Source organism: Hyalella azteca, unplaced genomic scaffold (genome assembly GCF_000764305.2).
Source record: "Hyalella azteca isolate HAZT.00-mixed unplaced genomic scaffold, Hazt_2.0.2 contig3653, whole genome shotgun sequence".
Classification (NCBI taxonomy): domain Eukaryota; kingdom Metazoa; phylum Arthropoda; class Malacostraca; order Amphipoda; family Hyalellidae; genus Hyalella; species Hyalella azteca.
The window spans coordinates 170,791-242,879 of record NW_025933895.1 but is presented as its reverse complement, the minus strand read 5'-3'; the positions used below and the strand labels follow the sequence as shown (position 1 = coordinate 242,879).

At 38.5% G+C, this 72,089-nt stretch overlaps 3 protein-coding genes across 3 annotated transcripts; all 3 read right to left on the bottom strand.

Annotated features, from left to right (window-relative positions):
* Positions 1-15,764: 15,764 nt before the first annotated feature.
* LOC108681883 lies at positions 15,765-26,530 on the bottom strand. The gene is made up of 9 exons (XM_018170959.2): positions 26,219-26,530; positions 24,032-25,957; positions 23,216-23,439; positions 21,628-21,829; positions 21,103-21,251; positions 20,354-20,498; positions 19,388-19,531; positions 18,546-18,611; positions 15,765-18,229 (listed from the first exon to the last, which is right to left on the bottom strand). The coding sequence occupies exons 2-9, from the start codon at positions 25,924-25,926 to the stop codon at positions 16,909-16,911; spliced, it is 4,146 nt and encodes a 1,381-aa protein (XP_018026448.1). The 5' UTR covers positions 25,927-25,957; positions 26,219-26,530; the 3' UTR covers positions 15,765-16,908.
* A 6,354-nt stretch (positions 26,531-32,884) lies between these two features.
* Positions 32,885-42,580, bottom strand: LOC108681871. Its single transcript, XM_047879720.1, has 8 exons — positions 40,686-42,580; positions 39,870-40,093; positions 38,673-38,874; positions 38,328-38,476; positions 37,662-37,806; positions 36,097-36,240; positions 35,404-35,469; positions 32,885-34,736 (listed from the first exon to the last, which is right to left on the bottom strand). The coding sequence occupies exons 1-8, from the start codon at positions 42,578-42,580 to the stop codon at positions 33,539-33,541; spliced, it is 4,023 nt and encodes a 1,340-aa protein (XP_047735676.1). The 3' UTR covers positions 32,885-33,538.
* Positions 42,581-50,631: 8,051 nt separating this feature from the next.
* LOC108681870 lies at positions 50,632-63,548 on the bottom strand. The gene is made up of 8 exons (XM_047879719.1): positions 63,416-63,548; positions 59,773-60,853; positions 58,933-59,156; positions 56,364-56,565; positions 56,052-56,198; positions 54,861-55,004; positions 54,303-54,368; positions 50,632-53,968 (listed from the first exon to the last, which is right to left on the bottom strand). Exons 2-8 carry the CDS (start codon positions 60,564-60,566, stop codon positions 52,708-52,710), a joined length of 2,838 nt encoding a protein of 945 aa, XP_047735675.1. The 5' UTR covers positions 60,567-60,853; positions 63,416-63,548; the 3' UTR covers positions 50,632-52,707.
* Between the last annotated feature and the right edge of the window lie 8,541 nt (positions 63,549-72,089).

Below are 72,089 nucleotides of genomic sequence, written 5' to 3'. Positions count from 1 at the left end.
TCAGCGAACGGTTGAATTGTACCCCATTGCTTATATACAAGAAAAATCCATCACATTCTATCATGCAGCTTCCCGCCATTTTTATTCCAAAAGCCACGAGAGTGAATTAATATTGACTAATAATAACTCATTTTCAATTCATATTGAATTATTCATATTATGAATAATTCATATTCAGTGCTTTTCATTCTGGATTCAAACTGATGATAATTAATATTATATCGATTCAATAAATTTGATGAACATAATGCAGCAATTCATACATTAGTCATACATCGCATTTGAAGTCCATCCGTCTGCAACGCCTCGACCCATAATTGTAAAATAGAATATATCTTAGAGCATTCAGTTACGATTTTTTTATGTTGATCGATTTCTTCTTTCATTTATATCATGCTAATTCATTAGTATTTAAGGGGAGCGTCTACCCTAAAATTGAAAACTTTTACTTTTTCGGTTTTCATACTAATTTTAAAGCTGACATTCTGCCCTATCCAACGGTACCACTGCCATCTCTCTACGTTGATTTATGATTTCACGACATTTCATGAAAGGGGGGCGGGTGGGGGAGTTCTTTAAGTAATTAGATAGGAACTAATTAGCTGGTGAGTTCTTTATATATAGTGTCTACTTGAGTTGTGCTGGGGGGGAGTTCTTTCAGTAATTAGATATGAGATAATTCGCTGTCCACCACTACAAATATAGTGTTTTTTGTGAGGTCTGACTCAGTGTGCCTCCGGGCTTTGTAGGGAGAGATGCGCATGTTGTTGCTCTCATCATCCTTGAGTGGAATCAAGCTCCAGAAACGTTTAGTTTGGTATCTATGCTACATTGAGCGCATATTGTGGTGCGCGCGGGACTTTGTCGCGCTCTCCTCAACATTCACACTTATTGTCACGGAAAACCTATCACCTCCTAGAGTTTTAAAGCTACAACAATGAGACATATACCATTCGATTTGCAAAAAATAGATCTACAAAACGACCTAGCCGTTTTTTCAATTTCGTCATAGTTTGGATTTTATTCCTGAAAAAGGGGGGGTGGAAAGGGGTAAAATCGAAAAATTTCCGAAAACTTTACGAAAAATGCTCCCACACCCGCAAAAATTAGAAATTCAAAAAACGGCTAAATCGTTTTATAGATAAAGATTTTACGCATCGAATGATATGTGTCTCGATGTCGTAGCTTGAAAATCCTAGGAGGAGATAGAGTTAAAAGTACCCCCTTTTTTGACCGTTTTCTATGAATTTCACGTTTTCTTTCATTTTTTCGAAAAATTCATATGAACAAAATGTGAGTTTTTTTCCATTTTACATATGTGTACCAAGTTTCAGAGTGATCCGTTCGTAAATAGCCGAGATAATTTTTGGGATAGACGCTCCCCTTAGGATACCCATCGCTCGAAATTGCTTCAGTTGTTACCGCGAAAAATTTGTTTCGCGAACATGGTGTTATTGTTCATTATTGACATGACTATTGCTTACCTCAACCTGTGATGTTCATAGAATTTGCTAATATTTTACACGCAAACTTTCCTTCCAGATCAAGTTGATGCGTACATATTTTGACGGTTTGACGTAGAACTATAATAGAGAATTTCTTGGAGCATACAATCGCATCTCTCTATTCCCCTGTGCTGCTGGAAAATGTTGCTTTGTACCAAAATCGTGAAGCTGCTGGTGCTGGCTGCTGCAGCTGCAGACCCTCTTTGGCTTGAAAAAATATTTCATGCAGACTTCAGCAGCCTGCAGCTGAACGCCAACCAGTGTGTCCAGCTGTGTGCCAGACGCAGCTGTCTGTACGTGGCGCACGATGCAGGTGGGTGGGTGTGTGACTTGAGGGGTGTATGACACAGACAGCTACGTTTAGTTCGAATAATTGATTTTAATATGCTAAGTGATGGCTACTTGAATATATGGTGTAATTTTTATAGTCTTGAAGTAGGCATTCAATTGAACCCTTTGTCAAAGAGTAATTTGCGGTCCTTCAAATAGCCCACAAAAATTTGGAAAATTTTCTGGGCGTCGACAGTTACACAAGCTATCAGTCATTAGCGAGGTATTCAACAACTATTATGAATCCCTGGATGCTCGTGTGTATGAAGCCTCCCTTATTGGCGCTGGTTATATCTTCCTTACTTTGTCCTCACTTAGACTTAGTCATTGTCTTCAATTTGGATTCATTTTAACTTCACTTTGACTTCACTGAAGCTTCACTTCGACTTTTAACTTTTTCTGACTTAGTATCATTTTGGTTTCACTTTGGTTTGAGTTTTGCTACCATTTGACTATATACTTAGTGTCTTCACTCTGACTTCACTTTGATTCTACTATGCCCTCGGGTTGCCTGCCGAAGACCACCATTGCCCTGGATGAAATGGACCATCATGATTCCTGCCTTCCGGAACGTAGCCTTCAACACTTCTGGACAATCATATCTATGCCGTGCGTTGAACCAGCCCTCGGTCGAACGGCCACTCGTCGAAGAACGATATATTTTGGAACAGAACTATGCTATCTGAAACCTAACCTCAGATGCGGTGAACGTAAATTACGTAATTTAACGATGCCCGGAAGTCATATTCGATCCGCGGCCTGGTGGTGCACGGCAGGCAAGGCCGGAGGAGGACAAAACCGAGTGGTTTACGGCTGATTGGTGGATTTCCGAAGAGATCCAACGCGTTCGATTCAGAGCTTATTGGTGCACAAAACTAGTGATGCACGGCTGCGCTCCCATGCCTTAACATTGGCTGTACTCAAGCTTCAATATCCCTTCACTCCAACTTCCTTTTTATTTAGATTTTGCTCCTCTTCGGTTTTACATTGTCGTTACTCTGGCTTTACCTCAAATTTTCTTTGACATCACTTTGGGGTAAATTTGCCCTATTTTACAACACTTCTCTTCAACTTCACTTCTTGTTTGTCTGTCTGTCTGTCTGTCTGTCTGTCTGCTACAAATCTTGTAATCGAAATTTAATACACTTTTACTTATCCTATCGATCTGAAATTTTGCACACTTGTTTAAAGTTGGAGACAATGCATGAATCAAATGTCAAAATAAATGATTTTTAAAATGTAAAAAAATTTTTTAATATTAAAAAAATTTGACAAAATAATTTTGCCAGCTACAAATCTCATAATTGATATTTGACACACTTTTACCTGTCTAATTGATCTGAAATTTTGCACACTTGTGTGAACTCAGAGGCAATGCATGAATCAATTAACAGAATAAATAATTTTGAAAAAATTTATATATTAAAAAAATCTATATATATTAAAAAATTGAAAAATAATTTTTTTTAATTTTCGAAAATTAGATGAGAAATTCATTGTACATCTGTAAGATTGGAGATACTGGATTCTTTGGAAGTGTTGTCTTTAAAAAGTAATTTTTAAACGTATATTATTTAATTTCTTTCTGGTTTCAGTTTTGCACCTATTGATATCGTGCAAACCATGAAAGACGGTAGGCGGAAGCAGAGAAGTAAATATATGAAATATAAATGTTTCCGTTGTTACCTTCGCGGTGTAGAAATATTTAAGGTAGCGTGTCGACTCTGAGGGTTTACACCATTTGACATTGAACGCAGTGGCTAAAGAGTGGCGCTTGCGACGAACTCCTTTCGCTCAGAGTGGGAGGAAATGAATATGGCGCGGAATTTCGTAATATACTGGTAATTTTCAAGTAGCGTACAACAGTCATTTCACATGAGCAAACGAATTTTTAATCGAACGAGATAACTATCATTATTAATTTACAATCAAAAGTATTAGAAGACCGTATCATAACCGCAGAGGTAAGAGACTCAACACCAAAACGAGAGTTAGAAAGAGACAGCGAGTGATGCGGGTACGAGCCACGCCAAAGTGCCGAAGCCAGTCACAGCTGGTGAGAGCATTAGCATCGACATGCTAGTACTCCAATAACGCACCTCCATTGTTGAAGTAATAAACTAAGAAAATGTGGGAAGTCTTTCTTCTTTAAGTTAACTCTCTATAAAATGTACTTTTAACGTCGTCTAATTTGCATACTGTCGAAAAGTCGAATTTGCTCTCCGAAGTTTTTCAAACTGAAGCATATAAAATCCATTCATTCTTTCTGATAAATTTTTTTATGTCATTAACATACTTTTTGCTTCACTTTATTTCTAGTTATTCAAACGATTCATAATCTTCAAGTTTATTTTGCATACAAAGAACCGTAAAGTGAGTGGCACGGTAGGATGTCCTTGAAAGTATACTTCCGTGGCAGTAATAATCGAGCGACGTTCTAATGGTTCGATTCTAGATTTTAAGTTTCAATTTCATGTTGATAATGTTTATGACCTAAGTGAAAGTGATAAAATTGAAAGAAGAATTGAATATTTTTCGTATTTGCAATATTTGCAAAGACGTGAACTGGAATACCTAGAAATGTAACTGTGGAAATTGTTAGTTGAATAAAGTGTTACTAGTTATTAAATTTTTCAATAAAATCAATCAGTTCAACATTGATTCAAATTTTATGTGTGTTCAACCTCAAATTTTATGTGTGTAATCAGAACGGTAGGCAGCAAAAAGCGTTGTTGTCCAGGATATAATATTTTTTTAAATTCAATGCAATAAATTAAAAAGGCCTCCCACACTCACCATTCCAACAAAAAAGGGGAATTGATTTTATTAATTAAAAACAGGGAATGGTTTCATGTCAATGATCAGGGCCCCGACCTTAACGCCTCTGATGGTGGCCTCCGTTTCCAATGCGACTGGCTCGAAACGATACCGAGCTGCCAACGCCGCGTATTTACGTCTCTTGCTATCCTCCGCCGCACGAGCCGCGAACCCAGCAGAAAAAGCCGAATATGCAATAATATGCAATAAATTGACGGGCCACTTGCCGAGCACATCCACCGTTTGCGTATGGCTTGACTATTCGTATTCATCTGCATTTTGCTCGATTTTTGCTCTATTTTTGACATTTCCGTAGAACAAAATTATCAAAAAATACAAAAACAAAAGTCTTCTAGAAATTTTCCCTCTCATAAATCATCGTCCATTAAAATAAGTTTTAAGTGCATGTGTTATTATCTTTGCTTTGTAGTTATATTTAAGAATTAAACGAAAGTTCAAACACATCCTCACGGCTACAGAACATGGATGTCAGATGGTGACAGGAGGTGCCGCGCTGGCGACCCCTCACAGCCTCCTGCTGCGCTGCTGCTCCCCGGGGCCTCTCATCAACGTGGCACTCGTCAAGCCAACCCGCGCGTCCAGCGTGTATCTACCGTTGTAAGTCATCAAAATACAAAAGATTTATACATAATTAAATCCACGCATCATATTTTAAACTGATTTCTAAATGAATAAGATCAATCTACTTGAGATATCAAACACGGTCAACGCAATGCCCGACAGTGGTTCCGTAGCAATCAAACAACTCCAGTGCAAAGCCTGCGACAAAGTTTGTCCATACAGCTGGCAATGAGAATAGACATGAGCGAATCAAACATGAAAGGAGGGCGAAACTACGTATTACATAAACTACATAGATTTTCACACACTCTAAACTGCATTCATTCCCGTGTGTCTTCGACAGGTCAAAATAGTTTCAGAAATTAAACTCTACGATAGTAAGGCTCTAAAACTACTGTGTAAAAACACTTAAAGCTAAAATACCATCATCACACACATTAGTATCATATTTTCAGACCCTACAAAACATCTACAGATGTTGGACAAAATGAGGGAAACCCTTGACATTTTGATATCGTTATTTTGAAAATGTTATATTTAATGAAAACGTGACATATTTTATGTGTAAGTGTTTATAGTTTTTGCTAGTTTATATTTTATCCATGCAAATATATTTTCAGTAAATTTTTGTGTCTATAAGCTATCCTATAACCTATGAATGGCAAACCTCGATGACTTTCATAGAGGCCAAATTATTGGTGCGCGTATGGCAAGAGCTAATGTTATAGAATCTTCCCGAATACTTTACGTTTCTGGAGGTACTGTCTCAAAAGTAATGACTGCATTCGAAAGAGAAGGAAAAACATCCTCAGCAAAGCACAGGTCCGGCCGAAAGTCGAAGTCGTCTGAAAGAGACCGCCAGTACAGTACCTAAATCGAATTGTGAAGGACAAGCGAAAGACCACGGCTGATAAAAGTACTGCAGAGCTCAATGGACACCTACAGAACACAGTTTCCATAAAGACAGTCCTCCGAGAGCTGCACAGATGTTGATTCCGTGTAAGAGCTGCAATTGGAAAACCCCTGGTTTCAAATACGAATGCTGCAAAGGGCATAGAGTGGTTTGAAAACCTCCAGAATAGATCCCTCGTGCGGTGGAAAAATGTGATTCTCTCTGACGAGTCTTCGTTTTCCTTATTCCCATGCAACCTCCGGTCGAGTTTACATTTGGAGACAGCCAAAAGAGTTATTTAATCCCGGCTGCCTCCTCCCAACCGTAAAACACGGCAGGGGATCAGCGATGATCTGTCGTGCTATTTCTCGGAAATTTGGAGAAACAACGATTTCTCTTCATGGAAGAATCAACAGCCGCGACTATTTAGAAATTTTGGAGGACCAAGATCATCCAATGGTTCAAGCACTGTTTCAGAAGGGGAACGCCATCTTTCAAGATGATAATGCCTGGATCCATATAGCTGTAATATAAAAAAATGCCACGAGTAACATTCTAATGAAGTTTAGCATCTCATTTGGCCGCCACGATCACCAGACCTGAATATTGTCGAACATTTATGGTCGCTTGTAGAGATATAAGTCAGAAGTCGATTCCCGCCGTCATCGTCTTTGAATAAGCTGGACGTAGTTTTAATTGAAGAATGGGTTAAAATTTCTTTGGCAACAATTAATAATTTGTATGAATCAATGCCTCAAAGAATTGAGAGTGTAACTAACTACAGCAAAATGTGAACCTACACCATACTAAAATATATTTTGCGGATTTATCAGGTATTTCCCTTATTTCGTCTAACTACTGTATGCATCACACAACATATATTCACAACAGAACAAATAAAACTGTAATGAAGCTGTCTCTCCCTCTGGCTCTTTTACTAGTGCGAGCTACTTCCTGTAAACACTTAACCAAAACAGCAGCAATTTATTGAAATCAGAACAAGTGACAAAATATGTACATAGAAAATATGTGGTATCACTTGGCACATTGAATGCCTAATCCAACGGTCTCATACCAACGATCTATTCGCTCCTAAGCAAGTAACACTTTGCGGCACATCTGATCCTCAGAGATCACTCGAATCGATTCCCGAGACCCGCAACCCTACATATTGTAAATAATGGCTTTTAAGACCTGGCCGAGACTAATCATTTGAGCACGAAAATAATGGATTCGCAATATGATCACTCTATACCAAACATGAAATACGAATAGCGGATTCTATCGTATAAGTTGATGTGATTCAATAGAACATCTTATCAACAAAGACAAGGTAAGTTTACTCAAAACCCAAGTAGGTGAAGGTGCAATAGCTGTCGTCAACAACGCATAAAAACGGGTTGCTCACCGGAGGACTACTCAGTAACGGTTGGTCGATATGGCATGGTCTGTCTCTTCTGTGCATGGAGCGTTGCCATTCGGTTCCTTCTAAAAATTTATTTACAACCTTGCAAACAACTTCCCACAACTTATAATAGGCAACAACTCTGCAAGCCAAATACCAAAATACCAACACCGATTCATGCGATTCTTTCACCAAATCAACTTCCACCGGGCCCAATGAAGGCCAATCACATAAAACACACGGTATTAACGCTACTAGCCCCTAAACTTGACGCAATTGACAAAGACTTAGACAATTGGACACAACACCTACAGAACGCCGCTGAAACAGCAATACCATCGATTGCACCTCTATGTCAACACCTGCAACCAACTTACTGCTACGGAAAAAATTAGAATGGAATTTTGTTCCGTGAAGCGAATATTAAGTGCGATCCAAGCCAATGCCCAGCTCATACCCCGTTTTTCAAAACTTCATTCGCTTTCAAATTATTCATGCATTTAACCCCTGTCTTGAAATTCGGAGGGAATTTTCATAACATAACATAGTATTTTCGGCGCTGAAAAATACCCAAATGATAATTAAGAGTGGAGTACCTATGTTTTTATGATGGCTATCGGCGGGCTCCATAGGTGGAGCAACTATGAATCATACAGTGAATTAAGGGTGGTGTGCAAGCACCACCTATCTCAAACCTATAACCTGTGATGGCCACCCTACCCGTAAAGCTCTTTTTTCGCCAATAACTACCCATTGGCTACGGTGGCATATCGATGAGCCACCGATGGCCACATTTAAAATGAAGTCGATAAAAAATTCCTTTAGCTTCAAATCCGATGCTTTTGCATTTACTGATATTGGTTCGTGCAATCACCATTCTACGGGCTACGTATGCAAATCCACCACAGCAGTACTAGTAACAATGTCAGACATGTAGAAGGAACAAATTATCAGAGTATCATACACATACCTCGTGAGAAACTGACTTGAAGAAAGTACCTGCCTGCAGGATTCGTACTCCGATCTCCCACACGCGAAGCCAAGCCTCTATCGTACAGCCATCGAAGATGACTTGGCGCTAAAGTAATTTTAAAAGATTTAATTGAAGTAGTGCAAGTATTAATTTCATCAAATAACATAGTGCTACCACCGGGATGATTAGATGGTTCCATCAATAATTTTTTTAACATGCTGATATATTCGAGTAAACATCCACTGAATGAAACTTCGTTTGTCCATTACGAACAATGGTTCAGCTCAGAGTAAAGGCTTCGGGAAAATACTTAATAAGTTTCAAAGTTTCATAATGTGAACATTTCTCCAATTTTGACAGCGGTTTGATTCGAAATTTTTTCACCAACAATATTCTTGTGCGAAATAAGAAATTGATATCACTCGATGATTCCGAAATGATAGGCGTGAAATACCCTCATCACTTCGTTTCACTATTTTTTTTAGCCTAATCGTTACTTTTTGCCTAGCAAAGATACCGAGACCACTTGCATAGAGAAGTAGAGAGTGCACTTGAGTAGAAGTAGACTCAGAAATAATTATCTGACGGTAGAAGCAAATTTCCTAAATAATTAAATTTCGTTATCGAAGTCAGCGATAGAAAACCGAATTTTGACTAGTATTACTGCGTAAAAGGATACTTTTCGACAAGCAAGCTAACCGGAAAGCACATATTTCAAGCAGGACCCGGTAAAGATTAGTAGGAAGCCCAACGCCGACGCGCGTCAACCCTGCATGTTTGAAAATGTGCTTACTCGACTTGCTCGCTGTGCGTTTGAGATGCCGAGCCGCTGGCGACTACCTCAACGTGGCTTTAGAGTGTAGAGATAAATGGTACAATTTTATAATATTGTAAATATAATGGAACACACTTATTCGATCCATACAATTTACACTTAACGATACAATAATTATTCTCAATTAATTGCAATAAATTTACGCAATATCTAGGATGAACGTGAAAAATTGGATTCGCCGTCATCTTTTGAAAAAATGTACTTTTTTGCGACAAAATTTTACATTGTTCCTCGAATAATTCATATCAGGAGCAGTCTGATACACGCTTAGTGGCTTCACTTCGGCTGGAAAAAAAATTGTGCACACCTTTGCTTCCGTCTGTCAGCTTTACTCGTACGTACCGAATTCACTCTAAATTTTTTGCTAAATTTTATTAACAGAACTTAATCTTAAAAGCCAAGCACACAGAACGAAGTCATGGTTTCGTTTTGACCTCGAATGAACTGCAAGCCAATAACACCTTTCTAAGTTGGATAAATTACATTGGCAAATACCTTCGCGCTCCGTGTAGTTTGGGCAAACGGTTATCGTTGGCTAACTATATAGAGATTTGTCTGCAATGCGCTATCGATAAATCATCGATGATTCATCGATGACTGTAACATATACTCGCCACCCTCTCGATTTACTGGTGTTCTGTTGTCGATATTAGGCAGATCAGGCAACCCACCGTTAAGCCGCCTATAATCTACTATCGCCATCTATAATAATCGATGCGTTAATCTTAATATTTATTTGGGTAGGCCTTATGTGGCCTGTCGCCGAGTCTTGTACTTTTTGTGACTTGTTCACAGGAGATATAAAAACTGGCCAATTGACCCGATCATTTCAAAACTCACCTTAGTTTTATTTTTCTCCCACGTAAAATTGTATTCTATTAAATTGCATTATTATTTCAAGTTTTCCAAATTCAATATCGTTTTATGATTTGTCATGATTTCACCGTTGAACCTAATAATTTACAAATACGATAGGCATAATGCGCGCGGGAATATCCATTGTATATTATTTACAGTGCCCCGCATTCTCCAGACAAACAATAAATTTTACGATCGTTGACCTACAATAAATAAATACCTATCAGCAGTTCCATTATTTCTTCATATGAACTATTACTTATTTCAACCCGTCGTTCCATTGAAAAGTTTTATAATTTTAACAGCTCGATCTAATAAAGGTTACGAAAATTTATATGGAAATATAAATAATGAAGCAGTCTATAAATATCTCAATCAGCTTTCACTTGATTTAGCCTTGATAAAAGCAAGCATGAGACATTTACTCAAAATCTACTCTTCTTATTTTATTTCTTATATTTTTCTTTTGAATCTCTCCCAGCACTCCCGAACAAGCAAATGACGGCGTTTTTTCGGATACGTCAAATTTATTCGCCTCTCAGAGCGAGACTCGCCCTTTCCTGGTCATTGATTTGGGGCATGAATATGGCATCGAAGCGGTGGCCATTATGCCTAGGCTTATACCTCATGGAGTAAATCGTTTCCTGGACATCGAGGTAAGAAAAACTTACGAGTATAGCATGCCAACTGCTGATAATTGAAGTTAACTTAGTTATAGAATATTCCTAAATATGTATCATTATCAGAGACGACTAATGCTCTTTCGATTAAATGCATTTACTGTGGCAAGCATCATGGATGATTAGCTCAAAGTATTATTTATTTATTTATTATTATATCATTCGAAGCATTCAAAAGCTACTATAAATCCCGGGTGAAGAAGCCGAGGTTGTTTCAATGTATATTAATGCTTGTTACAAGCCTGTTGATGGCCTGCAGTTACACAATATTCAAAGTCGTGTTTGAATGAAGGGATTACACATGGGGAATGAAGGGAATTAATGTTCTTCAGCCTTCTCGATTTACACATTCAAGCTACTTACAGTCAATAGTTTTCTTCTGAATTGATTCTTGACAGATTCGCGCAGGGCTGTCCGATGTCACTGGCCCAGACTTTAGCTCGTACACGCTACTGGCGCTGTTCCCTGGACCTGCTCCAGTACCAGCGACCTGGGTCACCAAGAACCTCACCTCCCCGGTGCTGGGTCGCTTCATAAGCCTTCAGAGGACCGCTGACCCTGGAGACTACTTAGAAGCCACCGAGCTGATGGCCTACAGCAGACCATAACAGAGTGCAATCCTTGCAAACTACCTTGAGGCCACCGATTTAATGGTCTACCGCAGGACCGCAGACCCTGCCAACTACCTAGAAGCTGCCGAGCTCATGGTCTATAGCCGCGAGTAGCAAGCTCGCTTTTCACCACCAAAATAAATATTCATCCTTGAAATCCAGAGCTACACATTTAGATCTCTGAATTTATTAAATTGGCTCAAATTTTTCATCTCGGTTTTAAAAAAAATGAAACATATTTTTCGATTTACAATCAGTTTGGCCGGAGGAATCCAGAAGTTACAAATTATAGTTGACTTCTATTGTTGCACTTCACTTAAATTATTAAGTATCCGGCTGCTGGAATAAATTTTTTCCGCATTCATATTTCACCTACAACTGAGTAAAATTTGAAGCTCTTTTCACTGTTGATCAAAAATTTTACGTAAGTAAAAATAAGAGCTAAGACTTGACACGTTATTTTCATCCTCAATTGGACACTTGTAATTTTTATTTGGAACTTTTCCTGCTTATTTTCACTTTTTCTGCTTGTGTAACTATTTTTTTTTTTCGTTTCACCCAGACTTGCTGCAACGAAAGCTCCATCATTACAGATTTGAATTTCATTCTATGTCGATGGATTTGCATCGATCATAGTATATCGATGGAGTGACTATAGATACATTTTTTGAAGCTATATTATATTATTATTCTCTATAATTATGAATATTATTAACTATATAGCCAACTATACTTTTCACGCATCGTACTCTTCTCATAATGGATTGCACTTAGCATATTAGATCAGGGAGCAGTCCTCGGACGTCAGACACAACGTTTATTAAACGTTGCAATAACGCTTAACATGCGTTGGAATAACGTCCAATAAACGTTTTAATAACGTTTAATAAACGTTATTCCTGCTCCTTGAACGACATAACTTATTACGAGTACCACTGGGTACGAATGAGTAACACCAAAAAGAGAATGCCGATAAATACAGGCTCCTTGCACTCGTGAACTGGAGGCTTCTGTCTGTTGGTGTGGCTTATAAACTTTCAGACGCGATAAGTGGAGCCACACATGCAGGATCAAGTTATCGGTTAATTAAGTTATTGTGTGTTGTGAAAACAATACATATATAACCATCAGTAGCTAAAGCAAGTGTTACCCTTACAGCTGAGTTTTCTTTTAATAATAAATTTCGTACATGTATTCCTAGAGTCATCAGAATGTAAGTGAGTATTATAATATCTCTTCTTTCGTAATCATTTACAGGATTAAATGTACCGGATTAGTGGGCTGCAGTGTTGTATCAATATTAAAAATTAACTCTCATTTATTGGGCAGTGCGCAGGTATCAAATTAATACCCTGGTCATAACACACAGTGTGTACAGTGTACTCAATAATCAAAGCGTTCATGCACTAGTTAGCAATGTCCTTGCATGTGAATTGAATTTAAAATAGCAAGGCTCCTATTAGTTACTTTGATAGAAATATACAAATCACTTGCTTAAATTCGTCGAATTTCGACGGGAATATGAAGATAATAAATCTATCTAGGCCGGCTCAACGTAAAAGTTGTGATAATTGCCTCGTATGAGTTGGGAAATAAGAGATAATAATTTTGGATAGGTGTGTCTTAGCCGTCTTGGATGAAGTGACTAAAGAATTTTCTTTTATAATTTATTATTATAGGTAAATTTTTATCTGTCTTTAGTATTAAGCTCACTATATGTATTTTTTCCTCATACACCTGATGGCAACAACATTCAACTAGCCGCCACATCTCGCACGGCGATTATTCCTCAGTCCACACAACACAAGCGACGGCTCGGTTGCGTTTATAATATAAAATAATATAGCGGTTTCAGCGTTTATTAGGCCGTAGGCCTGTCGCCGATTCTTAGCATCGCTGAAACATTCACAGCTTGTTGCGGTCTCGAACTCGCAACTCACTGCTACAATTCTGCTGTGCTTAACCGCCCGGCCTCCTTGCCGATTCTGACCAGAAACTGGCGCACAGAGCTGGGATCGAACCCGCGCCTCTCTGCTCCAATCTTGGTACTCTGAACTGTAACCACTGGGCTACCCTGCCCAGTGATGTCATCCCTCTTTCACTTTTGAATTCTGACTTCTCAACATGAATTTAGCGTTATCTTGATTCTGTTTTACGTATACATAGTCTTATTACATTATATTAGTCTTATACTATAGTGCCTTACATATAGTCTTATTTGTTTGTTTACTTTATCTTCATCACGCGCAGTCACTCAACTTATTGATAAATATTGCACGCTTAGAGCCCATAGAGAAAGAAATTTGTCGCTGATAAATTTCACATTCAGGATTAAAAAATATCAGTCCGAGCACACACGTAAGTGTGTAATGTTGTGATCAATTTTCAAGTCACTCTTATTGTGACCAATTATTGAAGTGATCTTATATGAAATATTGTTCACTTCAAACTACTTTATTTTGTTAGATTTTTTATTCCTTTGTACCATCCTCATCTTCAGATCCACAGTGTGTGTGAGAATTACACGAAAGTAAAAACCCAAAAAACTGGACATGTTTTTACTCCCTTCGCTGGCTAAGCCAAATAAAGTTATACGGAGATTTTTTATACAATGAGTCTGCTATTCCACGATATACGAGGGCTCATGTTTTCCAATTTAGATTTTTTGCCTGCAAGTTGTATTAGTTAGGTCGGCCATGGATGAATGGGCAGCTAGTAGACTTTCAGTCATACTTGAAACAAATGGTACTTCGTTTCCTGGTACTCTATAGCTTTCTTATTTCCAAGGAACGTTTAGTTAGTAACGAAAAATTACAATTTGTGGAAATTCGCGGTATTATTCTTCAACTTTGAATGCAACTTTTTGCATACTGATAACGTAAGATGTATTTTATATAATAATAGTAATAAAACACGTACCTGCAGACGTCCTAAAGGATCAGATGCTATGACTTATGACACAACTGAAGCCATCATAATTTATTTCTTTACCACGATTTTCCAAACGACCCTTTGTATGGCAAGCTTTCCAGTGGCGCGCAAATCATGGAAACTCGTCTAGATTCCAGGCGGATAGAAGTCCAGGCGGTGATGGAAACTCGTCTAGACTCCAGACGGGAAATAACCGCAACACTTCTTTTTGGTTTGAAATAAACGAAAAAAAGCGCCTCTCATATAACTCTACTGCTCATTCACATTTAAATTATTAAACAACGTTCACATTACAGAAATTTTGATATAACACCGGGATGTTTAATTCAAAACAACGGTTTTGCAATTACAACCCATGCGTAGCTACTCCCACTGTCGCGTTGTCATAACAGAACCTGCGTTGCTAGTGCAACGTCAGAGTTTTCATTGCAATATCTGCCTTTCTGCTGCAATTTTACCGTTGCCATTACAGCACCTGCGTTGTAATGGCAACTTATATGTCATGTCCTTGTGACACTACCTGAATAACCGTAGATCAAGTTACGGCTCCTAGTGATGTATATTCTAACCATATATCATGTACATATACCATATATATGGTATATGGTATATATACATCACTAGGAGCCGTAACTTGCAGTACGGTTATTCAGGTCGTATCACAAGGACATGAAATCAATGAAGTTACCAACAGATATCTATTTGGATATCAATTCAAAATCCATTCGGAGAGTTTTGCAATTTTGCAATTGAATAAATTATTTGGCGCTGATTTCAGAAATTTTTTTAAATTATTGCAAGATCAATAAACTTTAAAATTTTTTGTGACCATTTATATTAACACTAAATTAACTTTATGTTTAAGATTTATTTCAACTGTAGTCGAATTTTTCAACTTTTGTTAGATTTTTCAACTTTGGTGGAATTTGGTAGCGTAATTTATCTTCATAGTCAAAAACAAGTAGCAATACAAACCTTAAGATTTTTAATTTAGCAATACAAGCCTGTAGCAATATAAAAGTAGTATAAGCCTGGAATTTTGGTACAAATTTCGGAAGTTTTAAGTCTATTTCATCAAAACTTATGAGGAAGAAACTGAAATAGTCTCTTAGAGGCTTTCACTATGTGATTTAATGTACTGTTATACTGCAATTGATACGCTCCGTGATTTGGTGAAATACGCTGTCAACAATAGACTAATTATTTCTTTGTAGTGAGGCCAGAGCAACAGCGAGCCATTACGTATCCTTCAGCTCAGTTATTATAGTGAAAAGATTTACTCACATTAATATTTTTAGGTTTGCATTAACATCAATTCTTTCGTTTTTCGTTTCAGCTCAACAATGCTTTCCATTAAATTAAGGCTGTTCAGAACTACATAAGAATAGTGAAGTTTTATTTTATTTACTAATAAATTATAATATGTTCAACATACTACATACAAATATATCGAGGCCATTCTTAAGGGCATTAAATATAGAGACAGTTATAAACCGAATTATAAAAAATGATGCAAATTCTCACCCACATTTTGAATGTAGTGAATTAAAGCAGCTGTTAACCATATAAATATTGGCTGCTTTCAAATGCATTATGGATAAGCAAAATACTGATTTATGGTAAATTAAGCCTCCTCTATTATTTAGAAGCAGAAGTACTAACATTGACAAATGTAAAGATTTAAAATCTATATTACAGTACACTATATCAAGAATCTCTTGAAAATCATGCTATAAAAAATAACGGTTTTCCCCACATTGTTGTAAATAGCCTGCATTGGTAACAATATATTGAACATCTCGGTTTAGAACCGAATTATAGTTAATAAAAAGTTCTCTTCTACAGTAGAGTTTAAGGACATATTTCTTGTCTGCATTATCGTATATAAAGGCACTTATCAACTACACCATAGTGGTGGCATTTATTAAAATATTTAAAATAATAAATGCGATTACTAGTAATCCCAATTTGCACCACATTTTATATCTAAAACCCTTTCGTTGCCTGTTAAGCCTTACACACAATACATAATGAATACGCTAAATGGTAAATTAAAATTACTCAACAATTACTAAAGTCAAATCTCATATTGTTTCATTGTATACACTCAAAAAAAAAATAAGAGATTTTGTCCAAATAACGATGCACTCCTTGCCTTTTATTGAGCCAATCTGAACTAGTTTTAAAAAGCAGAAGGGCGTATTAGTGCTACATGCAGAAAGTTTCACTATTTGGTCTGTATGACCTCTTCATTTATAAGTAAAACATAGAAAAGTTACGACGCCGTTCTTAAGCCGGAGATAGTCATGGTTCGCGTGATCAGAGCCTGATCACGCGAACAGCCTGACAATTAGCAGCTCATGCCGGTTATCATTTGGTACATTGGCCCAATGGACAAGTGACTTCCAAATTAAACTCATTAGTTAGCGGCCTATTTCAACAGGTGGCCGATGTACGCCTAACATACCTTTACGGTGAGAGAGGCGAGCCTATTCAGCTATGCTAAATTCGATTGGGCCAGATTGCACGGGAAAGGTTACGAAGGTATTCGGGCGAAGAACATAGCGATTATCTGGGTTTGACCAGAGTAGTGTCTTCTCAAGATATTTCAACCTGAAAGGTAGAATATGCGTTTCTGAATTTCTGGCCTTTCTTAAGAGTTTTCTTTTTGAAAAGGCAGCGTCCGGCCGGGTTGTCGTAACAAGCTCGCTTGGAAATTTGGAGAATTTGTTGATAATTTCTTCCACTACAACGCAGGACATTGCGTTGGCTTCGTCATAGCCATCGACGAGGATCAGAGGTAGTAGTTTCGTTAAAACGTATTCAACGTTGTCAGCTCCAATTTTGTTGCAAGCCTCAGGGAAGTTTTGTTCGATGTAGTAACGAAAACTTTTGGTTTCCCTATCCCGGCATTTGTAGTAGATGAAAACTCCTTTATATTCACCATAAATGATCTCCCAGTGTCTGTTTTGATTGAAATCATGTTCACTTGGATAGAGACGCCCTACATTCGAACACAAAAATTGTTCGGTACAAATTACTGGGGGGAATTTGTGCAACCAGATATCTCTACCATCGAATTTAATTTTGGAAGCTAGGCCGGTCATTCTCTCTCTATTCTCACGCAGAACGCGAAAAGCTGCAAAAGCGTCATCATCGATGCGAACAGCAGACTTGTACATATCACTGAGTGAATGACAAGCTTCTTTTACCTGCTCCGTTTCAGCTTCTGACACTTGGTACAGGTTAGCGGCCTCGCTGATCAACTCAAAGACAAAGTTAATGACGCCTTCTGGGCACATGACAAGTTTAGATGCATCAAGCAGGCTCGAGTACACATCAACTCTGGCTCTCTGAACATTCGCCAAAATGGCGATCATGTTCCTATAATTTCTCTCTCCATTAAATTCATTAAAGATTCGATTTGACATCGTATCCAGAAGCTCATATATGAGCTGTATTAGATGATAGGAGTCGAATGGACGTAAATCAATTTCCTCAAATTCACGTTTGGTAAAATCCTCGCTCGCAAGAGATTTTTCGATTCTGGAAACCAACCATGGGCGATAGACAGGTTGGCAATTCAATAACAAATGCTCCGCGTACGTGTCTTGTGGACGTTTGCCTGCGAATTCTTTCTCAAAGACAAAGCGCAACGCGAGCGGCAGCACAACGTTCAGGGCGTACAGACTCCTGTACACGGCGTCCAGGTCCCCGCATGACGAGGCCAGCGGACAGAGGTTCTCTCCACCGACGGCGGGGGCAACGGGGAGACTGGCGGGTGACTTGAGACGCGTTGCGGCGACAGGCCTGCAATTTAAAAAAATTGAATTCCATCCGAATATTAACAAGCAAAATATCATCTTAACGACAAAATTGGTCGCTTCAATAAAAGCATAACATTAAAAAAGGCATTTGAATTGCGGCGAAATGACTTGATGTTTGAGGATGGAAACAACATTATTAGGTGAAACAAGAAAAAAAAAACTAGTCCAGCTTAGTATAATTTGTAATAAATACATAAACACAGACTAAGCTAGAGAATAACTTAATATTTTCCCATCTTTTTGAATACTTGTTGACAAAATTTTATATAGAGCGCCGGAGTCTACATATATTAACTAACCTGCAGGTTCCTGCCTGAGGTGGCAGCGGCGGCTCATCAGTGAGAATTAGCGCAAAATTCTTCTCTCTGATGGGTGGAGGAAATGTTCAGGCTACTTAACTTGATAAAGAAAATTGAAGCTATTCAGACAAGGAAATAAATTTTGCCTGTTCACTAATGCACAAAAGAACCAAATTTACTTCATATTACATAACTTTTTATCAGAACTGAAGAAATTTTAACACCAGCTCTTCATACAATGCTAACCTGTCAACCCTCCAACCAGGTTGAAACATCGTAGTATCCGAATTTTGTTCTGTCTAATTTTCCCTCAGGTTCAGTCTCCTAACATGAGAAACTTCAACAAGTGAGGCCTGCTGCAGTTCCGTTCAAACTTACAAATTGGCACCAGAAGCAGTACTCTAAACAGCAAAAGTACCAAGTTTGGTGCTCTGCTCTTTCTCTCTGACAGGGAACAGGCTGGCAGGTGCTTGGTACACCACAAGTCTTAAAACCAATTCTAAAAAAATCTAATCCTAATCAAGAATATAGTTCAATACATAAATCGTGTAGCCAAGCAGATAATTGACGTTTTACATTCATGTGCTTGTGGTTCAATTTGCTTATGCTATCGAAATGGTATTTTGGGCGTATTGGTAATCGGTATTTTTTTAATTTTGCCTCTGAAGCAGCGAACTCAAAATTGCAAATGATGAGCCGAACGTCATTTGCCAAGCTGTGAATATTTAATTTGAGCGCAATAGGAAGTTATGCTGCGTATTGAACATTAAAAGTTAGTCAAGGCTGAGCTAATAAACCAAGTTGATCTAAATCATCAAAGTGAACAGATTTAGTTTATTTACCGAATTGTCAGCACTCTGCTAGGCCCCGCATGAATTTTCCTGTCCCGGAAGAGCGTCCTAAGGCCCTCGCGTTGCAGCTCCCCCAGCGTCTCCAGCAACTGCGCTTCAGTCAAATCACAGTCGCGCACCTCCAGCCTCTGAAACCTGAAGTGAGAGGTTACTTCACAAATTCGAAGTTTTAGATTAGATTTGGCCAAAGTTATAGTTTAGAACTCAAATTTTTAGTGATTTAGAACTTAAAGACGAGCTGGAGAAGAAGGCGAACGAATGTTGCTTAATATGCAATTAAATTATTCTAACCAAAAAATTGAAATTCTAGTATGTCTTATTCTATTAACAATAGGACGCGCACTAATTATGTATTTAAACTGTAACCTTGTTGCAGTAATTTACAGTAAATTGGGAAAAAAAAGACAAAATTGAATGCTTTCTATGAAAGAAAATGTCATAAAATGCGCCAAGATCATTCACTATGTTTAAATGTTCAACAACATCATTTTTTATCCATATAATGTTATCAATATTATTTGAAAATCAGAAAATATTGTGTTCATATACCTGGTAGAGCATCACAATTTTCTTGTGAGTTGTATATGTTATTGTGAGTCAAGTTTCATAAGTGTAGGTATAATCATGTAACTTTATAAGGAGAACCTAATCGATTTTATGAACTACAGTTTGCAAGCCTCATTGAACTTCCGAGCGTGAAACAATTAAGTGTGTTCGCCACAACTCAGCCGAAAATCTTAGGTAGAAGTACACATTTGGGGCTACATGTGCTCCAATTCAATAAGCATTATTCGTTCACAAGACTCATAAGGAGGTTATAAATTGTTTAATATCCCAATTTCGCATGATTTTTGCACATACCAAGGGATTAGAGCTCTATGGGCATCCAGGTAGATTTTTGTTCACGATAATTAAGGAAAAATATGTCTTCCATCAATGTTATTTGCAGATCTCCACCTGTTGTCTGCAGGAGCCAGGCCAAGTATGGTGCGAGTCAAACTCTCTTGCTGGTCTCGGGCGACAGGCTTCACCCGCAGACATAAGTGGACAGACGATGGCAGAGCAACGAAGTCTCCTTCAGATGTGGGTTCCACAATCACCCCTGTAAGGTGATTAACATTAGAAACAATCGAATGATTAAAGTCATAAAAAATCGAGCCTCTATTAAACATTGAAGATCACAAATCAGGTTCGACGATTAAGAGATGTGTAGGTATTTTCGGCTTGAAACTTAACTTGGTCAACACACTTCACGACACCTGCGAGAAATCGCTACTAAAATTCTCAGAAAGTTAATCATTCGAATAATATCATAGAATTTTCAAGAAATAATCCGATTGATTATATCTAACATAATATGTATAGTATACGTAGTATCAAATATACATTATCCCTGCATCAAAAAACACCCTATTTAAAGGTAACCATATTGCACCCTCAAAATTAGCCGAAATCACTTGCTAAATAAGTCCATCTTCATCATTGTCCCATACATACTGGTGTCATATCAGATTACAATAAACCAGTTCTAATTTAAGAAGAGTGGTACACCAGTACTGGACCACCACTGGAAAGGTGAAGGTCAGAATCAGTAGCTCCGTAAGTAGAAAACATCTAAAAATAGCAAAGCTCCTGAACAATAAATGTTGAGAGTAATGAAATTTTGTGTGAAAACGTAATTTGTTTTTCTAAGTCAGTACTCTCACAGAGCTCTAGGTGTTTGTCTTGCAACGGCTTCAAGTCCACGTGTGGATCCGTGTAAATGGTGAGCTCAGTTTCGGATGATGCAATTCTGGCCAGAGATCGAATACTGCTTGCGTTCTTAACGCGGCCAATAAATATTGACAACGAGCAGCTGCACGAGAACAAAATTGGTCAGTATGGTTAATTGCATATAAACTTCTACAAGAACAGACTATGTGATCTGTTTAGTCTTGAAATGCGTAGTACCCTACGGAAGAACTGAAAGTCTAGAAACGATTTCAAACCACCGCCCGTTGAAAATATTTGATCAAAAGGCCAGTCTTTTAGATCTGTGAACTAGTCAAGTAAAGTACAAGAATTGGCGACAGGTCTATCCAGGCCTATTCTTCAACGCCGAAAATACTATACTATACTGTGATTGATCAAGAATTCCACCTATTAATGAAGTAGGCAAAGTTATTGCCCTGAATGACAGTATGATTGTTACTAAAATGTTTCCATTTGTAAAAACCCCTACAACATAGCACCTTGAAGAGCTCAAGGCTACCAGCATGTGGTCACATGGTTGTGTGTCGTTGCCTTCACTCAACAGTCGCAGCTCCAAAACCCTTTTGAATGTTTGAGCAACCTGGCGCCAAGACTCGGGCGCTGGGGCCTCTAGGAGGCTGACGCAGAGCGTTGCAGGCTGCTGGTGGAGCAGCAGCAGCGCAACTGTGTCAGCATCGCGACCTGGATGAAAGTGAAGCAGCTCAACAAAAACTGGAAACAAATGTAACAAAAAATACATGGCACGAATAAACATTTTACTTTGATGTGGTTAGTGCCTTTTCGAGTAAATTTTACGATGAAGATCCCAGTTTCAGCTTTTCTTACATGAAATGTTCTCAAAAGTTTCTTTGAATCCGAAATTATAGCAGAAAAAGCGAAAGTTTTAACCCTGATGTACGTACCTAGCGGATGACAAAATAACACGTGTTACTGTTCAATATATTTTATGTGGTTTTTCTTCAAGCATATAATCATTCTTTCCTGTCAATATTCTATCTTCTCTGGTTAAAAAATACAGTTGTGCAGAGTGTGCATCGAATACTTAATTTTGGCAAAGATGCACCATAGCTTCTACATTATTGTAGCTGAGCATCAGGGCAGAAGTTATCGTGGTGGTGATTATCAGGTGCGCTCACCTCATTCAGCTGTACGCACGTTGACAATAGGGAGAGTAAACGACAGGGCGTTCGAGATTCCAGATTATACTTCTGGTGCTTCTTGTTTTCAAAGTTCAGAATCGGCAATGTGTTCATCTTTTTTTTAAGCTGATGATGCATTAAGAAAATTGTCGCTATTTAAATCGATGTATCGGTGGCGTGAGTGGAAAATTCATCAAATTTAATGCCTTTAAATGCGAGCAAAAACTGAAACAAAATAAAGCATAACTGAATCATTGGCTTGGTTAGCGAAGTAGCTTGGACACACATTATAGGCCTGCGCTCAAGGCTAAAGTCTGCCAAACCCATGAATAGATTCAACAGTGCACAATCTGATTCATGAAAGTCCGATATAAATGGTAATTAACTAGACTAAGTATCATGAGATTCACTCTTTACCTGAGCCAATGTTCCAGTCCTTGTTCCCAGTTAAAATTTAGGGCAGGGAATAGAGCAGGCCGTCGCCCCAGTTAAAATTTAGGGCAGGGAATAGAGCAGGCCGTCGCCGGCTGCAGAGCCGGCGTAGAGACGCGACAGAGCAGCGATAGAGCAGAAATGTCCGCTTTAGAGACGATATCGCCAGCCGCGTATCAGCGCTAATTAGCTTCTGAGTACCTGCCCAGGTGTGCTCTGTCCTGCCGTCACGCAGCCCTTACTGAGCACCGCCTGCTTTTACCTGAACCAATGTTCCAGTCCTTGTTGTGGTCCATGTAGACTCTGGAAGTCTCTATTACCTGAACCAATGTTCCAGTGCTTGTTGTGGTCCATGTAGGCTCTGGCAGTCTCTGTTACGTGAACCAATGTTCCAGTCCTTGTTGTGGTCCATGTAGGCGCTCTGGCCGTCTCTGTTACCTGAACCAATTTTCCAGTCCTTGTTGTGGGCCATGTAGACTCTGGCAGTCTCTGTTACCTGAACCAATGTTCCAGTCCTTGTTGTGGGCCATGTAGGCTCTGGCAGTCTCTTTGGCCACTGGCTGGGAGTGGGGGCTGCTGAGCAGGACTTGCTGCCAGAACTTCTTGTCAGCTCCTACCGCTTTTGCAGCGTCCTTCAGGCGACGCCAGTGACGTTTGAAGACATTTGAGTTCTCAACAGCACTCAGCTCAATTAGAACGTATGCCAGCACACCCTGCAAACTGTTGGAACTAAATGATGATTTGTTCATTGCTTTGTTCAATTTATAGGTATGTAATAATATAATACAATATGAATGATACAGCGGTTTCAGCGTTTATTAGGCTGTAGGCCTGTCAGCGATTCTTAGCATCGCAGAACATTCACAGCTTGTTGCGCTCTCTAAGCCGTAACTTACTGCTCCAATTATGTTTTGCATAAACCGCCCGGCCTCCTCGCCGATTCTGACCAGAAACTGACGCACAGAGCTGGGATCGAACCCGCGCCTCTCTGCTCCAATCCTGGTACTCTGAACTGTAACCACCTATTTACCTAGTAGATGTTAGCCTTATATATTTAAACATTAAGCCTTGTATATTTAAGCATATCAGAAATGATTCAGGAACTGTGTACCCTATCTTTTCGCTTTACAGGGCAATCTTAAGAAGAGCCTCCTTTATTTTCTTAAAAAATGCAGTTCTAGCAATAAATATTTGAGTTGTTGTAAAATGAACAAATAATTTTCAGTAATCTTCCTCCATTTATTCGTCTTACTTAAATTATTCACAGAAATCAAAATAGAAATGTACAAACATTGCGAAATTTACAACTCACTTTTGACTCACACGCGATACGCCATGCAAGTCAGATGACAAGCAGTTATTCTTACGGAGTTCCTTAATGACAGTCTTAGAGGCAAACAGTTCTTGAATGCTTTTGTGATGAAAGAAGTACGTACAGGAATCAAAATCATTCAGATGCCTCTTCATTTTCAGGACGACCCCCACAAGAGCTTTGGGATCAAGTTCGCCGCGGGCTCCATACTCCCCGAGTGTTTTCCTAAAACTACTCTTCAACTCACCAACTTGGTCTTCTGAGAAAACCAATTGGTTTTCAGCAATGGTCTGAAAGGAGAACTTGGCAACATCCCGGAATAAGTCGTTGACCAGACCGTCTTTGTCGACAATGGAGTAGGAAGCCAGTTTCGAATCGACCATTTTCTTGTACAGACGATAAATGTCATGAGCTACCTCAGCATGGGATGTCCAATTATAAATTCTTTCAGGAAAATTCCAGACCAATTGGCAGAAGAGTACCAGATAAATGGGATGGACAAAAAGTTCTTGGATATTCCGTTCAAGGGAGCTGAAGGTCTTCACAACTTCATGAGCATGCCGATTGGCATGCTTTTCATACTTTTCCAGAAATGTCTTTTGATCTTCTATGTCAGAAATTTCAGAAATCTCATAGTCCTGAAACACCAAGAGTTTTTGTTTCAAATGGTTCTTTAGCTCTTCAAAATGGCTTGGCCTGGTAGTTATGATCACCCGGCATTCATGGTTTTTCATTTTATCCACCAACTGATCCACAACTTTAAACGCATCTTTATGGCATTCATCATAGCCATCAACAAGAATTATAGGGTTTGAATGGATGATTGTCTGTACAACAGTTTCTGTGCCGAGTTTCAGACAAACATTCTCAAAATTCTGTTGTACTACTACGCTGAATTCTTCAATGGACCTGTTTCTACACTCATATATAAGTATCAAATTGAAAGTCTTCAAATTTATCATCTCTACATCTGCATCCGATATGCCATGGAACTGTATCACCAAGTTCTTCAGCAGAGTAGATTTACCAGATCCAGACACACCACTGACTAAAATGAATCTCTTGTCAGTGTCAGAGAGTAGTTCTTTGTATGAGATCCTGCCTGCTTGTAGACCAGGTTTCTGTATCGTCAGTTCCAGGGAATGGAAAACTTTAGAGCGTTCAACTTTATCTTCGCCGAAGAGAAGAGTATCTTCAGACAACATCGCCTCCCACATGACTTTGGCTTCTTCGTTTCCAAAATTTTGAAGAAATGAGCAACAATAAGCCTTAGCTTTTTCTTTGTCAGTGCGCACTTCATCCCACATGCCATCTATCTGGGTTTTGAAACTTGTGACTTCATCAGCAGGGATGCAGTACACGTTGCCAGCTTCGTCTATCACATCATGCATGGCTTTGACGATTTCATCAAATTTCAGAGGGCTGACTGAATCGTCAGCGACTTCATGCATGACGTCATTCCTCATGTTCTTAGCTGTTTTAAGAAGGCACTCTAGTTGACTGAGACTTCTCTCATGGCCAATGAGTGTGTATGATACTTTTGATTTGAATATCTCGCACAAAAAAGAACACATTAGAGTTACGTCATATTTTGATGGTTCTTCCTGTAGCTTTTTCATTGTATTTAGGGGTAGTCCAATCTTTGGGAGTTTGAATTTATTGCACTTCTGTGCCGCCAGGGCAGTATGGCGGTCTTCATATTGCTGCTTCTTTTGTTCAAAGTAGTCTGCATATGTTTGCCCAAGCTGTCTGTCGCTGCATTCCCATTCTAGAACGGTTCGAAAAACTTTACACATGGGAACTTGGACGGCAAAATTGTTCCTGCATCTGTTGGCTTCCAGGGGAGAAAGTTCAATTCCTGGGAGTAACGAGATGGTCTGTGTGATGGCAGCCATTCCAGCTGGCTGGTGTGGGACGCTTATTTATCTGAAATTTTAAAAAATATGTTTAAATATACAACTTATAATTTTTTTCGGACAAATGATGATGGAAAATAATGCCGTTGTTTGGAAACATTTGTAATATTCATCATATTATTGTTTAAAAAAGCCAAAAATATTTAGAGTGTAGTATAATGAAAAATCAGGAAAATTGGTTGATTTAAATTATAGTTTTAATGATATGGCATATGGTGATAGTTTTGGTTCCAGTACCATTATGCTTGAAAGACTGATTTTCCGTACTTACCAAGCTCGTCCTCTGAAGGTTTCTCTCCTCGAAGTGGCCTGCAATAACTGTTGCATGCAGCGGTCATTGGAAGCTTTCGATTTTAATAAAATTATCTTTTAAGTAGTTTTTAGATAGTGCATACCAGCACAGTTGTCTTTTAATTATAAAATGTCTAACCAGTTGATTTAATCAATGAGCAGAGCAACTCATTAATCATTAGTACCCAGGTTGAGCTATTATCAGCATATTTAGTTGCATCTGTTGTATTTATTTAGCTATGAAATTCCTGAATTGATCTTGTATCTGATTTTTCCAAACACATTAATCTGAATTCACCTGTGATAACAACATGTGTCAGCACAATTTACCTGAGCTGAGGATACTACACATCGGATACTTCCATGTGTTTTGAGTTGACGCAAATTTTAAATAAAAATTATTTTAAGTTCCCACTTTGGTCAGTAGTTCCCACTTTGGGAACTACTGATTTATAACAATATCATTTACTGAAATTTCACATTCCAATTGATTTTGAAATGAGATGAGTTTTTACCAATCGAACTGGAGATATTTCCAAGTTTTCCATTACTGAAATTATACTTTTTCCTAATCAACACCCAAAATCCATAGAACCTCTCGTTTGTTATATTGGTGTAGTAGCAATTCTTATCTATATATTCTTCAATGTGAATTATTTTCAATGGTTGTCCATCCAGAAAAAACATATGTATCCTTGCAATGAATTTTTCTACTGTCGCATTATTTTGTGCGAATTTTATTTTAACTTCAATTTGCTCACATTATAAATAGACATACATATGCACATTTTCGAGGAATTCGTCATGCAGTGACTATACTGAAAAAAATTAAGCAATCCTGTAATACAATAGGCGTTTTTGCTTGAAAATTAGAGAAAATTAGGTTTTCCTATTTCTTTACGATCATATATTTTATTAGATTGATTGAAAATGTTAATTTATTGGAAATTTTTAGTTAAATTTCTCGTTGCTTCTATCGAAGTCGTCTTATAAACTCATGCATCTTTTCCATAAATTGAATAAAATTTTTAACATGTATTGATTGTAACTTCACCCAATTTTACAAGCGACTATATTTTCGTAGATTGAATAGGAGATATTTGCATGAATTTTATTACTCAAATGATACGTTTTTTCTAGAGCTCACTAAGTGCACCCAATACGTGGAGGACCTCTCATTGGAGAGATTGGTGTACTATCAATTATTATACTCAAGACGATTGTATTAACAACAGTCTTATAAAATGAGCAGGAGGAAATTGAGATACCTATTGAATTTTCCGAATTCGAAAAGCTTCAAAGTTCTTTCCAGACAACGTCTGAAAAAAAAGTTGGAAGACAACGTCTTCCATCTTTCTGGAAGGCCTAACTTGGCTAGTAATTCCAAAATTTTTCTTCCTGGAGATCGTTGAACTAAACAATAATCCGTAGAATACATGTTTGACTTTATTTTCGTTTTCTGACCAACTTCGATTAACCAGTGAGCAATTTTTCCAATGTCGCAGCAATGTCGCGAGTAAAGTATGACATGAAGCTTTGAACCTGATTAAACCGTTCAAAATACGAACTGCTGGAGCTTATAATTTCTCATTAACTATATCCTCAAATGCCAACTGCACAGTGTACTCAATGTATTTCATCATCATCAGCATCATCAAAAATTACCTTAAAAATTTATTCAATTTCTTCTGTTCCTTCATCCCTACTATTGCAGGCAGGTAAAATTTTTTCTGATTTTCATAGTTAATGCAACTAACCACTTTAAATAAAGAAATTAAATAAATTAATCTGGTATCCATTTTAGCGACAATCGGAAAAAAATGAAAGAAAGTAAAATGTATTATAAGTTTTGAGCTAAGAAGAAGATAGCTAATCTTAATTGGTTCTGCTTTATATAATTTAAATGTTAATTGTGTACTTAATATTTCTTTTAGAAATATTAATTTTTTTCCTTTTTTTCTCTTAGAATATTTTTATTCTCAGATTTCTAACGTTATAAGTTTCTATCATTTCCTAATTTCATGTTACAGTTTCATTTAGTCAATTGATCTATATTAACAAATCACTCCTTTTTTTTCGTTTTCCCTGTGAAATTTTTGTATTGTATATTCGATAGCAAAATGATTCCATAAATGCAAAGATCATTTAACAGTACAATTCACGGTTAAATTGCATAAGTAATTGATTCAATGCTGTGCAAACCCATCGATCTATTCATACCAGTAATTAATATTATTGCTATAATTTCATAAATTATAGGTAAAGTGTCACATCTCCTTTACTCACCACAGTAATCCGAGTAAAAATTCTGCGAATTGAAGCAAAATCGCTGGATCAAACTGAGCCGCGTTTTTTTCGTCAGCCTTGTTATAATTTATGGCTTATAGTGAATTTCCCGGGGATGATACAAAGCGTGTAAATAAATAATCATCTTTAAAAATGACAGTATCAACTTTCAAGATAGGTCTTTACAATAGGTGTATTAAGATTAGGCGAAATGACATTGTAAATACCAGATTCTCATTAGCACTTCCGTGCAAGTTTAGTAGAATTTAGAAGACCAATTTCGTGTAAGGATAATTGTTGGCTTAGTCTCAATCTCAAACTTCCATCAATGAGTGGTTCACAAATGGAATGCTTGAAAATGGTGCATGAAAACAGCGGATACGGGTGTGGCAGTAGCACATAAGGGCAACTTCAAAACTTAATTTTTTATGAAACATCGGTTATTCTTCTCGAAACTAAACTACTACAATATAAACTACTTACAACATAAAATACCACAACGAGACAACGTCTGACCACCAGAGACTAGTTTCGACTGAAGTCGATACTCAGAGAGGCTAACTTATCTGTGGTGACGTTAACGATAAGAGATTAGGAGATAAGAGGAGTTATCAATAACTGTTCAGATCGACTCAATAAACAACCTCCACCATCTGCATGAATCTTGATGATCTAAAGAAGGAGACAATAGGTTGAATAAGCAACTTACTAAAATTACAATATGAGGCTTTGAGTGCCATGTAGTTTAGACTGTGCAAAGTGGGTGAACTAATAATATTTTTGGTTGTCACTTTCTGGAAAAAAACTGCAGTTGACAGCTATTTGCATAAGTTGACTGGTATATACGTTATTGTTTCTTTTCTTTCTGCTTATAAGTTTTCTCTTAGCATTATCCAATTTCATTCCCAATTTTGCTTCAAGTTTCAATTCAATATCTCATAATTGACAAGTGTGGTTTCTATGATTATGTACTTGAATTTACAGAATAGCCAAAAAAGTTGTCAGCTTTTTCATCATTGATTTCTTCCACTAAATTCTTGCACGAATTCACTTAGCCTAATTTGCTCACCAGTATTTGTAAATCTAACAGTTTCAATACCTCATATGCAAAACAACTTTTGCTTCCAATTTTCGGAATATGGGGAAAATACTCAATAAATTAGTTCTAAATAAATAATATAGAAGAAATTACATGTAAAATATTACTGTGACGAGTGTGAACCTCTGGGCATACAGTTTAAAAGTTTAACATTGTTTGACTTGTGGAAATGAATTTATTTTCCTATGTAGGCGTCAAAACCGTCATTTGTGACGCTTTTTACGAACAATTCTTATGGTAACTCTACTTCAAGTTTTTGCTTTTTATGAATGGATTAACCACGTATATGGAAATAAAGAAGTGTATTTAAATTATTTAACTACGGTACAATGGCTAATTGATGTGTGTTGCCATCATGACGTAAGGAAGTTGAACCGCATTGAAGGATATATTCACAGGCTTGTTATCATGACTGTTTATTACGGTACCCACTTCACCCCACACAATTTTAACTATCATATAACAAATATCTTACAATAAGCTATTTCTTCGCATTAAACATATCTTTTACAAGGATTTATCCTAATCATGGTCACATAGGACTACATTATCCACATGCACGCTATATAAACTACATAAGCATTAGCTGCTATATAGTTGGGACCTTGAACGTGGCGGTGTTCCGGTGTCACTCATGCCATACATGCTACACTTGAACAGCATTAAATAAAAAGCATAAGCAAACAAAACATCAATTAAATTCACCACATCTTCGATGAAAAAGTTTCAATTAAACTTAAAAAAATGATCGAAATGAAAATTAATGAAAATTTGCAATGAAACTTTTCGAAAATGAATTAAATTAAAATGTTTTAATGAAAAATTTCAGTGAAACTTTGTCATCTGTTTCACCTCATCACCAGCTCAAAAATTTCATGGAATACAAATACAGTCGGTATTGAAACTTAAAATACTCCTGAAATTGTGAATCAATAAATTTTTGTTCCGTTTGTCGTTTTTTCGTTACTTAAGTTTAAATATTTTTGATTAATAATTTTATTTTCATTTCCGATTTTATTGTATTATATACAATTTTTGAACTGAGGATGGAGCTGGTCTTCGAAACGTTCTCATAGAATATATTATCAATCCTTTTGGCGCCTTTTTTGCTTTTAAATTATTGGTGAGCTTGCGATTCAAGCAGACAGCTTGAATTGCAAGTACACATAAACGAATTTTATAACGTCGGCGAAGTGAGTCGGATCACGAGAACTGCTAGGAAAGGAACCAGCAATTTCTATACGGTGAGGCTGCGAGAGAAATAAATCGGCTAATGCGCAAAAATAAAGGCCTATGTAAGCGTTTAGTAGGGCTTTTGATGCAAAACTGGGATTATTTGTGATAGAACAGTTGTTTCTCGTCCATGTAAGAACGAAGCAGGTCTTAGCGAAGTAAGTAGTAAGCTTTTGCGAGAAAAAAGTTGGCCTATGGTAGAAAAAACGAGTAGGTCTATGAGAGAAAAGTGAGTAGGCCTAGCAAGAAAGAGATTAGGCCTATTCAAAAAACAGAGTAGGCCTATGCGAGAAGAAATAATGCGATAAAAATAAATTAGGCCAATGCAAAAAAATATGAGTAGGCCTGTGTAGGAAAGGTAGCAGTCCTATGTAAGAAAGAGAGTAAGCCTTTTTAAGGAAGGGAGTATGCCTACGCGAGAAAAGGAAGCAGGTTTGTATGGCCTTTACGAGGAAGAGGTGAGCATATGTGAATATGTTGGCTTATGCAAGAAAGAAGGAGGATTGTATAGAAAAAGTAGCCTAAAAGGGGAAGAAGTTTAGCTGTGAGAAGATACAGCCTGCCTGAGCTGGGAAGAACTTGCTGAAGAAGCACAGGCAGTGTGCTGAAAGAAGTCATTTGCTGAGCAATGCGAGTGAAATTACACTGTATCTGCGCCAACCTAACGGTAACTTTACTTAACCAATACGCTTTAATTTACTGTACATTGTCGTGCTGTACTATGTCTCTACTTCTCTATGATTTAATTGGTAATTTCTCATTTTTACCTGAGAAAGTAAGTCTTCTCTGGCTTCATTTTAGAAAATCTTCTAAATGAAGTTAAAGTCTAAATGAAGGTAAAGTTTTCTTTAACTTCATTTTAGAAAATCAAGGCATTTATTAACAACATGACAGCATATATAGTCAGTCCATAATTAAATGCATTGAAGACAAAAGAGGCCTTTATCAAGTGCATTTCAGCCACTGGGCAGGGTGGCCCAGTGGTTACAGTTCAGAGTACCAGGATTGGCGCAGAGAGGCGCGGGTTCGATCCCAGCTCTGTGCGCCAGTTTCTGGTCAGAATCGGCGAGGAGGCCGGGCGGTTAAGCAAAGCAGAATTGTAGCAGTGAGTTGCGAGTTCAAACCCGCAACAAGCTGTGAATATTCTACGATGTTAAGAATCGGCGACAGGCCTACGGCCTAATGAACGCTGAAACCGCTATTATTATTATTATTATTTCAGTGAATAGTTAACCAAGTCGGTTAACCATGTCGGTTCTTAACAGAAATAAATAGTATATTGGCAGTTCCAAACTGCACTTCAGAAAATTGAGGCAGTTAATAACAGCATTAGACTAATCAATACGTTCAATTTTTAAATGCGGTGAATGCATTGGAAGCAGTTCCTAACAGCACTTAAGTAAATCGAAAAAATTTTTAACAACATTCTAATTCATACAGGCAGTTCTTAACTGTATCGCAGGAAATCAAGGGAACTTTTACGATCATTATCACCTTAGAAAACAATAGAATTATGCATTTATAGAGAATATTGGCTACGCAGTTCTTACCAGATTCATTGTGCATAAGGGCAGTTGTGCATCAATTTACATTTCCGAAGAACGATAAGGCGGGTCAGTAACACTAGTAATGAAAAAGTACTGTTACTAATTTAGTGTTACATTAATTTAGTTCTAACCCTAAACGGTAAACACTAAAGAAATGAACGGGTCATATGTTTTGAATAGTGGCACTTTTTTATACATAGTATGAGTAGAGTGCTTTGAGACGCCTTTATACCGAGCCAAACTGCATTGGGCAAACCCACTCAAAAGGAAGAAGTGTATCGCTATCCTGCACCAAGTCTCACGCATTTGTCAGAATTAAGGAGGGAGACGTGTGGTTGAGGAGACACAACAAAAATTTAGATGCCAGGAAAATGGTGGGGAGTTCAACCCGTGATAGGATATGACGGGGTTCCTTAAGAATAAAAGGTTATCATTATAATCATTATAAATTAAGTTAATTAATTAATCATTAAAGGGCAGCAATTGAAAAAAAAAACAAAAGAAGCCATTAGCTTAGCTCAGGATGGCACCAGCTCCAGGGCACGGCGACCGGCCAGTAGGTCATGTGAACAGCTGGTATTTACTATAATATAATCCCTGTTTAGTGAACAAAGTTTTCATATCCCTTGTCAGAAATTCTAATCGGTTTGTACAACAGTAGATGATAAAAAAATCATGATCTGAAGCCATGGAATGGAAAAATTAGCGTATATATTTGAAGTTTCAAGTTCGGAATCGTTAAACAATGCCGTTTGTGTAAACAATATGAAAAGGATATTAAAAAGAGTTAATGTTTAAAGAAATTAGTCATTGTTTTGCCTTGGTATAACGGCGGCCGATGTTTCAGAATAGTTTTATAAAATACTTTAAGTATTGTTGCTTAGTGATGTTTGATCACGTGTTCAACTTTCATGTACTGAATTATAGTCTTATACTTTATAATATTCCACTTAATGGATAATGATCCTCAGCAGTGTTTTATCAACGAAATTCGTATGAAAATTATTGAATTTTTAAAATTGGTGACCAATTACGATAAATGAAAACCACCGGCTATGCTAACGAAGCAGAATTGTACGAAACTGCATATAAAAGATAATTAAGTGCAAGAAAATTTGCCTGCAAGCAACTGCACTCACAACGTTCTCCTCCACTTCTTCTCATAATATTTCAAAGCAAAAGGTAGTAGCTGTCCATCTCCTAATCGGGGAATTCTTATTAAATTGCTGTGTGAGGCTGTTGAGTTAGGCCGAGTTGTGACTACGAACTCAAATGGATATTTGCAGAATTTGTAGATCGTTTCTTCGACAACAACGTTGGACGTGGCGTTGGCTTCGTCGTAGCTACTGAAGAAAATCAGAGGGTTCAGTTTCGTTAAAACATATTCAACGTTATGAGCTCCAATTTGGCTGCAAGACGCAGGAAAGTTTCGCTCGACAACGTCAGAAAAATTTGTGCTCTCTGAGTCACAACACTCAAAGTGGATGAAGATGCACGGAATTTTACCGTTAATTGCTGTAAAAAACTGTAATTTGATAAAATCGGTATCAGACCCAGCGCAAAATTCATTACATGGCGTAAAACCCCATGAATACAAAGTGCAACGAACGACATTCCTTACAGCAAATTCATTTTTTAGAGAAGAAAGGGCTCTCCACTCCCAGTTTTCCTTCACTACGTAATACGCAGCAAAAGCGTCATCATCAACGCGCACATCAGAGTATTTATCACAGAGCGCCTGGCAAGCTTCCTTCACCCGCTCAGCCTCAGCGTCCGGCACGCGGTGCAGCTCAGCGGCCTCGCTGATCAGCTCGTATGCGATCTCAGTGATCCTATCGGGCAGTCCCGCGAGTCTGGAGGGATCAGTGCACATATTCGAATGAACCTCAGCTCTGATCGTTTTAACTTCTTGCACGAGAGTGTTAGCTTTTTTGCAATCTCTCAATCCATCTTGAGTATCAACCAATCCACTAGATCTGATATCAAAAAGTTCAAAAACCAGCTGGATTAGAGGAAGAGAATCAAACGGACTGAAATCTGCACTTTCGCATTCTCGTTTTTCCAGAGCTTCCCTCACAGACGACTTTCTGATTCTTAAAAACAACCATTTTTGTAAGCCCGGCAGGCACTTTGATAAAAAATACTTCACGTGCGTAGCTTGTGAAGGTTTCTGCGCGCAAATTTTCTTCAGGACAAAGCGTAGCGCGTGCGGCAGCACAACGTTGAGGGCGTATAGACTCCTGTACACGGCGTCCAGGTCCCCGCATGACGAGGCCAGCGGACAGAGGTTCTCTCCACCGACGGCGGGAGCCTCAGAGAGCAAGGCAGGTGACCTGAAAGGTGAAGATGTGAAACACCTGCAATTTTATAAGGCGAATTTGAGAGTTGTCACTCAAATTTATGATACATAATCCGAAGACTTGAAAGAACTTATTACTCGACTTCACACCAGCAAGCTCTAAACGATCAAATGAAAGTTGAGTCGTATGTTGAGCATGGTACCGATGATACTTGCATAGATGGATGAGTTAATTTTCAACCACATCTGTTAGAAGTGAAAGCAGTCATTTTAATTGCAAAAGAAATTTTTTAGGTCACCGTTCAAGGTTCTAATATAGCAAATTACACATTTCGCATTGGATGCATCATATCAGTGAAGCGTGCAACAAAAGGTTCATGCATCAATAAAGTTTGTTCTTAACTCAAATTTTTGCTAAATGATACTGATAATATATCAATCAATGACGTATAATCAATATATTATACATTATAAAAGAGGTTCATTATACAATATAATATCTATCGTTAGTTGACTATAATGATATAGTCAATACAATAAATATCAATTAATTAATTGATATGGATTAATTCTAAATTAAATTGAATTGTAATTAACAATATTAATAATGTATTAATTGATTTTGATAATGCATATTTAATCAAACTTTCGTTCATTATTACAACTCCGAGAAATGTGCTCCGGACTCGGGCGGTACTAACCTTGTGGGTTCAGCCTGGGGAAGCAGCGGTGGTTCATCGGTGAGAATCAGCGCGAAGTTTTTCTCTCTGATCAGGCGGGGAAAAATGGCACCAAGTTTACCAAGATGAATACAATGACAGTTGTTCTACCAAGGTGGAAAAATTAGCAAAACCCTCCTGTCCAATGAACGCCTAATTACCAACGTCCAATAATCATGCTTATTCCCATTATTATCTTGATAGCTTTTTGCGCGAGAAATGAGAAAAGGGGGTTTAACCCTGCAAAAATTGAGAGGTGTGCGCAACCCTTCATTAACCACCTAGAATTCGAAGAGCACGTAAATCAGCTTCTCTATGTCCGCTAATCGGCTCAAGGTTATATATAAGGGCAGCCTCTGAGCAGCTTGCTCACTCGATATGACTCGGCTCGGCCAACCCTTATCTGACTCTCATGCGACTCTAAAATCGGATAGGAGATTCTGACAGAAACTGATTTCGATCGATCGGGTGGCCAAGCAGGCCCAGAGTAACTTCGGGCCCATTGTAGCGACTGTTCGGCCGAAGCCTAGGCGGTCTCCGGATTTTGTTAGGCTAGATTGAGATGCATGGGAGTCTGCATGTTCTGAACTTCACGAAGCATGAATTATGTATAGTTAGTGCTACTACGCCGGCCTAACTTTCTAGGATTTCAGTGGAAATATTAAGTTCATTTACCGAATAGTCAGCACTCGGCTGGGTCCTCCATGGATGAGCTGGTCGCGGAAGAGCGTCCTGAGGCCAGCGCGCTGCAGCTTCGCCAGCGTCTCCAGCAGCTGCGCTTCAGTCAACGCGCAGTCACGCACCTCCAACCACCTCAATCTTAACGTGGACAATAATTGCAATGAAGAATGTGGAAGATTGGATAAAATTTAAATCGCTGTTGTACAAGAACTTTGAAACATTTAGGGGGACGAGAAACATTGAGAAACAACTTTAGGGATGAGAAACATAGGATTTGAGTTTAAGATATCTCAGCAGACATCGGACGTTGAAACAACGTCAATTGCTTGTTGATTTCAGGTCGAAATGTTGAGCAACCAAAATTAAACATAAAAATAACGTCGAAACGAGATCACCACTAGAAGAAACGTGAAACCATTTTATTTCAACAGTGAAGCAACGCTGAATTTGGTACAGTGAATCTTTATTTATTTCCATATTTATTCAACGATGTAATATGACCAATAATGCAGGTTGCTATAGGGAGCCCCTAAACGCTTAAGCAACTTGATCTAAATCCTGAGACAAGCGATAGACCAGCGAGGCTTCAATCAACCTCAATCTAGCCTTCAATCTTTTGATCAGAACCTCCCTTTCATCAGAAACGGGATCATTTCGCACTTATTGTTCATTCCATAGTGGTTGTTTTTTGAGCTGATTTGTTGATTTTGGTGGTGAGCAATGGTTGCGATAATGGATATATCTAATATTAATGATGTTTTGATGTATAAAAAGTTCAGAAGAAAGTTAGTCCAAATACCATAAAAAAATTATGGCAATAAATATACCCGACTTTAAATAGATTGCCGTAAGTAAAATGGTAATCTAACTTGAATGGCAACGATTTTAGAGAATTATTTCATAGATTATGATATAAAAAAGGCTCAAAATCTTTCAAGTTTTGAAAATTTATCACCAATTAGCCTAAAATCTGAAAATCAAATTCATTTATGTGTCATCATGCGACAATCATCATCACCATGGGCATGGTGAATACATAATAACCACTTCACTGGAGCTCCAAACGCAGGCAACAAGATTAAATGATATTTGTCAGTAAGTATAAAGCATCCCAGACTATGATCGGACGCACAGAAGGGGAAAGTGTAAACGGTTCAATCTAACCGCAAAACGAGGCTACGTATAGTCTCAAACGGTTATTATTCGGGCAGCATCTAGGCAATGTTTAAAGTAAATTAGTGCATTCACATCAGTGACCTAGCCTTTTCACCGCCACTCGATCTCCAGTGTTTCTTTCGAGTTGCACTATGTTTCCGCATGAGAATAAAATCGAATAAAATAAAAAAGAACAGAGAATGCCATTCTGCATTTTTTGTCTCCACTGCAAACCTTTTTGGCAAGCTTAAATTGTATTTTCTAAAGCACCTTTTTATGTCAGGTGGAGAATATTTCAGGAAAATTAAGTCAGAGGTCGAGACTATGAGCAGCACATAGTCAACATTGCACAAATCGTGCAATGCATGGAAATTTCTAAATGATAATTATTTGTACAACAGCACCTGTTATCAGCAGGCGCCAGCCCAAGTATGGTGCGAGTCAAACTCTCCTGCTGGTTTTCAGCGACAGGCTTCACCCGCAGACAGATATTCTCCGACACAGGCAGGGCAACAAAGCTTTCCCTGAATGTAGGTTCAACAATCACCCCTGAAAAGCAACAAAGAATGCAAATAATACGGAGAAATTTATTCTTTAAGTGGCACCGACCATCATCAGTGACAGATTACTTGAAGCCGTTTGAGCAAATTAACGCCAGAACAGAAAAATTCTTGCACGCCACATTTAACGTCAAGGAACTAAGCTCAAATTTCCTCCAACCAAGCACAATGAAAATTCTGCTAGTGTATTTCAACCAATCTATTTCATTTAGCCATTAAATTTACCACAACAGTTCATTCATAGTAGACGAAATGGTACTTTTCCAATTATGCACAATTTATTTCGAAAGAACGCATTTGAATCTATATTACTTCAAATGAAAACTGTTCTATACGAATCAATTCTTCAATATTCAAACTGAAAACGATAAGTAATGAAGACCACGGTTGGTTCATGGGTAATATAGTGAATAAAACTGTCGAGAAAGGAGGTATATGTAAACGAACAAATCTTCCATGAAAACCATATCTGTCGTAAATGGAATTTATTTTCTGAAATTGCCCACTCACACAGCTCTCGGTGCTTGTGTTGTAGTGGCGTCAAGTCCAAGTGAGGCTCCATGTAAATGTTGAACTCTGTCCCCGGCCTCGCAACTTTGGACAGATTTTGGATGCTGTCGGCATTCCTGACACGACCCGTGAATATTGACAACGAGCAGCTGCATTAAAAGAAATACATTGGTGGGATCATAACATAGGAAATATATTCATCTTTTTTATTTGTGAAACATAATCGTCGTAACATGGTGATTAATGATTGTTCATAAAGTATTCTCATTGAAATTAGTCCGGGATTGCAAAAAATCGCATGATGTGTTCACGAAATCTCATATGAATTAGTTTGGGCTCAAGGACCTTGAGGCGGCCAATGCTTCAACCACGTCGTCGCATGGTCGCAAAGGATTTTGTTCACTGAAGAGTCGCAGCTCAAGAATTCCTCTGAATTCACTGGCCACTTGACGCCACGACTTGGGAACTGGGTCGTTCAGGCGGCTGACATCTAGCCATTCGGGCTGTTGGTGGGGCATGAGCAGCGCCAAGGTGTCTGCATCGCGGTCTGCGGGATGAGTGGGGAAATTGATTTGACTGCAATTTGACAATTAAATAATAATCTATTAACAGTAGAAAAAGTTATTATATGGCCGGCTTCACTCTATACTGCCGGGCATATACCAGTCATGGTCCAGTCCAATATTCTTTAAATGTATTTCCATAGAAGCACACACATCATGGGCATGACAGGTGCATCGCACGGCTGGTGTGAATGCTTCTGTAGAAATGCATTAAAGAATCCGGCCTTAAAGAATCAATTGGTGCATGACTGGACCCAAGAATATTGGACTGGAGACTTCTTTCTGTCATCGTTGACGCTGCTAGTACGAACGCGTTCAAGAACAGAATGAAAAAAGCTGTACAGAGTTAAATAATTCGTTTCGGAGTGCCTCCTAGCTCACAAATTGGTGGATGATGAGTAGCTACGCAGCTGCACCGTCAGTTTTGGATAAATCTGATCAAAAGATCAGTCCTCACATTCCTCAAGAGACAATTCAAGAACATTACAGGAACCGGCGATATGCAAAATTTGACAAATTCTTCGACACCGATAATACTATGCTATAATAAACTTATTCATCTACTTAATATGATGTCCTTACATTCATTGGTGCATGTGTGATAGTACTTTAAATAAAATAGATTATTCTAATTACCGAGTACAATTTTGGCGGTAATATGACAGTAAATGTTGTTACCTTGTAACCCCGCTTCTCTAGTTTGCTATCTTGCTACAGCCAATGAGGTTAGGCTAGATCCGGAGAGCTTTGTTCGGGTGGATAGTCAGGGTAAGTGTAGTGGTAGGTGCATGCTGGAGTGTAGCCTCCGTGATGACTATTATGACTGGAGTAGTGATTGCGGGCTTACGGCGCCTATGGATTTTAACACTTGTCAACATAGGCTACTTCACTCGTTACCACGATTGCGCACGTGAAGAATATGAAAGTGATGACGGTATTGAGCAATGCTGCTAACATGCATCCCGGATAAAACTATTACCAGATGCGATGTTCCAGGTGGTGTTTTGGGCCAGGTAGACTCTGGCAGTCTCAGCAGCAACTAGCTGAGAGTGGGGGCTGTTGAGCAGCACTTTCTGCCAGAACATCTTGTCAGCTCCTGCCGCTTTTGCAGCGTCCTTCAGGCGATGCCAGTTACGTTTGAAGACATTTGAGTTCTCGACAGCACTCAACTCAATCAGAACGTATGCCAGCACACCCTGCAAACTGTTGGTACTAAATGTTGATTTGTTCATTGCTTTGTTCAATTGATAGATAGGCCATAATAGATTACAATAAGAATGATATAGTGGTTTCAATTCATTTGGCCGTAGGCCTGTCGCCGATTCTTAACATCGCAGAACATGCACAGCTTGTTGCGGTCTCTAAGGTGTAACTCGCCGCTCGACTGATGCTTTGCATAAACCGCCTGGCCTCCTCGCCGACTTTGACCAGAAACTGTCGCACAGAGCTGGGGTCGAACCCGCACCTCTCTACTCCAATCTTGGTACTCTGAACTGTAACCACCTCTTTATCTAGTAGATGTTAGCCTTATATGTTTAAGCATTAAGCCCTATATATTTAAGCATATCTGAAATGATTCAGGAACTTTGTACCCTATCCTGTCGCTCTAAAGTGCAATCTTACTAAGAGCCTCGTTTATTTAAAAAATGCAGTTCTAGCATAACTATTTGCTTTAAAGATTGTTGTTACATGAACAAATATTTTTCAGTTATGTTCCTCCATTCATACGTCTTATTCAAATTATTCACAGAAATCAAGATAGAAATGCAAAAACATTGCGAAATTTACAACTCACTTTAGACTCGCACGTGATACGCCCTGCAAGTCGTATGGCAAGCAGTTATTCTTACGGAGTTCCTTGATGACAGTCTTAGAGGCAAACAGTTCCTGGATGCTTTTGTGATGAAAAAAGTACGTACAGGAATCAAAATCATTCAGATGCCTTTTAATTTTCAAGACGACCCCCACAAGAGCTTTTGGGTCCAGTTCACCGCGTGCTCCATGTTTCTCGAGTGTTTCCCTAAAACTACTCATCAACTCACCAACTTGGTCTTCTGTGAAAACCAATTGGTTTTCAGTAATAGTCTGCAAGGAAAAATTAGCAACGTCCCAGAAGAAATCGTTGACAAGACCGTCTTTGTCGACAATGGGGTAGGAAGCCAGTTTCGACTCAATCATTTTTTTGTACAGACGATAAATGTCATGTGCTACCTCAGCATGGGATGTCCAATTATTAATCCTTTCAGGAAAATTCCAGACCAAGTGGCAGAAGAGTACCAGATAAATGGGATTTACAAAAAGTTCTTGGATTTTCCGTTCAAGGGAGCTGAAGGTCTTTACAACTTCATGAGCATGCGGATTGACATGCTTTTCATACTTTTCCAGAAATCTCATTTGGTCTTTTATGTCAGAAATTTCAGAAATTTCATAGTCCTGAAACGTCACTAGTTTTTGTTTCAAATGGTTCTTTAGCTCTTCAACGTGGCTTGACCTGGTAGTTATGATCACCCGGCATTCATGGTATTTCATTTCATCCACCAACTGATCTACAACTTTAAACGAATCTTTATGACATTCATCGTAGCCATCAACAAGAATTAGAGGGTTTGAATGGGTGATTGCCTGTACAACAGTTTCTGGGCCGAGTTTCAGACACACATTCTTAAAATTCTGTTGCACTACTACGCTGAATTGTTCAATGGACCTGTTCCTACACTCATATATAAGTATCAAATTGAAATTATGTAAATTTTTCATCTCTACATTTGCATCCGATATGCCATGAAACTGTATCACCAAGTTCTTCACCAGAGTAGATTTTCCAGATCCAGACGCACCACTGACTAAAATAAACTTTTTGTCGGTGTCAGAGAATAGTTCTTTGTAGGAGATCCTGCCTGCTTGTAGACCAGGTTTCTGTATCGTCAGTTCCAGGGAATGGAAAACTTTAGAGCGTTCAACCTTGTCCTCGCCGAAGAGAAGAGTTTCTTCGGACAACGCCTCTTCCCACTTGACTTTGGCTTCTTTGTTTCCAAAAGTTTGAAGGAAGAAGCAACTATAAGCCTTAGCTTTTTCATTATCAGTGCGCACTTCATCCCACATGCCATCTATCTGAGCTTTAAAACTCGTTACTTCATCAGCAGGGATGTTGTACACGTTGCCAGCTTCATCTATCACATCATGCATGGCTTTGACAATTTCATCAAACTTCATAGGGTCGACAGCACCGGCAGCGACTTCATGCATAACGTCATTCCTCATGTCCTTGGCCTTTTTAAGGAGGCACTCAAGTTGACTAGGAATTCTAACCTGGCCAGCGTTTGTGTATGTTTCTTTTGATTTGAATATCTCAAACAAATAAGAAAACATTAGAGTCACATCATATCTTGATGGTTCTTCTTGTAGCATTTTAATTGAACTTGTGGGTAGTCCAATTTTTGGCAATTTAAATCTATTGTTCTCTTGTGTCACCAAAGCAGCATGGCGATCTTCATATTGCTGCTTCTTTTGTTCAAAGTAATCTGCATATGTTTGCCCTTTCTGCTTTTCGCTGCATTCCCAATTTAGAATGGCTCGAAAAACTTCACACATTGGAACTTGGACAGCAAAAATGTTCTTATATCTGTTGGCTTCCTGAGGAGAAAGTTCAATTCCCGGGACTATCGAGATGTTTTGTGTGAGGGCGGCCATTTCAGCTGGCTGGTGTTGGACGCTTATCTATCTGAAAACAATGTGGAAAAAATATTAACATTATTCTCGTAAATTTTTAATATTCTTCATTTTATTGTTCTGCAAGGGTTGAACATTTTTAATTTGGCTAGTATTGCGAAAAATAAAGGAAATCAATAGGCGCATAGGATGTGTATAAAATCATCTCGCATCTAGTACTATAGTCCCCCTTGATGTTTGGCTCCTCAAAGTAGCATGCAGTAAGTATTGCCTCCAGTCACAAGAGGTTCTTAAAATTTAATAAAAACGTAAAACTGCTGTGAAGAATTTACATATAACGCATAGCAGCATATCCATCTTTTAACTAGACAATATCTGACCAACGTACTTGATCAATGAACACCCACTCCAATTTTGGATTCCATATTAGGTCGCCCAGCAGTCTATAGAATCACTTTTGAGGTAAATCAAGCGTCAGTCTATAATAATAATAATAATAATAGAAATTATATATATTAATATATAATTTCATAGTTTATATTTAGAGACCAGAGGCTGCTTGAATGTAAATTATCCCATTTAAAAAAATATCATATTTATAAATATAAACCAGTGGCTGCTCTGCTTGAACCAGAGCAGCGGGATGGCACTGCTTGATACAGTGATGGCAGTGCTTTTCAAGATGATAGGCAATATACAATGTACCTTCGGTTGTACACACCAGGTCTTCAAAATTTGGATATTCTAGGTCAACGCGATACTGTAGTGCGGTTCACATTATTCATTCCTCTGTCAGTAAATTAAGATCGTTGTATTCAAAGGTCAAAGGTGGTTTTGCGCGCTGGGCATGACTCATCGCGGCGTAAGTATCATGGTACCTCGCTACTTTTTAAACAAATCAATACAAACTATGTTCGGTGGTTCAAACGAAATCGTATTTCTAAATACGATACGATACGAAATCGAAATTTCGTATAGTAGCTTAATTCTGTTCGCTGCGCAAAATTTTTTGCTTGTTGGGGTTTATCCCAACCCCCACCATTATACTCCCCCATCAGTTGGGGGTTACCACTACCCCGGTAAAAGGCTATGCAAGGGACGTGAGCAAACGCACGAAGACTGCAGGCTGCAGTTTCGCTAGTTTTGTTCACATGTAGAGTGACACACGCTTCTTATCTCAGTTGTGTTATCAATCGTGCGGTGCAAAGTCAAGTATGCAACTTGAAAAAATTCGTTTTAAACGATAAACTTGTTAATTTTGAACATTTTTAGAAGCACAACGTTCTTAGTTTTACTATGCAGGGCTTTTTACAGTGATGATAGTTGGAAACCGGCACCGTTTACGGCATTCAAGAACATACCGGTAGTTCAGCGAAGAGTTCTCCAGTCATAGAAATTTCAACTTAAGGTTTACGTGTGCAGGAGCATGTTATTTGAGTTCCTTGTGTTTATGTCATAGGTTCTAATATCTAATTAACCATAACAGCTTAATGGATTTGTGGAACATAAAGTTAATAATTATCAACAGTTGAACGTGATTAGCAACAGAAAGTCTTCACCACCGCACCTCTGCGAGCAAAACGTGTATGATCAAGGATGCAAAGCGTTATAAGTAACTAACTAAGCTGTTCTTTTCCTGTGACAATCATTTATGTGCTTCTTTCTATCGCATCATCCGGTTTTTGGTCGGAGTAAAACCGAATTGTCTTTTAGGGTTATCTGGTTATTTTCGGTTTTTCGGAATTGAGTTATTTTCGAAGAATTACAAAGTAATAGAGGATAAATGTCTGACATTGCCATTAAACATGGCAATGATGAAAGGCAACAAATTCCCACTGCAATTTCGACGGTAGTAATAGTTCTATTCTTCTTTGCAGCCACAGTAGGCAGAATTTTATAGACCCGTGCAAAACAGTTAGATGAACGGAACTTACAAGTGACGTGTCGTAAGATAACGAGTCGTTAGCAAATTACACTGAATGTGAATGCAGGCGGGTGTGGTCTGGCCCTGAATTGCATTACCGCGAACAATTAACTACATTTTATGTACTTCGTACCTGGAAACGCAGGAATTAGCTACCATATTGAATTCGCGCTATGTTAAAATTGTTGCAATAATTAGCCCTGCAGATACACTAGGCTGTTGTTGCAAATATTTTGGAAGAAGTTTGAGGACTGATTTAAGAGGTAATTGCGGAAGAGTGCTTAACAGTATATGTGAATTTTTGGTGCTGGTAAATATGAGAGAAGGTTCAATACTAGTTTAGATGAGACAATGTTTTGCTCAGCCGTATATCGCAAAACGCAAAATGTTTGGTACCGCTATTACCTCAATAGGTAGGAGTGTTTGTTGCGGGTAAATGGGTAGAATGTTTCGTAAATGGATGATGTGGGATAATATTGAGCGGTGTTGAATTTTGGAGTATGTTGCAGTTGAGTGTTATCGCACATTGAAGAATGTTACCTTTTGGCAATTTGTGAGAATGCTTATTGCTGGTGAATATTGAAAATTGTTTGACCCCTCACTTTTCCCATAAATGGGGAAGGTAGGGGGCATTTTTTAAACTCATTTTCCAGATTCGGGCGTGCCAGCGCGCCTTGCAATCGCCCCACGGTTGTCATGGGATAGACCGGATCCTTATCAGGTGCTTATTACCCTCGAACAACCAGAACCTAAAACAGACCTAGAGCCGCTAATTTACACCGCTAGACTTGCTTGGGGCGTCCTTGAGCCAACGGCTGACAGCAATCAAAATTTTGATAGGGCAAGTGACTCTTCATTAGTACCCAGATTGAGCCATAACCAGCACAGTTAGTTTAATCTGGTGTGAAATTTTGCCCGGAAATTTCTAAAATAGATAGATCGCTTGCTCATATCAGATTCTTATAAACCCATTAATCCGGATTCACATAAGAAGATTACAAAGTGTGCCAGCATAGTTGAGGCGAACCGAGGATACCTCGCAGGGGATACTTCTAACCAGATCAAAGTTTTGATTTCTGTCGAACGGAATGGGGACCCAGTCTCCCATTCCGCATTATTCGTCAAGACAGAAACATGCGCAGTTATAATAAGCGTTCAAAAATTAATTTTTAAAGACAGCACTTCAATAGAATGCAGTGTCTTCGATGTCAATACTGTACAATGAATTTCTAATTTTACTATCATAATTATATAAAAAATAAATTTATGCATTTTACTTTAAAATTAAACAAAATTAAATTTTTCTAAATTATTTATTCTGTCAATTGATTCATGCATTGTCTCCAACTTTACGCAAGTGTGCAAAATTTCAGATCGATTGGAGAGGTGTTTAAAATATCGATTATAAGATTTGTAGCAAACAGACAAACAAACAAACTACAGGAAGTGAAGTTAAGAGAATTGTTGTGAAAATAATAATAAAAATACGACTTGTTTTCTAACCAACGTTTCTGACGAATAGTTTCATCAAATTTGAATGTATAAATCGGTTTTTGAACAAGTAAGTTTTTGGTACATTTCTTGTATTTTGAGCTAAGCAGGTAGTCTCGGCGAGAAAACAGTTGGCAACACTGTACAGTTGGATAATTATTCGTCCGGTTACATATTATTACAATTTAATACAATTAATACAATTCTTCGTCCGGTCGGAACGTCGGTTGAGACACGCTACTCATTCAAGTTATGTAGTTTTATCGTGTCTTGTCTGCGACTTGAGGAAACAACTGAGAGTAACTGAATGGTTTCGTTTCTGACATTTTCAGCATTACAAATTCCTTAGTTTTTGCTGTCCAGTGCTTTCTGAAGTGAAGTTCGTTGCAATACTTTGCATCGGCAGGCGGCATTCATCCTGATTCGCAATTGCGCTCTCAAGATTTTGGCAGAGGTAGAAATTTTCAACATTGGGTGTATGTTGGAACACATGCTGTATAGCAAGTAAAATGTATTCACACAAGTTTTAAACTTGGCAAAAGATTGCATCCTTAATTGATTCGTCGGCTTGGAATAATTTTATATATGATTCCTACACTTATACCTTCGAACATTTCAATCTTTTCCTGATGGGAAATTGCAGCTTCATGTAGTCTATTGGTTAGTACATTGTAAATCAATGACTTTTGATTAGCCTTCTCAACGAAGCTTCTGTAGATTCGACAGCAAAATGAATCCCTTATATACGAAGTTCTTCTTACATTTTAATCTCCAAATTGATTTTCGGTAATTATTTAATTTAATGCTGAACAAACCTATCGATATATACGTGCCAAGGACTCTGCTTTATGTAGGATTTTATAATGTTAAGATAATGCGTCACTTATTCTTTACTCACCCCTTTTGGAAAAATTACTCACCTCTGGAGGAAAAATTCTCGTGGCATGAAGTGTGAGTTGAAGCAATCGGCAATGTTCGCTAAATCACACTGAGCCCGTTGTTTTTCGCCTCCCTTGTCATTATTTATGGTTTATAGTGTATTTCCAGGAGATGATACAAAGCGTGAAAAGAAATAATCGTCTTCAGCAATGGCAGCATAAACTTTCAAGACGGGTCTTGAGCATCACAATTGAGGGGAAGCGGAATGAAATTAAAAATATATTATCCTTATTAGTAGTTGCGTCTAAATTTGGAATGGTATTAACGACCAATTTCGTATACTGATAATTGTTGCTCCCTTCAAATCTCCAACTTCCAATAATGGGGCGCGGTTATCGAACGCAATACTTAAAAATGTTACAAGAAAACAGCGGATACGCAAGTGACCGTGGCACATAAGGGCCAATCTAAAACTTTATTTCCTTCAATATTTTGAAGATTATTCACGAACATTTACTTAACCTGATAAAATATTACCATATACCATTCCATAAAGAGACAATGTCTCACCACCGGAGACTAATTTCGACTGATGTCCATACTCAGGGAGGCTAACTTACCTGTGGTGACGATAACGATAAGATAATAGTAGATAACACGGGTTATCATCAAACTGTATACATCGAATCCATGAAGAACCCCCACCTTGTGCATGATTCTCAATGAACTTACGAATAAGACAATAGATCGAATTAGCAACTTGCTAAATTTGAAATAAGATGCTGCGAGTGTCAAGCAGTTTAGACTGTTTAAAATGGGCTGAACTGATACTCGTGAATTTATAACTGACTTTTTTACGCTTTAAAGTGAATAAATTTTTTGGATTATGAGAACTTATGAGCTGAATTTAAAAGTTATGAATTCCAATTCATAACTTTTATATAAAACGGCTGAAATGATTCTCGTTAAATTATAAAAGGCTTATGCCGTTTTGAAGTGGAAACATTTCTAGGCTTGGGAGAGCTTTCGAGTTGAATTTAAAAATTTCGGAATTCTAATTCTATTTAAAGGGAACGGCCGAGCTGATACTCGTGATATTATAACAGACTTTTTGCCACTTCAAAGTGAATAAATTTCTATTTTTGAGAAAAGTTGAAGTTTAATTCAAAAAGTTATGATTACTAATTCTATTTTAGATACGGACGAACTCTTGATATAGTAACAGGCTTTCTGCTGCTTTTAAGAGAATAAATTTCTAAGTTTGATAGAACTTTCGAGTTGACTTTTAAAAGTAAGAATAATAATTCTATTTCGGTGGTTGGCGAGTATTGGTGATTGGTAAGTATTGGTGTGAGTCATTGATATGAACGGTACCAGAGTGAATGAGTCAGTACCAGCATCAGTGAGTCAGTACCAGCATCAGTGAGTCAGTTCTCTGTATTCAGATATTCATCGTTTGAAAGTCAACATGTAGCGCAATAATCGCATCCAGTGAAAATGCACTCAGTTCCACTGCGCGATGGTCGATATCCCAGCGGCACGAGCTCTGTTGTGGGTACTGAGAAGCAAGATATTATATCTCGTTTTACATAATATATATTTATATATAAAAATGTATTATGACATGTACAAAAAGTTATAATTATACATTATAATTATCAAAGAATACAAACTGGGTTAGCTTGCATGAATAACTTTGGAATCTTATAATTTTGTGTCAAACTTTGTACGTTTGATGCCTAGTGCCCCAAACATACCCTGTCAAAATTCAGACGCAGCTGTCGGTCACCTTTCAGGAGCCACTCTCGCCTTAAAGATGAATCTCGTGTGAAATCGCCGCCTTTCCAATTCAGCCGCCCAATAGGAGCTATTTTGGGTAGTTCAACTAAAAAAAAAGGGTCAAAAAGAGGTGATGTCAGCGGTGAAGGTTAAGAGAAACGAGTTATTGCCGAGTAAATAGCGTCGGTCACCGCGTGTGTTCCTCTTCGGAAAGGGAAGCCAAGTTGAGATTCTACCAGAAATATTTTCCCGACCTGTTCAATGTACATGGGAACGAAATCAGCGGCTGGTCTGGCCACCATTGGCTTACCCTGCTCAGTAGCTAGCATGGGTTCTTGGCGCTAGAGTGATAAGCCCCTGGCTTTAGTTGCGACGCTGAATGTGCATTGTGCATGGGTACGAACTTATCAACGCGCGAGCGTTTCAACACTCTTGCATTGCGTGTACGTCAACATGCTTGTGATGCGTTACCTTCAACACGCTTGCATCGAGTGCGTGTTGCTCACGCGAGAGTTGCGTGAGATTTAACACGCGTGCAATGCGTGTTTGTCAACGCGCTTGCTTCGCGTGCGCATTGAAAAACACGTGGTCATTGCGTTATCTTCAACACGCTTGCGTTACTTTTATGTCAATAGGGTTGCTACTAATTCTCGCCAACACGTTTTCAGCAGCGCATGCGTGAACAGCGTTATCTTCATTATGCGATCTTACGCGGACATTGCTTTTCTGTTAACACGCTTGCGATGTGCGAATATGTACAACAACATGCGTGCAGTACGTTGTCTTGAACCGTCTTGTGTTTTTTTTATGTCTACATATGTGCGTCGCGTTTTAGCAACAAGCATGCATTGTTCTTGCGGCAACACGCGCAAATTACAATTACACGCAAGGCTTCAAAGCCCACGCTTTCCAGGTAAGACTGATAAAAAAATACTCCCTGTTCAAAAGTGGGGTTACCCGTACCCACTACCCCCGACGCTCTGGTGTCAAACTGTTAGTAGTTTGGAGCATTTCGTCGCGTGCGGATGATAATTAGACATACTTCTCTTTTCTATCGTGTATCCTTAGTGTGAACTGCGATGCAAGCTAATAGAAAACAGTCAAGTTTCTAATGGCTGAACATGTTAATTTAGGAATCTTTAGAAACACAACTTCCTAAGTGTTTCAAACCCGTGTTTACTTGCCACTTGCTTCATTGTGCCGCGATGATGCATGTCTAGTCTGCTCATATATACATAGCGTACAACGATTCAAATGCTCGCTCCCTTCTCCCCATAAAAGGGAGAAGGGAGGGGCATTTTTAAACCCATTTTCAGATTCGGCCGTGTCTGTCCCGAACGTATCAGGTACCAAATACACGCGCCCCACAGTCGCCCACGGTTGTCGAGGAATAGACCGGATCCTAATCAGGTGCATATTTTCCTCGTAAAACCAGAACCTAAAGTGGACAAAGAGCCGCTAATTCACACCGCTAGGAGGGCTTGGGGCGACATTGAGCCAGCGGCTGACAGCAATCAAAATTTTGGTAGGGTATAGGAGCTGCTGAGGCGCGTATCCAGGATACCTATACTGTCGGGATATTGTATATAGGGGCTGTTGGGACGCGTATCCAGGATACTTATATGTGTCGGCATATTGTATATTGGGCTGTTGGGAGCGTATCCAGGATACTTATCGTGTCGGGGTATTGTATATAGGGGCTGTTGGGGCGCGTATCCAGGATACTTATCGTGTCGGGATATTGTACATTGGGGCTGTTAGGGGCGCTTATTCAGGATACTTATCGTGACGGGATATTGTACATAGGGGCTGTTGGGGCGCGTATCCAGGATACTTATCGTGTCGGGATATTGTATATAGGGGCTGTTGGGGCGCGTATCCAGGATACTTATCGTGTCATGATATTACCTGAACCTGAAAATTTATTCGTGGTAGGAGAATCAGAAATGATTAGATGAAGGAATTTGATAAAAAAGGGAAATTTGGTATATAAATCAGTGCCTATTTATTCGAGGATTGACAATTTTTTTTAAGCAAGAGTCTTGTGACAGTTTTATGTATAATGTTTTTTTTTGAACGCGACTCTTTTCAATTCATCACGCATTTATTTTATTCTCACTTACAGAATTTGGGATTGCTGCATTTTAAAAATTGCAGCGTAGATTTATATCAGGTAAAACCAGGCTAACCTTCTAGTAGTAATTATAAAGGAAGTTCGAATAAATGTTATAGTAATGTAGCGGGAGAACTACGTTTCATACACAAAGTTACTGGGTCTCTGCAAGCGGGCTCTGAAGTACGAGGATGAATCAAAATGGATCCGTGATTCTTCAGAGGCCACATGGTATATTAAAATTTCTTGGAGAAGCCGCAGCCACAACATGGGACTATAAACTAAATGCGTATAGGTTTACGAGTACAGACAATATATAGACATTAAATACAGATATATATAGACATTACACGTATGGTAGGTCAGGCAAAGGTAGGCTCCTTACTAGCAATCCGCCGCTTCCCGAGAAAACTACCAACGCAAACTTTTTCTCTACAGTCTCCAGTAGTGAGGTGCGGCAGCTGAAGAAAACTAATAGAGCGGCCAATGCTGGCCCGCTACAGTAACTGAAGGCAATCATTAACACCCTTACAGCATTTTTAGCAGTTGTCATCCGCATTATGGAAAAAATGCATTTATTAACAGCATTTCAGTAAATAAAGGCAGATTTTAACTGCATCATAGAAAATAAGGGCATTTATAAACAGCATTTCAGTAAATAAAGGCAGTTTTCAACTACATCATAGAAAATTAAGGCATTTATAAACAGCATTTCAGTAAATAAAGACAGTTTTTAACTGCATTATAGAAAATTGATGCATTTAACAACTAGCATTTCAGTAAATAAAGGCAGATTTTAACTGCATCATAGAAAATAAGGGCATTTATAAACAGCATTTCAGTAAATAAAGGCAGTTTCTAACGGCATCATAGAAAATTAAGGCATTTATAAACAGCATTTCAGTAGATAAAGGTAGTTTTTAACTGCATCATAGAAAATTAAGACATTTATAAACAGGATTTCAGTAAATAAAGACCGCTCTTCACTGCATAAAATTATATATTGCAATTCTTAACTGCATTTAAGAAAATATTAAATGGCAATTGGGAAAATAATCAAGCAGTTGTCAACAATATCAGAGTTAATAATGAAGTTCATTAATGCAATAAAAAATACGGGAAGTCCTTAAATATATTACTTGAATGAAAACGGTTCGTAATTGCCGTGTAAAAATGCGACGAATTTCACAGCAACATTATGGTCAATACATGCAGTACTCAACTGCATCCCAAAAATTTAGAAAACTCAGTGATCATAATCTGGGATTTTTAATCTGTTCTGATTCATGTACGGAGAATTCTCATGGACAGTTAACAGATTAATTTTACAACATCAAACTTAATCACTTTACTGTGCATCAAGGCCATTCGCAATCGCTTAATCTTGAGATAAGTATTAACACAGCAAATGCACAAAAGCTTCCCTTCAATGCATTTCGAACCAACAATCCGCAAAGAACCATCTGATGATAACGAATGGACAGCTGATGTACGACAATTGAAATCACTAAAGGTTTTGCGTTTAAGTTTCCAAGAGGAATAACTGCAGAAAACGCGCCGGGGACTGAACAAATTTTTTGCAGCTAAACTAATGACAAATAGTTAAATTCTAAATTCACCAATTCTTAATTACCCAGTTATATCCGTTCTTTCCATTATTTTTTGCCCGAGAAGCTCATATTTCTTCAACTACTTTTACTAGTGAAAAGATTTCTAAATCATAATTTTACTTCTTATTATTTTTCAAGCCAGGCAAGGATAACCAGAAACAAACTTCAATCTCGAGTCCCCACTCTTTTCTGGAGCAATTATCCTTGTATATTGTAACTTAATTGATTTCCATCGGTATAATTTAGGTACTAGTACAGTACAGTCATCATTTATAATAATGAGGAGCAAGGTCTAGACGATGCAGGATATGGGACAAGTGCAGGGATATTCGTCTAGAAGCGGCGGTAGTTTTCAGGGTATTTTCAAGGTTGTTTTTTTCTCCAGATATTTCAAGGCGAAGGGTAATAGCATTCCGTCTCCAATGCGGCCACTTTCAAGGAAATTTCTTTGAGATGCAGTCAGGCCAGATTGCGATGGGTCAGGCCGCGTTGTGATGACAAATTCGCAGTCAAATTTGTAAAATTTGTAGATCATTTCTTCAACGGCAACGCTTGAAGTTGCATTGGCTTCATCGTAGGCCTCGACAAGAATTAAAGAATTCAGTTTGGTCAGAATATACTGAACGTTATGAGCTCCGATTTGGCTGCAAGACTTGGGGAAATTTTGCTCAACAACGTCGGAAAAACTGCAGATTTTCTTGTCACGGCAGTTGAAGCGAATGAAGATGCCCTTTATCCCACTATAAATGGAATTCCAAGTGCGGTCTGGGATGCAATCAGGTATATCTGATCCATAGATTGATGAATGTAAATTTCTAAACGGACGATGAACCCAATCAGATCGAAATTCATATGACAAGAAATTACGTCTTTTCAAAACATCTTTTAGGAGGAGTTGGTCTCTCCACGTCATGTTCTCTTTCAATACACGGTACGATGCAAAAGCGTCATCATCCAGGTTCACATCATAGTTGTATTTATCCTCAAGGGACTTACATGTATCATCCACCTGCTTCGCTTCCACATCTGGCACTCGGTACAGTTTAGCAGCCTCACTAATCAGCTCAATTGTAACCTCATTAATCTTTTCAGGAACCCCAAAGAGTTCTGAAGGATCCTTGCACATTTCCGAGTGAACCTTAACTCTGAGGTCCTGGACTTTTTGCAGAAGAGCGATGACGTTCTTGCAATCTCCTGCACGCTCGGTCGCATCGGCAAAGCGACTTGATCTAATATCTAGAAGTTCGGAAACCAGCTGGATTAAGGGGAGAACATCGAATGGCCGTAGATCTATCCCGTCACATTCATGTTTTTCAAGAGCCACCCTCACGGGTGATTTTCTAATTCTAGAAGCCAGCCATTCGCGATACACTGGATGTCTGCACTGCGATAACAAATACTCCGCGTAAGTGTCCTGCTGAGGCTTGTCCGCGCACTCTTTCTCCATTACAAAGCGCAGCGCGTGCGGCAGCACAACGTTCAGGGCGTACAGACTCCTGTACACGGCGTCCAGGTCCCCGCATGACGAGGCCAGTAGGGCCTTCTCATCACCGACGGCGGGGGCCTTGGGGAGACTGGCGTTTGACTTGTGAGGTGTTGCTGCCTCAAACCTGCTATATTATAAGATAATCTTATGATTTTCCGCCCAATTATTACCTTGTGTATTATCATCTCAAAGACAAAGGTAGACTTAAACCGTATATGGTCTACAGAGAAATCAAGTCATTCGGATCTCAAGTTCTTCACGCTTAACGTTGGGATTCGAAATTATTCATATTTCAGGCAATTCCTACCATTTTTACTTAAATTCCATTTCATGTAATCATATCTTGCATCACGCAAGCTACATCTATTCTCCAGGGAAATATCTTGTTTCGGGTGAGTTGACATGAGGTTCAGACAAGGTTTAGTCATATTTAGGTAAAAAAATTGTGGGTACCTACCTACCTGCTTGGTTCTGCCAGCGGTAGCAGCGGTGGTACATCGGTTAGAATGAACGCGTAATTCTTCTCTCTGTAATGGTTTGAAAAATATCAATGGCTTACGAAATTGCTTCCAAAAAATAATTTTTAAATTTTCAGAAGCCTTGGAAGTTAAAAGTCTCAAGATGTACGTATACCTACCAGTCATGTCGTCAGAATCGCTTATTAACGTGTGTTATAATATTACGGAATTCATTGTATTCCATTCGCGAAGAAAAATAATAGTTGCCAATAACGTAGATTTAAGTCAAAAATTGTTCATTCAAAACGACCTTATTTTTTACGGGAATAACGTTATTTTTCAGCTCCAAATGCAACAGATTGAAGTAATAACGGATTTATCAGAATTATTGTCGATGTGACTCGAACGCAATAAAATGTCTGAGTCGGAAGTCAACAAATCCTGCTGAACTCCAAGGAAAATGACGCAATTCGAAGTGGCGCTAAGAAGACAACATTATTTTCGTCGACCGGCTATGTCGATAGGATTAGTAAGTGACATTAATAGGCTAGATTTATTTACCGAATAGTCAGCACTCGGCTGGGGCCCCCATGGATTTGCTTGCCCCGGAAGAGCGTCCTGAGGCCCTTGCTTTGTATCACAGCTACCGCCTCTAGCAGCTGCGCTTCAGTCAACTCGCAGTCACGCACCTCCAGCCACTTCAACCTTAATGGGGATATTAATTATATTATAGAGCGCAAATGACTGAGCCAAATTTTAATTTCTATTCTACACGGTGTAGGATCCAAGATGGATGAGGAAACATACAATCAAGTTGAAGTTGAACTAGTAGCATTCTCTATAATGCAATGCGAATCATGTACAAGCTGGAAAAGATGGATTCAGTAAATGACCGGATGTACCGTAATATATTATCGAATTATCAAAATCTAACTTAAGTTGATAAACGGCTAATGAGAGTGACAATGAAACTGTGTACTAGCAATCACAAGCAAGCGTTTCTGAAATTGCGTGTAAATGGGTGCTTCGTTCAGTTTATTATAGTTAGAGTTTTTCTAACTGATGCGCAAAATCAACCAGATTAATGAATAAACATGTTAAAAGTTATGTGATATTAAAAGTCATCTGATACTGTAGGATCTCTTGCAGTCATAATAAACAATCTCGGTGAATTATGTCTACCTTAATTATTGATCATGAGCGAAACCAAGGTAATTTTTTGCCTTCTTAGTTCGGTCACAAATATTTTCCTTCANGAGAAGTAAGCATTGAGTGTTAACATGAGATCTGAGAAGTAAGCATTGAGTGTTAACATGAGATCTGAGAAGTAAGCATTGAGTGTTAACATGAGATCTGAGAAGTAAGACCTCATGAGCAAATTGTAGACCTAATAGAAAATGTTCTTGCTTTTATTTTACCAGGAACTATTGAGAATATGCAAGGAAAACTGAAGTGAACAGCGATAGGTAAGCGATAGGTTAGCGACAGGCTAGGCTTCCATATGTTACTCTAGCTTAATTGCAGACCATACATTCGCGTAAGTGAAATATGCGCTATTCCCGCGGTATATTGGACGAGTTAGTTTGTGATATTACAGGGATATGCCCAATGTATGAATGATAGAAACTTGTACGTACGCTCATGATCAGAAAGTAGAAACTAAAGAAAAACAAGGAAAAGAAGAACGACGCGAGAATGAAAAAATACGCGTGTATATGTACAACTTGATCTTCATAATATCTGCACGCACACAGCTCTTGGTGCATGTATTGTAGCGGCGTCAAATTGACGTGCGGTTCTGTAACGACGAAGAACTCAGTTTCGGGCGTCGCGAATTTTCCTAGAGATCGGATGCTGCTTGCTTCCTTGACGCGGCCAGAGAATGTTGACAACGAACATCTGCCCGGAAAGAAAATAGGCAAGCAATGACAAATTTTTAAAAAATAATCTTTATCATCTTTGAGCAAAGGGGTATAGTAAATGTCCTTTAGTTTACACCAAGATGAATTATCCCCGGTTAGAAACTTATCTCCCTTAGAGATAAGTTTGGCTACAACCAAGCACCTCGATGAGCTCAAGGCCTCGACCATGTGGTCACATGGTAGCGAGGTGTCGCGTTCACTCAGAAGTCGCAGCTCCAGGACCCCCCTGAACGTTGCAGCCACCTGACGCCAGGACTCGGGCGCTGGGGCGTCCAGGAGGCTGACGCTGAGCGTGGCGGGCTGCTGGTAGGGCAGCAGCAGCGCAATGGTGTCGGCATCGCGGCCTGGCGGTGAATGAATCAGTTCTCGGAAGTTGAAGAATCTCTTGAAAAAAAATCGTATACTCGTACACAGTAACATATGCGCTAACTGCAATATGGTACGGTTTTTTCAAGTAACAGTCATAGTTTTCATTAGATTGATCCTAATACAACGTTGCATTCTTTACATGCGATGAAAACACGAATTTTCAGGCGATGGACTTATGATTTTCATGCAAGTTAATTTTTCTATTCAAGCAAACCAATATATACCTTTGAATGGCAGCGTAAATGTATTTGAAATTTTTTCACCATGGTTAATGATTATATTGGACACGATTAAAACTATACATTTACATATTTTAACTGTCTCACATCGGGTGATTGATAGAAATGTTGAAAAAATGTAGGCCAATGGCATGTCAAATTTTGAGACATCTGAATGAGATTTATTGTTGTATTGCTACAATAGAGTGGTCCTCAAAGAACTTTTTTTCCTGAAAATGAGTTACTACCTCAAAAACGGGTTCCTCCAGAGGCTTAAATAATATCCCTAAAATATTTTTCAAATCAGTTAATATATAGTGGTCGCTCAATGGTGTCAAAGTTTTACCTTATGGCTCAGGGTCATTGGGTCCATAGAGTGAACAAAGAAACGGGCCTAAACATTGGGGTTGTTCACAGTGGGTCTAAAATTCAAATATAGTTTTCCCATGCCTCTACATCACGCTCTGATTTCCTTATGGAGAGTTCTTAATGTGTAGAAATTTCGAAACTCCCACAAAACTCCAGAAACTCCTATTGGGCCTGTAACCCTCAACAGTGCGCCCGATGTTCCTCCCATGACCGCCTGGAATGCTGCGCCGACGATAAGTTCATGGATGTTCCCGGTGTTTGATCCCGTTCTATCGAAAAACCGCCACCACACGATCCTCAATCCCCAACTCCCGCAGAAGCGCGACGACGGCATTGCTCAGTACCCTCCCCGTACCGTTGGCGAGCTTGGGAACACCGAGGAGTTGTACGGCTCCTTTCCCGCTGACAAGGACAGGTAGACGGTCCACGTGCTTCTTATTCGTGAGTTCCTGCATTAGCTTTTCTTCATAATGCATCACCACTGTCTCGCTCATCTTCAAGTCCGCCTTAAGCTGTGAGGCGTACATGGATCGGTGCTTTTGCCAATGTCGGCGAATTGAGGAGCAGTTGATTGTTAACATCTTCTGGTTTGTGGCCAAAGTCTCGAGCTGCTTTGGTAAGAAGGAACACGGCTCCTCTATTGCTCACCTTAGTTCGGTCAAGGGAAGCTGCCAAGCCTGGCGTAATCACGTTCTTCGCCCTCATCGGTGGACTAACGCTTGTCCCAACAACTCTCTGCTCTTGTTGCACATGGAATTCCTCTTTCTCCTCCGCTTTAGCGCTGCATGACGTGGAGGACAAGTCGCCTGGGTCCATGGCAGTAGAAGCCAACGTTGACAGCTGCTGTGCCCAATGACAGCGCTCTTCATGCCCTTGCCACCGTTTACAGTTCCGCTCTTCCTTATGGGCAAGTTCGGCATCGATACCTCCCATGTACCTCGGGCGGCCAGGCTGCCGCTGCGCGACAAGGAAGGCAATGTCTTCCTCAATCTTCATGATCGAGGGCGCATCCTTGTGGGCCACGTCGAAGACCCACTCCAGTTCCTCCTTGAAGACGGACTTCCTCTCGGTCTGGGCCTTGGATTCCCTGGTTACAATTATTCTTGACTTGATGGTGTTCTTGCTTGATCTTTTCCAGCTTTGTTAAAATGTTATCGGGACGCATTGTTGGAATCCTTGCACGTTCCCAGAACTGGAGGACTTCAAAGTTGACATCCCTGAAGACGTCAGCGTAAGTAGCACTATTGCTATGATGGAAGTGGACAACGGCCAGAACTTCCTAGCAGGAAATTCTTCCTTCCTAGCAGGAAGGAAGCTTTGCTTCCATCAACGTGGGAGAAGGAGACGCAGAATATCCCCCCTTCGCACGTGTGACAGTCACCATTGCTTATCTCAACCTTCAACAATCCGTGGCTGAACACGACTGACTGACTGTCAGAGGTACGCACTGCACAACGCACTCTGAAATGTAATCAAGTCATTCCGGTTGGGACTGGACAATAAATTACTGTTCAAGCATGTTCAGACCCGTTTATTTGTTCACTCTACGGACCCAATGACCCTGAGCCATAGGGGTGAACCTTTGACACCATTGAGCGACCTCTAAATATTAACCGATATGAAAAATATTTTGAGGATATTATTTAGGCATCTAGACGAACCCGTTTTTGAGGTAGGAACTCATTTTCAAAGAAAAAAGTTTTTGAGGACGACCCTATTGCTACAATCACATGAATCATAATATAAAACGATTACCCGAGCCAATGTTCCAGACGTCGCTGTGAGTCTTGTAGACTCTGGCAGTCTCTTCAGCTACAAGCTGGGAGTGCGGGCTGCTAAGCAGGATTTGCTGCCAGAAATTCTTGTCAGCTAATGCCGCATTTGCAGCTTCCTTCATGCGATCCCAGTTAGGTTTCAGGACTTTGTAGTTGTTTTCCGCACACAGCTCCATCAGCACGTATGTCAGGACTCCCTGTGTGCTGTTTGAAAGATCGGTTAGTTTGCTGCCTGTAAACTAACTGATGATCCCACCTATCGCATTATAATATTACAACATCGTAAATGATATCTTTCGATTCAAATAAATAGACCAAAAAGCTATTATTGATATGGCTGTATATTCAAATTCCATTGAAATTCAAAAACCTGAACTCAAACCAATGAAAATTTTATGGAAATATGTATTTAAGCCTAGTTATTTATTACATCATGTCGAAAATCAAAAGTTAAAATGATTTTATTTGCCGAGAATAAGCTATCGGACAATTTTTACTTTGTAACATATAAGACTGTGCGAAGAAAAATAAAATTGAAACAATATTTTTCGAACTCGAATCTGCACGCTTAACAAAATACTCGTGAACCTCTTACATCGCTCAGTAACTTTATGAGGAACTAAATCTTCTATTATCCAATATAATTACTTTACTATGAAAATAATTAGTTTCCTTCAATTGGAGGTCGTAACTAGCATTTTTACGCACAACTTGTATGATCAATCCATGTTCTTCATGAAGGTTATTTTGAATTAAAGCTCCAAATGATTTGGGAGACTGAATCATGAATTCAAAAATATAGATGGATTTCTTTTTGTACTTATAACCATCAACTAGAACTACAGGGTTCAATTCAGTGATTCCTTCAATGACAGTTTCATGGCCAAGTTTCTGACACACCTTCTCGAAATTTTCCTTAACAACGTCATTAAATTCTGCAATCGATACATTCCTGCACTCATAATAGAGGATCACTTTATGATGCCTCAAATTAATCATCTCCACTTCGGTGTCCGAGATTTTATGGAACTGTATCATCAAGTTTTTCACCAGTGTTGATTTACCTGACCCAGATACACCAATGACCACTACAAACTTTTTGGTGTCCTCACAGAGAAGTTCTGTGTATGAGATCTTGTCTTTTGGTTGTGCGTTTGGTTTCTGGACTAACATTTCCAAGGAATAAAAAACTTTAGAGCGCTCAACCTTATCATCACCGAATAGCAGAGTTTCTTCGGACAACATCTCTTCCCACATGACTTTGGCTTCTTTATTTCCATAAGTTTGCAGGAAGAAGCGACAATAAGCCTTAGCTTTTTCATTATCTGTGCGCACGTCATCCCATAACCCATCTATCTGAGTTTTGAAACTTGTGACTTCATCAGCAGGGATGCTGTACACGTTGCCAGCTTCATCTATCACATCATGCATGGCTCTGACAATTTCATCAAACTTCATAGGGTTGACAGCATCGTCAGCGACTTCATGCATAACAGCATTTCTTATGTTTTTGGCCTCCTTCAGGAGGCACTCTAGTTGACTGAGACTTCTCACATGGCCAACGTGCGTGTATGATACTTTTAACTTGAATATCTCACACAGAAAAGAACACATTAGAGTTACATCATACTTTGATGGTTCTTCTGATAGCTTTTCCGCTAACCATGTGGATAGTCCAATCTTTGGGAGTTTAAATCTATTGTTCTTTTCTGCCACCAGGGCAGCATGACGGTCTTCATATTGCTGCTTCGTTTGTTCAAAGTAATCAGCATATGTCTGCCCTTGCTGCTTGTCGCTGCATTCCCACTTCCCACTGCATTCCCAGTTCAATTCCTGGCACTAACGAGATGGTCTGTGTGAGGGCAGCCATTCTAGCTGGCTGGTGTGGGACGCTTATTTATCTGAAATTTAAAAACAATACATACTATTATTTAACTTATCATTTTTAATTCTGACAAATGATGATGGAAGATGATGCAGTTGTTCGGAAAAATTTGTAATATTCTTGATGTTATTGTTTTGAAAGAGCCAATATTTTTAGAGTGAAGGAATATAAAGTAGTGTAGTAGTATCGTCACGAAAATCGATCGGTGCAAATAATACCTTTAATTATATGATATATGGTGCGAGTTTTGGTTCCAATAACGTTATGCATGGAAAACTGGCCGTCCGTACTTACCAGGCATGGCCTCCTAAGAGAACCTTCCTCTGAGTGGCATGCAGTAACTCTTGCATGCAGTGGGCAGTGGAAGCCTTTCAAATTTGATAAAATTATCTAAGTGCACACAACACAGTTTCCTTTTAACTAGACAATGTTTGACCAATTTAATTAATCAATAAGCAGAGTAACTCATTGTTAGTCCCCAGGTTGAGCTACAATCCATGGTTGAACTAGTATAAGGTTGACACATGAGAAGCTCATTTTTGCGGATGTAGAACGTTGTTCTCCTGTGACGTCACTGATTTCAGTGACGTCACTGGCATTAACCAATCACCGAAATGCAATCGAACCAGTCAACCATTCCGTCATGAGAATGACGGGTTTGTTTACGTTTCTCGATCTCAGTGACGTGACAATAAAGCTGAACTGAAAGACGGAACTTCTCGTAGGTCAACCTTATATAGTCCAACCGTGTGATAATCAGCATATTTACTTAAATCTGTTTTATTTGTTTAGCCATGAAATTCCTTGATCGGTTTTCTTGGCTAAAGGTTTTCGGTTTTGATCGGTTTTCTATAAACACATTAATCTGAGTTCACCTGGGATTACAATATGTGCCGGCACAGTTGAGCTGAGCTGAGGATACTTCTTTAGTGCTTAGAGTTGATGAAAGTTTTACAAATTCTTTTAAGTGAATGAATGATCATCTTTGCTAATCAATGCTGAATTATTAGTTACAGTTGATAAAAACATATTACACAAAAATATTACACACAAAAAAATAAAAAAATTTACAAAAAAAAGGAACTAAATACTTTTTTTTCCAAGTTTAGAAAATATTTGCAGCTTCTGATTCTCTTCTGCTGTAATATAGTAAAAATTATTTTTTTTTCGAAACCATGAACAGAATTATCGAAATATTCCGATATACGCATTACTCTTGATGCATTATGGAGGCAATTGTTCAGGTCTTCATCAATGTTATAAATGAAAATAATATTTTTAATGGGGGAGCATTTCTTGAAGATAATATATACTTGTACAAGCAGTCTCCAATATGCTGTAGTTATTAATTTGAGTTTTATTCAACTTAATTTGAGCTTAATTTTATTCTACTTGTATCACGAGATTACTTATTTCGGTTGAGTGATCCGAAATATTATTGTGTAAATCATTACCATTGGCCAACAAATCTGCAATATATTGACATTCCTAGAATTAATTACAATTCCAGAGTTATTTAGTTATCTCTTTAGTTAATTCGGATTTTTAAATTTCTGTGAATTTTCTCAACTGCTTTCTACTCACATGTCATCTCAAATTACTGAAGAAAATAAACTTTGTTCCTACTACTTAAAGTGGCAGGCCTATTCATATATTACCCTATATTAGTGAACATTTCCGAACAGTTTGTCATACCTTAGATGAAATGAATTTTATAACTATATTTCTAGGGGAAAATTAAAGAAAATCATGATTTGTTGTATCTCTTTACATTGTATATATACGAGTATATTATCCATCTATTTTTTGATAATATTGATCTTCCTTCTCCCATTGTTTTTTGTCTTAAGACATGTGCACATTTTAAATTATATTTTCAATTTGTAACAATATCATTTATTGAAATTTCAAATATATATTCATTTTTCAAAGAGATTCATTTTACCAGTCGGACAGGAGATAATCTTCCATTACTGAAATTATACTTTTTTCTTAATCAGCATCCAAAAGCCATAGAACCACTCGTTTGTGAAGTTGGTGTAGTTCCAATCCTTATCTATATTATAAAACTCGAATTATTTTCAATGATTGTCTGGCAAGAAAATATATATTTATCCTTGCTATGACTTTTTCTCTACTGTCGCATTATTTTGAGCGAATTTTATTTTAACTTTAATTTGCTCATTTTATAAATTGACATATATTTAAGAACATTTTCGAAGAATACGTCATGCTTGACTATCTGAAAAAAATAAAGCAATGCGGAAATACAATAGGCTTTTTTGTAGGAAAATTCGTGAAAATCATATCTTTTTTCTATTTCTTTTCTACCATTTTTTATTGGTCTAATTTTTAGAAATTGTTATCTAAATTTCTCGTTGCCTTTATCAAGGTTGTCTTAAAAACGTGCATCTTTTCCATAAATTAAATAGCTACCATTCAAGGTTAAATTGCAAAAGTAATTGATTCAATGCATTTCAAATCCATCGATCTATTTGAGCCAGTAAGTTCTATTATTATAGCAATATTGCTATAATTCCATGAAGTACAGATAAAGTGACTTATCTCCTTTACTCACCGCACCCCAGTGATCCGAGTAAAATTTCTGGTGGTATGAAGGACGAATTGAAGCAAAATCCCTGGATCAAACTGAGCCGCGTTTTTTTGTCGGCCTTGTTATAATTTATGGGTTGTAGTGAATTTCCTGGGGATGATACAAATCGTTCAAATAAAAAATCATCTTCAACAATTACCGTATCAACTTTCAAAATATGTCTTAAACATCACTATTGAGATTAGACTGAAAATGAAAATTCATTAGACTGGAATGAAATTCAAAATTTCAGATCCTCATTAGAAGTTGCGTGTAAATTTAGGAGAGTTTAGAAGACCAATTTCATGTAATGATAATAGTTGGCTTATAGTACAATTCTCCAACTTCTAGCATGTTCCCTTCGGTTCCCGAAGGGAATGTTTAGAAATGGGGCACGAGAACAGCAGATACGCGTGTGGCAGTGGCACATAAGGACCACTTCAAAACTTTATTTTTTCTAAAACATCGGTGATTCTTCTCGAAACTAAACTACTACAATATAAACTACTTATAAGATACCATACCATAACGAGACAAGGTTTGACCACCAGAGGCTAGTTTCGACTGAAGTCTAACTCAGGGAGGCTAACTTATCTATGGTGACCTTAACGATAAGAGATTAGGAGATAAGAGGAGTTATCAGGAACTGTTCAGATCGACTCAATAAACAACCCCACCATCTGCATGATTCTCAATGGTCTGAGGAATGAGAAAATAGATCGAATAAGCATCTTGCTGAAATTGCTATTATAGTCATTGAGTGTCATGCATTAGACTGTAAAGTGGTTGGGCTAATAATATATTTATTTGTCACTTTCTGGAAAAACACTGCAGTTGACAGATAGATGCACAAGTTGACTGGTAAACTTGTACATACCAATTGTCTCTTTTCTCATAAATTGTTATATACCTATTGCTAATAAGTTTTCTTAATTTAATCATTATTCAATTTCATTCTCAATTATGCTTCAAGAATCAATTTAATATTTCCTGATGATTGACATGTATATTTTCTGTTATAATTTACTTAAATTTACAGAATAGCCAAAAAGATGACTGTTTTTTCACTGATTTCTTCCACAAAATTCTAATGACGACATTGATTTCCCCTATAAAAATGCCGTCATTAGAGAGGACCAGGGCATGTGCAAACTGCCAGGAGCGCCGTTCAAAGAAGTATCTAGCAACCCAAATTTCTTTGCTCAAGACTGAAGAACGAAATTGGAGTTCTCGGGAACTACCAGAGGGGTGGGGATAATGAAAATTGAGTATGAAACACCGTCCCTTGAGAATTTCCAAGAATTATCGACATTTTTGGCTCATGGGCTGAATGAAGTCCTGTGATGTTGCTGAAAGTATGTGTCGTCGGACTGAATGTCCCACTGGTGCAAGGGCGACAACTTCAGATCCTCATAAAACGGATGAATGACCTAGTGACTGCTCTGGAGGGCATTATTGAAAGAAAGAAACGTTCCTAGTTACCTCGAGATGGGTCTAACTTCGATCTAAAAAGGGAATGCGAGAGGCAAACCCCAAAATTTTCATCTGGTGGCATTAATATCGCATGCTCTAAAGGTTTTTTAGATCATTGACATGAGGTAATTCAATATATGAAGATAGCTGACCTTCTCAACGTAAAGCAACACGGTTTCAGACGAAATCGCTCTTGCTTGTCCCAGTTACCAGAGCATCTCCACCAAACTCTGGCCTAACTCAAACACTCAGAGTGGGGACCGGCTATGATTGGGTGTACTCGCATTTAGACTTGGCGAAATATTTTGACAAATTTTATCATGGAGTGTTCTTAAGAAAATTAGGACCACTGGGGGGTCGGAGGAGAGTTATTGGCGTGGATTTAAAACTTCCTAACTTACTACATGCTGATTTTGGTGATGTGGTGGTGCCGTACCATTAGGAAGAGTGGAAGAAAACAAGAGGTGGCTCAGATTGCCCAGAGAGAAGAATTTGAAATGTGAAGCAAAATGGGAGATGAAAAAAGGGATTGGATTGGTTGTAGGCGTGTGGGGTTTGGTTGGGTTGGAGATGCTGATAATAAGGATGGTGAGTCGCTTGAGACTAAGGGGGTACATTTTAAAAGTATTCATGAGTGTCAGTAGGTCATCGGTCTCATTTCAAATGTGTCACTCACGCTCACGGTGAGTGAGTAGTGTCAGTCCGTCAGCTTAACCGGGTCCTTACGCCTGGTCGTGGTTTCGGACACCTGCTGACGAGGAGAAACGGACCCCGTCGTAGCGTATTGCATGATGTGGGTTGTTTCGGGACAAGCTACATTCTGACGCGATTACAGCTACCGTTCGGGGTTATCGATCAAACGAAGTTGAGTTATCGGGTGCGTTTTATGTTGGGAGAGAGGATAGAATCTGTATATTTGTGTAGATTGGTATGGGCTTTTCATTTCCTGGCTGTTATTCGGGACCTATAACCATGTTATGTGCAGTTTAATCCCACCCGGATGAAAATTAAGGGTGGCGCAGCAACGATTATAACAACACGTTTTCAAAAATTATATATGGTCGGTAAATTATAAGTGGCGTAACGGTGGGTGGCCACATCTGCAAAAAATAGACGGAAAAACCCCCCAAAAATTTGAGAGATTGACATGTGCATCTAATTTTCATCAATTAAGAGTAATGGGGTCTGAATTATCGGTGGCGCATTACCGGCAAACCTCTTGTAAACCATCGATAACCGCTAGCCTAAACTGCGCAGTCTATTGGAATTTAGTTACAAATGGGAATCAAACAATTTCGAAAGCGTTGAAGATTTATTGAAGAGGTTCGCAAAACGAAGAAGAAGAAGTTCACGGAGTGGGAAACGATGAGAGACGTGTTGGTCGCACTGCAGAAAAATTCACAGATATCAGAAATGGATCGAAAATTAGGAATCTAAGGATCACAATATTTAAAGCACGGAATAAGTCACTGTTTCACTTTATGAACGTCTCTCTCTCTCCCTCTCTAGTTCTCACCAAATTGCCGAAGGCAACAAAACGTATTAATGAATCGAGTCGTAGGTCAGCAGCCGGACAAAAGGAATAAGCAGCAGGGCTGAAGACCAATCGGAACGAGGAGGTTGTGGGGAGGATTCTTATCTGAACAGACGGATGAGAATAGATCATACCTATAAATGGCTGAACTAAAGTATAATACAATGAATTTCAGCACAATAATCAAATAAGATTCAAATTCAATCAATGGTGACACGGGCAAAATGAATATAACTAACCTATTTGCTACCGTTGAGGAATCTTAGCTAAGAGTTCTCATGGAGAACTACAAGAAGGAAATAGTGAAAATAGTTAGAGGCGTGTTCGTTCGTAACTAATAGTTTAAAGCACGGCATGCAAGCATGCATAGTTAAAGCAGAGCTCTACGGCTGGTAGTCAATGATTAGCAATGAAGCTCCACGGAGCTACACAAACCCTACCGGGTTCAACTACTGGAGTACATCCAGTAAAATAAGAATTTAATCGAACGAACACAGAAGTACGAACATGCAGATCAGCTGAACTAAACAAAATGAAAGCACATTCGTACAAACTCAAATTAAGTTAAAGATAAGCAAGGTTTCACCGAAGACGGCAACAAGTTAATGCGGTGTAACACGAGGTCTGCACCAAGGCAAGGTTAAGAAAGTAATGCCTACGATCGAGCTCATGAGCGTCGACTAAGCCTCCTAAAAAGAGATTAACAACGGCGTATATACAATGATAAAGAAATCGAATAATTAATTTTAACAAGTCCTCGAAGAACTATGCCACTGAAATTTGACCAATGTAGATTGGATAAAATGAAAACGTTGAACTACCAACTGACAACATTGTCATTTATGTAGTTTCCGAAAAGAGATTTTCGGGAAAGGTGGCGATCGGCAGGTTATAGGTGGAACATAGGCCGGATAGGCCATCGATACTCCAACAATAATCATCGGTGCTCCACCAATAATTTTTTATTTGGGTTCGCTGCTCGTGACTAAAAACCATATAATACTGGTCATAATTACAGTTTGTGGTGTTCGATGACCACATAATAACTAAGAAGTTTTTTTGATCGCACCAGAAAGCTGTGGCTTAATTTTGTTCGAAAAAATATATCGTTTCTTGTGAAGGCTGGCAAATAAGTGGTGTGGCAAAGTTATTGGAATTGACTTGGTCTGGTAGAAATCATTTTAAATTTTGAACAGTTTCGACTGATACTCGAATGTTTAATAATTGTTTATATTTGAGTATATATTTAGGCACTCTCAAATGGAAGGACTAATTAACTGTAAAGTCTGTCAGTTCGATTTATTTTTACCACAAGCAATTTTTTTAAATGAATTACATTATAAGTCAAGAGTTGATCGGAATTTTTTATTATAATTGGCAGTTGCGAAAACATTGTTAACATTTTTGACGCTTTTTACGAACAATTCTTCTGGTAACTCTACTTCATGCTTTTGCTTTTCAAAAATGGATTAACCACGTATATGAAAATGGAGAAATGCCTTTCCATTATTTAATAACTGTACAATGGCTAGTCGATGGAAGTTGCAATCATGGCGTAGGGAAGTTAAACCGCATCGAAGGATATATTCATAGGTTTGTTATCATAACTGTCTTTATTACAGTACCCACATCACCCCATACAATTTTAACTATCATATAACAAATATCTCACAATTATCTAATTTCTCGGCATTAAACATATCTGTACAAAGTTTAATTCTATTAATGGTCACATGGTCTTCATTATCCACATGCAATCTATATATACTACAAAAGCATTATCTGCTAGTTGGGACCTTGAACGTGGCGGTATTCAGGTTTCTCTCAACCCATAAATGCTACACTTGAAGGGCAAGAATTGAAAAGCAAACAAAACGTTAATTGAATTTACCACATCTTCAATGATAACCTTCTCATGAATCTTTTTCATCTGTTTCACCTCATCATCAGTTCAAAAAATTTCATAGAAATCAAATACAGTCGGTAGTGAAACTTAAAATACTCATGAAATTGCGAATCGATAAATTTTCGTTCCGCTCGACGTTTTCTCATTACTTAGGTGTAAATCTTTTTGATTAATAATTTGATTTTAATTTCTGATTTTCTTGTATTATATAAAATGTATTGAACTGATGATGGAGCTAGAGCGTTTTCACGGAATATATTATTAATTCACTTGACGCTTTTTTCGCTTTTAAATTCTTTGTGAACTTGCGATTCAAGCAGACTGCTGATATAAGTACACATAAACAATTCTTATTACATCGGTGAAATGAACCGGATCACAAGAACTGCTAGGAAATGAAACTGCAATTTGGATACGGTGAGGCTGCGTGAGAAATAAGTCGGCTAATACGCAAAAATGGAGGCCTATGTAAGAGTTTAGTGGGTATTTTGATGAAAAACTGGGATTATTTGTGATAGAACAGTTGTTTGAAGCCGGCCTCTGCAAGGTAAGAAGTAGGCTGTTTCAAGAAAAAAATTAGTCCTATGCTAGAAAAATGGCCTACGACAGAGAAGTAAGTATGCCTGGGCAAGAAAGAGAGTAGGCTTGCGAGAAAAAATGATGCGATACAACGAAACTAGGCAAATGCAAAAAAGTTAGTGGGCTTGTGTAAGAAAGGGAGTATGCCTTTTTAAGGAAAGGAGTAGGCCTATGTGAGAAAAGCAGTAGGCTTATGCGAGAGAAATAAATAGACCTATGCACGAACGAAAATAGGCGTTTGGTAGGAAAGTAACTAGCCTGTAACTGTACCTTACCTCTACTTCTCTGTGATTTACTTGGTAATTTCTCACTTTTACATGAAAAAGTAAGTCTTCTCTGGTAATATTTATTGCAACTTCGAACTACACGCACGACACTACACTGCAAAATTTCATGGTTTAATTGTAACTTAATTAAATTCATCAGAAGTTTAAGCAGGCATATAAAACACTGTATAACTTCACACTGCAGCTTTTACCTGTTGATTCACACATTCTACTTTATTTATATTGTCGCTTTACATTGTTTCTTTACGCTATAACTTTACAGTATACCATGGCGCTACAAAGTTATAATTAAATAGGCTTTTTTGCCTATAAGCCAATGGTATTACTTTAAACAATTATTATGCAACAAACTATAAAACAAATTTTTTATCGCTTTACTCAATAACTTAACGTCATCACTATGCACATAAAGTATGCACGTTAATCTACAATAGATTGTCTTGCACCGCACTCATATGGATGGAGGTTTTGAGCAGCTTCACGACGGGCATCTAGCGTTGAAATAACGACAATGCAACGTTGTTTCAACGATATCAATTCTTAGTCACTGTTGTTTCAACGGAATTAACTCTCAATCAACGTTGTTTCGACGAAATACACTCTTAATCAACGTTGTTGATTGAGAGTGACATGGAAGAAATATTGCGTATATTGCGTATAATAATCAACTCTCAATCAACGTTGTTTCAATGAAATCAATTCCTAATCAACGTTTTTTCAAAGAAATCAACTCTTAATCAACGTTGTTTCAACGTCGCTGCATGGAAGATTGGAGCGCTGGTCTGAAGAGTCATCCAAGACATACACCTTAGTGCGACCAGACCGGAAACTGGTAAATGGAATATTACGTCCCGTACTACGTCGCGTACTACGTCGTGTACTACGTCGCGTACTACGTCGTGTACTACGTCGCGTACTACGTCGCGTACAACGTCGTGTACTACGTCGTGTACTACGTCGCGTAAGCCAAGCGTCGGGATTCCAATGAATGAAAATGACAGAGGGTATAAATGATACCTGGAATTAGCATCACAACAGATAAAACACTTAATTTATTTGCCAATTTAATCCTTGTAGTAGAAATAAAAGACGTTGGTAGTATTTTAAATTAATTCTTATAGCATCAACGGTGTTTCTACTAGCAGGAAGCTTGTAATATTTTGTATGAGGTCTAAAGTACGTTGGTTGGAGGGTCGAAATGTACAGACTTTTTCCTGGATATTTTTTTATGTGAATTTGAATGCGGTCTTTTGAAAGCAATTTCTTGTTGTTGATGATGATATTGTTCTTGGTTCTGTTGTTGATGTTGATAATTTTCTTGTGGATGTTGTCGGTTATGTTGTTGAAGACGTTGAATCAACTCCTCTTGTTGTTGTTGTTGCTTGTTGCACCAATCAACAAGAAGGCAATTGTTGTTACTGTTTTGGCGTCGATGCAGAATATTTACACGGCCATGCTGTGGCAAATCCACACTGCCGTGGCTTTGTTGTGGCAAATCCACACTGCCGTGGCTATGCTGTGGCAAATCCACACTGCCGTGGCTTTGCTGTGGCAAATCCACACTGCCGTGGCTATGCTGTGGCAAATCCACACTGCCGTGGCTATGCTGTGGCAAATCCACGCTCCATTTACAATGTCTTGGCAAATTCAAACTGCTGTGCTGTGTCAAATCAATGCTTCCGTGGCCACATTGTGGTAATTCTGTACCATTGTGGCTATGCTGTGGCAAGTCTATCCCACTATGGCTATGTTGTGGCAAATTTATGCCACTGTGGCTATGCTGTGGCAAGTCTATGCCACTGTGGCTATGCTGTGGCAAGTCTATGCCACTGTGGCTATGCTGTGGCAAGTCTAGGTGGCTCGTGCAGTGCCGAAGATGGCTCAGGAGGGGCGGGTGGCAGGCAGACCGCCGGCTGTCCAACGACGCGTAGGATGGCAACTCCGACACCATCTGAGGATTTATGAGCACTAATATTGTTATATGCCTTTAATAATTTGCGAAACTTCGCGGAACAATAATTTGCGAGAATAGGTTAATCCCTAATTAGAATTTATGGATTTATGAGCATTAATATAAATATATATACCATCAATAATTTGCGAAACTTCGCGAAACAATAATTTGCGAGGTTAGGTTAAACCCTACTTAGAGTTTAAACCCTAACATATTCAACTGAAGTTAGGTCTTAATCGCAAAGTTTTCAATCAATAGACAATGGCAACTAATATTAGTTGACATTGTCAATGGGCTATTAAATGAAAACTTTGCGATTTGGACCTAACCTCAGTAGGATATGTTAGGGTTTAAACCCTAACTAGGGTTTAACCTAACCTCAGTAGGTTAAGGGTTTAAAAAAGGTTTACCTAACCTTATCGTAACGAGGTTGGCGTAAGAAAACTGTGGCATATAAAAAAATTATAAGCGATATACTGCGCAATTTTAAATGCGATCTACTGCGATGCGATTTTCGTCGCACAATTGAAAGAATTTCACCTAAATCGTCTAGTATCGACAGACTTCTGTACATATAGATATATTATTATATTTTAAACATAAAATAATAATGTTATGTACTGCCAGATTCTGCAATTATATAAACTAAAGGGCTAAAGAATATGGTAATTGAACAGATCAACAGTTTAAGTGAATCCATTTTTAGGGTTATAACTCATTCTGTGAGATTTAGTTAAAATTGAAAGTGGGTTACAACCCTTATTCTAGGCTCCAACCCATATCCTTTACTGCAACCCACGTCCTTTACTGCAAGCCACATCTTAGGTTACTACCCACATCCTAGTTTACAACCACTTTCAAAGTTCAAACCCACATCAACTTTTCCAACCCATTTCCCCAGGTCTCAACCCAGCCTACCGCGTTTG

Excerpts from the sequence above, each read along its gene's own strand:
- LOC108681871 (XM_047879720.1), bottom strand. The coding sequence starts at position 42,580 with ATGGCCGCCCTCACACAAAACATCTCGATAGTCCCGGGAATTGAACTT. Across the intron at positions 40,094-40,685 it reads GTATCACGTGCGAGTCTAAA|TTTGCAGGGTGTGCTGGCAT; the intron begins GTGAGTTGTAAA and ends TAGTACCAACAG. Across the intron at positions 35,470-36,096 it reads AGCCGAGTGCTGACTATTCG|AGAGAAAAACTTCGCGCTGA; the intron begins GTAAATGAACTT and ends CCGCCTGATCAG.
- LOC108681870 (XM_047879719.1), bottom strand. The coding sequence starts at position 60,566 with ATGTGTTCTTTTCTGTGTGAGATATTCAAGTTAAAAGTATCATACACG. Across the intron at positions 56,566-58,932 it reads CGTCTGGAACATTGGCTCGG|GCCGCGATGCCGACACCATT; the intron begins GTAATCGTTTTA and ends ATTCACCGCCAG. Across the intron at positions 53,969-54,302 it reads CCGCTGGCAGAACCAAGCAG|CAGGTTTGAGGCAGCAACAC; the intron begins GTAGGTAGGTAC and ends CTTATAATATAG.
- LOC108681883 (XM_018170959.2), bottom strand. The coding sequence starts at position 25,926 with ATGGCTGCCATCACACAGACCATCTCGTTACTCCCAGGAATTGAACTT. Across the intron at positions 23,440-24,031 it reads GTATCGCGTGTGAGTCAAAA|TTTGCAGGGTGTGCTGGCAT; the intron begins GTGAGTTGTAAA and ends TAGTTCCAACAG. Across the intron at positions 18,612-19,387 it reads AGCAGAGTGCTGACAATTCG|AGAGAAGAATTTTGCGCTAA; the intron begins GTAAATAAACTA and ends TCCACCCATCAG.